We start from the raw sequence: 72,089 nt of genomic DNA on the forward strand, positions 1-72,089 counted from the left end.
AGGGATTGTCCGCTGGCAGCAACTAGAGTATGGAACCGAAGGGCATAGTCCTGTGTGGACATAGTTCCTTGTTTCAGATGGTATAGTTGTTCTCCAGCTGCTACTTCTCCATCAGCGCGACCAAAAACCTCTTTGAAATATTTGGTGAAGGCTTGAATGGAATTAGTTACCGGCCCAGCTTGTTGCCAGATGGTCTCAGCCCACCGGAGAGCAGATCCAGAGAGAAGTGAAATGATGAAAGCAATTTTAGATCGATCTGTGGGATATAACTCCAGTTTCATTGTGAATACAAGGGAACATTGTAATAGGAATCCGTTGCACTCCTCCTCCCCGCCAGAGTAGGGCGCTGGTCGAGCCATGGGACTGGATGTGTTAGGGGAAGCCGAAGAAGTGCGCGGTGCTCGTGGTGTGTCAGAAAGTGGTGCAGCTGGCAATAAAACTTTCTTTAACGCGTCTACCAGCTCTTAAATTGGATCGGGGTTGCTCATGCTGTTAACTTTAATGGTCCGGGCTTCTGTTAGGAAACGGACGGACAAACAAGGTGAGTGGAAAATATAAACGTTTATTTTCACAGCAGAACAACAGAAGGATATGCAGGGTTCCGTGAGTGGAGACTGAGGAGATATAACTGTCCTTACTCCTTTCAGTATGGATGATGATTAGAGATGCTGACCGAATGCACACACCAGATGAGTGAAGGAGGAGACAGAATGATGAAGCACACACCAGATGAGTTGAGGAGAAGACAACGATGAAGCACACACCAGATGAGTTGAGGAGAAGACAACGATGAAGCACACACCTCCGACTGGATACGGGGCTGACTGGACAAACTGGAGATAAAACAGAGAATAGGTAAGTTTCTGAATGGTCATTCGCTGATAATGAATACGTGGAGAGTATTCGTTATGAGTCCGCTTCGTATGAACGAGCCCGGACAAAGAGTGGTGTGAGGTGTGTGCTTATATTGTCTCACGGTGATAAAGTGCAGCTGTGCATGATTAAAACTCAGGTGATGATGGGCATTGTGTGAAATTGGTGGAAGAGCCTGACCAATCTGTGACAGTAATCAGTATGAAACCTACACTGTCTAGTTTCTCAGTCTGAGCTAATTAGAGTTATTGCTACCACATCCACGTGGCTTTTTTTTTTTTTACAATCGTCTGCAAGAGACACACGCAACATGTAGACTGGTCAGAAAAAAACGCGTCATTAAAATGAACGTAAACTCAGCAAACACTTAACCAATAAGCATGAGAGATATCTATTGAAAGCTTGATATGTCTACTTTTGCATTAACCAATTCAAGTAGAAAACAAATATACTTTTTTCACGTAATCCGTATAAAAGTAAGGACTCTCCTGTATCGCCTCATTAAAGCTCCCGCTTCTCAGGGAGCCAGGTAATGTACACATTCCCCAAGATATGGCATCAATTGACAAGCTTTATAATAGAGTTGCTTACATTTTCATGCTATGTGAGTGAAGAAACACTTCGAATGGTACTGAAAAGCGACAAAGAATTTACTTTCTCCTTAGAGGAAGAGCGAAATTCTTATGACGAATGCATACATTTTGATGAACGCCTAGACCCAGCGGAGGATAGTATTCCTGTCGACCAAGTCTTTTATTCTTACCTTAATTATTTAATGAAAAAAGTCCTTACAGGCCACTTGTAGTTTCATTGCTGTACAAAGTGTATCCTATAATGAATATAGCATATACTGATAAACATAGGCCTATATAATAAAATGTAGTGTTATATGAAATATGCTATGCTATAGTGAAAAATAAATACTGATGTTGTTTACAAAACATGGTTTGTTTAGTTTATAATTCCTATTTGGTGACTGAGTTCATTAGGTAAAATAGTACTAGTATCTGTGAACATCACAAAAAAAAGTTAATAGTGTAGATTATGTGATCAGCTTGTTTTTTTTTTTTTTACAGATGTGAAAACAACAGCGGTAAAAAGAGACTGATGTTGACATGACTCCACATGCTCTGAGATATGAGATTCCTTCATGTACTTGAAGACCATGTAATGCTTACACTTACACGGCACTCCCCCGGCACTCACCCGATTGGGTTTTTTTGTGGAGAAGAAGGATGGTTCCTTGCGTCCCTGCATAGATTATCGGGGGTTGAATGACATCACTGTAAAGAATCGTTATCCTTTGCCACTGATGTCATCGGCCTTCGAACTCCTGCAGGGAGCAACCATCTTCACAAAATTAGACCTCCGCAATGCCTACCACCTAGTTCGGATTAGGCAGGGGGACGAATGGAAGACCGCCTTTAACACCCCTACTGGTCAGTCTGTTCCTGTCACGGGTAGAAGAAGGAGTGAACTCAAGTGCAGAACACAAAGTGTTTATTAAGGAGAAAATCTTTGCAAAGGAACAAAAAAACCCAATCGGGTGAGTGCCGGGGAAGTGCCGTGGTAAAACAGTCCAGAAACAACAACGGGAGACTCGTTCACTGGCAGCCCTGGACACAAATATGGGGTGAGTAACAGACCGTTATACACACACACCAACGACAACAGACTGACAAACATGAAGGGAAATGACGTGCTATAAATAGGAACAAAGGGATGAGAAACAGGTGGAGCGAATTACTCCGATGACTTGTGAATACTAGAAAAGCAGGTGACTGAAGGTAATCTGTAACATTGAACTGGAGAGGGTGAGAACACAAGGTACGGTGACAGTCGCAGAACCACAAGAGGCCACCCCTTGCTCTTAAATGTGAATCTATTCGGTGCTTTCATTTTGTTTAGGCATGAAAACACTTTGAAATAAACATAAAAACAGCGCAATTCATATCCTCTTCATTATAGGTGCCATTGCCCCTATGCAAACCTCAAAACAGTCAGTTAATGTAACTATGCATGACCATCAGCTGATGCGCTCCATAGTGATAAATTAGACGCTGTTTCCCAAGCGGATTCTGTACGTACGCGATTTGATGCGGAGCTCAAGTGGACACTGGGTTTTGAGTGTGTGTTTGAACAGACTTACACATCATCATAATTATAATAATGGCGGTTAATTTGACTCCAGATTAATAAAGGGACTAAGCCGAAAAGAAACTGTATGAATGAGTAATAATAACAACAACAACATCTAAACATGTCGATCTTGTTGGGTTTTCTTTTAAATAAAGCAAATTTTGTCTTAAATGAGCATAAACAGTTAGGAAAGCAATCAAATTCTTTCATTAAAGATTTGTGCATTTTTAAAGTGACACCTGTTATTTAATGTAATCAAACAAACAAAAAAAATGTCAATGAGAGATTAATTTGCTGCTCCTTAATCAGAATGTCTAAAATATACAGTGAAGAAAAGATGAATGAGATTTGATAACTTGATTATATTCCTTTATAATAGCTAATAATTTTAATAGATTAAACTGTTTGCTAATTTATTGTGCCGCTTTTTCTAATGTATACTACTTATTATATCCTTTGTAAATAATAATAAAAACGTATTACTAACCATTTCAGCAGGTTATTTACAATGAAACAGCTTCATTATTTATTTATTTATTTTTATTTATTTTTTTTTTTTGGGGGGGTGGAGGGTTCGGGGAAAACACAGTTTTCTACTAAAGTTACATTTTAAACTTAAAAGAACAAATTGGCTTGCAAATCTTTCACTTCTAGTGTTTCCTTGGTCATCCCAGCTGGTTGAGGTGACAGGATATGTAAAAGAAACATGTCACTGTTGGAATCTCCAAAAACAATTGGGTTAACTACTACGACTAGAACAGAAAAAACAGGCAGCTGTCTGTCCAGAATCCTCAATTTAACACAGCACTTGGAGCAAAATTTAGAGGAGCTTAAAATCTGTTATATTATTTAGTGATGCTGACTTCCCCAACATTTTAGCCACAGTGTAAAAAGTATTCATAAGCTAACAGTTTCCTGTATTTTGTGATTTATGTTAAATTCCATAATGTGATCTTGATCTTTTCTCCAACAATTATTGACTTTAAAAAGTTACTCTTAAAGTCATTTTAATAGGCTGAAGTGAAACTGTAAATTGTCTGGGTTGGTGGTGTGCATAATGGTAAAACAACTTTGTAATAAACTGCAAGAACAGTTTCTGTCTGTTTCAGGACTTAATTCTCTCTGTATTACTTCTTACAAAATGTAATATTTAAAACTAAACAAACGTCAAAAAAGTAAAATAAAAGTTTCAACATCAATTATTGAGTAAGTGGAGATCAATGCTGCAATTTGTACACAATTAATAACAGTAAATAAACAAAAACAAAACAAATTATAAAATGCAGAAACAGTTAAATTACACACACACACACATATATATATATATATACAAACACACACACATATATATATATATATATATATATATATATATATATATATATATATATATATATATATATAAAATACTAGAAAAAGTTGTTTCCACTCAATTATGCTCTTTTCTGCAGACGAACAATATTTTTGAAGTGTTTCAGTCAGGTTTCAGGGCTCACCACAGTACAGAAACCGCCTTAGTGAAAATAACCAATGCCAATGATTTACTCTTAGCTGCTGACCGAGGGTGCGTCTCGCTATTAGTTTTACTTGATCTTAGTGCGGCATTTGATACCATTGACCACAATATCCTCATAAATTGCTTAAAGTCTACTGGTGTCCAGGGACAGGCTCTACAATGGTTTAAGTCATACTTAACTGACCGCTACCAGTTTGTGAATATTAATGGACAGCCTTCACAAGTCAGCCCAGTAAAGTATGGGGTGCCTCAAGGATCAGTTTTAGGCCCTCTACTGTTTACAATTTACATGCTACCTCTAGGAGACATTATTAGAAGACATGGGATCAGCTTTCATTGCTATGCAGATGATACTTAATTATATATTTCAACTAAACCTGACGAGACGTCTGAACTTTCTAAACTAACTGAGTGTATCAAAGACATCAAAGACTGGATGACCAACAATTTTCTTCTCTTAAACAACTCAATTTACAATTAGAGGGATACAAAGTTAGCTTTAGCTCTACTATAAAAGATCTGGGTGTCACATTAGACAGCAATCTAACTTTTGAAAATCATGTATCCCATGTCACAAAAACTGCCTTCTTTCATCTGAGCAATATCGCTAAATTACGAAATATGCTATCCATCTCAGATGCAGAAAAGCTAGTCCATGCTTTTATGACTTTGAGACTGGATTACTGTAATGCTCTATTTGCTGGCTGCCCAGCATCCTCTATTAACAAACTTCAATTAGTACAAAATGCAGCAGCCAGAGTTCTGACCAGGTCTAGAAAATATGATCATATAACCCCAATTTTATCCTCCTTACACTGGCTGCCTGTTAAGTTTCATATTGAATTTAAAATATTACTTCTCACCTATAAAGCTCTAAATAATCTAGCTCCTGTTTATCTAACCAACCTTCTGTCTCACTACAAACCAACTCGCTCTTTAAGATCTCAAAATTCAGGGCTTCTGGTAGTACCTAGAATAGCAAAATCAAGTAAAGGAGGTCGAGCCTTCTCTTTCATGGCTCCTACACTCTGGAATAGCCTTCCTGATAACGTCCGAGGCTCAGACACACTCTCCCAGTTCAAAACTAGATTGAAGACCTATCTGTTTAGTAAAGCATACATTCATTGCATCACCTAGCGGGTTCCACACTGGCTTCTGCATCTTGCTTATATACACTTTGAACAGCAGCTATGCTAATTATTTACTTTATTCTCTATTTTCACCTGGGGATACTCATCCCGAGGTCCTCAGATTATGCGGAGTCACTGATTGGATCCAAGACCAGCGACGTGATGATCCCAAGGATTCCATATCCGGGACCAGGCCATATCCTGAGCTGCTGCTGCGCTGATGGTCGTGGGGAGTGGAGATGAGTCTGATTCCAGCGACGCTCCAGGGACAGACGAGTCTTCGCTGAGGCCATCTTCCAGCCTAAACCATGGCGAATGAAGCTCTGCACAAGACTTTTGGCCAGCAGAGAAATTAAAATGGTCGTGCCCAACTGAGTCTGGTTCTCTCAAGGTTTTTTTTCTTCACTCCCTTCAGGTGAAGTTTTTTTTCCCTCTCCGCTGTCGCCACTGCCTCGCATGGTTCAGGATTGGTAGAGCTACGCATCGATGAATTGGCTCTTCAGAGTTTGAACTCTCAGTAATGATTAAATCACACTGAACTGAGCTAAACTGAACTGAACTTAAACACTAAAACCTGAACCACACTGTTCCAGTTACTATGACCATTTATGTGAAGCTGCTTTGACACAATCTACATTGTAAAAGCGCTATACAAATAAAGCTGAATTGAATATATATATATACATACACATACATACATACATATATACACACACACACATATATGTATATGTGTGTATGTGTGTGTATATATATATATATATATATATATATATATATATATATATATATATATAAATTTATGAAACAAATATGCATGAATATGTTGTTTCTAACTGTTTCTTATCTTATTGCCTTGACGTTGCGCCTTGACATTTTTGAGCACTGGATAAAATTGTTCTGCTTAACTGAGCTGAATATTTGCACGTATTCACAGCCCATGTAACCTTGATATTGATGTATAAAAGCTGGGAATACCCCAGTCTTTTTCAGAAGAGAGCAATAAACTGTTGGATTTACATCTCAGTTTTTTGTTGCCTTCCTGGAGCTCCTGCTTACTGAAGAAACACACAGACGATCTGCAATTTATCCCAACAACCTGGTGACCCTGACGTGATGAAGCTGATCAGGTAAGACATGAATTTGGTTTTGACTACCTGATTAGTTTCATTACTGAACTGAGTAATCCTTGGCTGGGATTTTCCCTTACAAGCCATGACGAGCACGCTATACAAAAGTAGAACAATCATTCTGTGTGTTTTCTAGTAAGTATTTACTAACATGGGTGGTTCATACCCCAAGCCTGAGATAGGGGAAAGCCCTAAAGATTGGATGTATCGATGTGGGTGGGGATATTACACTAATACCTGGTTAGATAATCTAGCAGGGTGGACTGAGGCACAAGCGATGCGTCCCTACTAGGGATGGGAAGATTAACCGATATGTATCGATACGCGGTCATGCGCGTGCACGATGCGAGTGCATCGGTAGAGCATCAGAGGATGAATGAAATTTTGGAAGCAAATCGAGATGCATCGGCTTTTGCGAGATGCATCGGTTTTTCCAAGATACAGCTTATATTTTTAATATAGAATGTATTTTTTATTTATTAACAAGTGTTGTCAACCTGTTTTTGGCGCATAATTTAATCAACCTACATAAAGTAAGCCTTAGCAACGGATTTGCGGATGTGTACACTTACACTACAACTCAGTGTATCAGGTGTGGGGATGAAGCTAGTGGCACGCCCTCAGAAAGCGCAAGAAGCAAAACAAACATTTTATTCCCCGCTGAGTTTTTAATCTAAAGTATGGCAACATGGATTTAAGGATGGACGGCATGACAGGACAGATGCAATTTGCAAAATGTGCCGCGCATCTGTAAAATACGCGGGCAGTACGACTAATCTGAAATCTCACTTGAAGCGGCGCCACGGTGTTGTTGTGAAAGCATCTTCCAGTGTTCCTGCATCCCCGGCTTTTGCACTGCTTCAACTGTAGCTAACAGCTCCAAAAGTGGTGAGAAAAGCATTGCAAGTTTTTTTTTTCCCATGCACAACAGTTTTGTGCGCTCTACGCCAATAACGGATGCTATTGCATTGTTCATCTGCAAAGATATTCAGCCTAGTGTCACGGAGAATGAAGGTTTTAAACACCTCCTCCTGTTAATTTTTATTTAATAATAATAATAATAATAATAATAATGATAAAAATAATGGGTGTCATGGTGGCACAGTGGGTAGTTTGACCACCTCACAGCAAGAAGATTGCTGGTTTGTTATATTTTTATTAGCCTGTTGTTTACAGTGACAGTGATGTTTCAAAGCAGCATAACACTGATAGTTCACCACCTTAAGTTTTGAATATTCAGTGGCAAAATATATCTTTGTAAAACTTGTTTTCATAGTTGAAAGGTTAAATAACAATTCTTGTTGTGCAATGCTAAACCTTTATGTTGAAAGAGTGCAAATATATATAATTGAATATATATTGTACTTATACATTCTGTTTATCTTGAAAATACTTAAATATTATGTGCTATATGTTCTAAAATGGCCCTCTACTGTAAACTGACACTCTGGCTCTGAGAGAAAAGCCAGTTTATAAAAAAAGTCTTGGTTTTGCTTGGTTAATAAATAATCAAACTCATTCAATGGCACAGCATCCTCTTTCACATAATCTCATAAACTTGATCTAATTAGTGCTGAATTATCGCATTGTATTGTGATATGGGTGTGAATCGTATCGTGTTGCATCGCAATATGTTACAAATGTATTGCTAATATATCGGATCGTATTCTTTGTATCGAGATGCGTATCGGATCGGCATTATAGCTTAGATGCCCAACCCTAGTCCCTACCCTAGAGATGGGTCATTCGACCCCCATGTGCTAAAACAGGCTCACAAATTAATTTAGGAAATTAAAGGAGATCCCAAATGTGACTATAATTATATGAGAAAGGGTTATGAAATCTGGATGAAGATGATGAGTGTGTGGAACGATAAACAAAATATTAACGTATAAAGGTAAAGAAATTAATTCCGAAGCCTCTTAAAGGCTCAGCATCAAAGATTGAGGTTAAAAGAAAGGAGACACCCAAAGTGGCTCCAGCCCCCGTTGTTACTGTTCCCTCAGTTACAGTTACTGTTTCTACTCCTACAACCCCCCCCCCCCCCCTTCTTATGAGGGGCAAGGAAAGGCACAGCAGAGGATGCCTCTATATCCTTTACAAGAATTAGAGGGGTTTCGCACATAGAAACCAAACCAAGGGGATAATCAGGCTTTCCTATGGGTCTCAAAGAAAGGGGGACATGCCGAAGTAACCCCTCCCTCCGCAACACTGCTCAAGGATGTCATTTCACTGCTTCCTGATATGAGCAGGCCAGTAGAATTTGCAAAAACTATGATACACTGCCTGATCAAGTTATAGAAGCCTGCCCTCTACCTTTTAAATCAGCACAAGCAGCTGAATTGTACTGTATGCCCTCACTCGAGCCTGCATATTATTTGCTGACAAACCAGTTACAATCTACACAGACTCTAGATATGCCCTTGGTGTTTCACATGATTTTGGTGCCATCTGGCACCAAAATCACTGGTGCTGACGGTAGACCAGTGTCCCATCATTCCCCTTATAACTGATTTAATAACGGCCTGCCATCTTCCCTCGCAACTGGCTATTGTTAAAACTCAAGGCCATTCGAAGGAATACACTGATAAAGCCAAAGGAAACGCTCTGGCTTACCGACATGCTAAATTAGCAGCACAACAGCCCTTGCCTGAGGATTCCATGCACGTTTCCTTGTTGTCTACAACCTGGGCATCGGGGATGCTCGATTTGGCGATGTTACAAGCATCAGCCACTGACGAGGATAAGTCCTTCTGGGACGCCTTTTCTTCCACGTTTGATGAAAAGACGGGTCTATGGCATGACAACACGGGTCGCCTATGTCTCCCACACGTGGCACTGTCATTCCTCATCCATGAATTTCATGGTGTCACTCATCGTGGACAAAGAGGGGTACATGAAACTATGCGAATGGAACTATGTTTTGTGTCCCAAAACTAGAAACCACCATTAATAACATACTTGAGAAATGTCTTATATGCGCTCAATATTATGTATCAAAGCCTGTGGCATAGCACCAACATTTAACAAAGACCAATCACACCTTTTTCTGAATGGCAAGTAGATTTCACACAAATGCCCAAGAGGGGACCGTTTAAGTATCTACTGGTTTGTGTGGATAAATTTTAAAAATGGGTAGAAGCTTTTCCCTGCTCAAGGGAAAATACACAAGTGGTAACACAGAAATTGATCTCTGAAATTATACCTAGATATGGGATCCCACATGGGATAGGCAGTATAGGCAAATGCTAAGAGCGCTGTACATCCAGGGGGCGCCAGAAATAAGCGCGGTTAAGTTGGTTTTGTTTTTGATATTCCTGACACACTCAGTGATAGATGGCAATAACTCAAAAACCTAAAAAGATCTAAAGTGTGTTTCCTACAAAAAAACAAAGCTGGTTATGTTTCACAGCTGTCTTTTTCTTTTTTTTTTTCGCTCGACATTACAACCACTGCTCCGTTTAGCCGGGGATATGCGTTCAGAGCTTGCGCAGAGTGGAGCTCTCAGTAGGGCACCGTCGGAAAAGTGCTTCTTTTTTTTCGTTTTTTTTTTTTTTTTTGCTCTTTCCTGTTTTATTTTAAAAACAACATTTTTTTTCTTTAATGAGCACAAACAGTTACTAAAGTAATCAAATGCTTCATTCATTCGTTCATATAGATCTGTGCATTCTTACATAACTCCTTTGTTATCAAACAAAACACAATGAGAGATTCATCTGCTGCTCTTCACTAAATAACTACAGGAACTTTAATCAATATGCAAATACAATTAAAAGTTAAATTTTATATTTAAATTTAGATTTTATAGCTTTATTTAATTTCTGTATGAGCCATTGTTTTAATAGGTTAAATCTTTTTTTTAATGTCAATATTTTCTATTGTTTGCTATGTATTCTATCATTTGAAGCTATTTGTTGTCCCATATTTTTTACATCCCAACGTTGACAGATATGGCATAACATTGCAAATCAATAAATATCTATAGTGCTATCTGGGTAACACTTTACAATAAGGGTGCATTAGTTAACGTTAGTTAATGCATTAGTTAACATGAACTAACCATGAATAACGCATGTATTAAGCATTACTTAACCTTTGTTAATGCTAACTAACCATTTATTTATGTCTTAGTTAATGCATTAGTCAACGTTAGTTAATGCATTAGTTAACATGAACTAACCATGAATAACGCATGTATTTAGCATTACTTAACCATTTATGTATGTCTTAGCTAATGCATTAGTTAACATTAGTTAATGCATTAGTCAACGTTAGTTAATGACCACTAAAAGTTAAAAAAATATTTTCAGAAAAGATGTTGCAAAACAATGGACAGAGAGCAAGCATGATAGCATGCCAAAAGCTGATAATCACTTTAAAGGTGATATTTTTTCTTAATGTCCTTGAACAGTCTTCCAAGTGGAACATTCCTGTGGCGGTTACCAAGCCAATAAGTCCACTCAATTACCTTCAGGTGCTGTTTTAGCAGGTCTTCTGTCCTGTTTCCTCTTAGACGCCATATTCTTCCTTTGTAAGTTACCCATGCCCTTTCCAGATTCTGTGTATGATTGCCTGTTCTCGGATCTACAAAACATTGACTGTGATTCACAGCAAAGTGGTTATAGCCAAGATTGGTAAGTGCACCACTGTAAGCACGCCATTCGTCACTAAGTATGGTACTTCCAGGATGCACATGTTGTTCAATAAGCAGGATAAGATGATTGCGGGACCTTCGATGAACAAGCTTTAGAATGGGTTTTCTAATTCTTTGTGCAACCCCCAGCATCTCAAAGACCCATTTTCTTCTGTGCCAAGTCTTTGCAAATCTTCCACGTCCATACTGCAAAATAATCATGCAATATAAAAACAAAAATAATTGTACAATATAAAACAACTTTACAAAGACAAATAAGATGTTTAACAAATCTGCACATATTCTATAACAAAATACACTAAATTAAACATATATTCATAATATGTCATATTGTGAAATAATATAACAATTTTAAATTACTACATTGATTAATGTATTTTAAATAGGGCTGTTAGCATTTTCTAGTGCTGATTTAACATGTTAATGGAATTAATTAGTTATTCATTAAAACATGTACTGCCACCTACTGGCCTTCTTACTTTAAAATTTAGGGTTCAAAAACATCTGCCATCACCTAATTACTTTTAACATGTATACTTTTCCTTCTCTTAAGAAACTTTCCTTAATGAAAAAAAAACACATGCATTTCTTTTAAATAATTTTACAAACTGTTTTAAAGCAATCAATAAATAGTTGTATAGGCGAGACAACAAAAAGCAACTTCTGGATAAAACCATGATCATTTGTAAAATTGAATAATAGATTCTATTTGTATTTTTCTAATTATTGCTTTGTAATGTCTATTTAATACTTTATGCACACAATTACATATTCTTATCTCTGCAATATGACTTGTATTTTAAGTTGTATTTTAATTACCTTTCGTTTGTGGCGGAAGTTGCTTTCATCAATCATAACAAACTCTCTGGGATGTCCAATCATTTGGCCCTTTTTTCTGGCATACAGCTTCATAGAATATCAGCATATTCCTCTGACTTTTTGGGCCATCCTGCTTAGTGTTCTTGAGCTTCCAGCAATGCCATCTTCAATCATGTCAATTTGTCTCAGTTGAAGGCCTTGAGCAAACCTGTTAATAAAAGTGAAACTACATGTTGTACTGATAGTCCTGGACAATTGTTTTCTGTATTGTACAAAATAATAGTAATAATAATAAATATTCTATTACATACCGATATATGAACTTCATCCAAGAAAATAAATTGCACTTTGACTTTGCAAACAGTGATCCAGATCTCACAGACATGATTTTTCTCATGTGTCCTTTTTTCATACAGGACCTTTAACAAAATATAATATAAGAAAAATATAACTATATAAGAAAGTGTATTCTTCATGCTCAAGATGAGGATTTAGTTGTGTGTGTGTCTGTCTGTCTGTGTGTGTGTGTGTGTGTGTGTGTACAGTATATGTATATGTATATTTAACACTTACCAAACATAATTGTCTCCTTTGTTTGAGTTATATGTCAGCTTCATTCTGTGCTGGCAGTGATTGCACTTCATTTTCGCTTTGAGCATTTTTTTTTTTCTGGAGCCATTTAATCAGTTTTAATTTCTTTTTTTTTGGTTTGATGTCCTTCAATAACTGACAACAATTTTTGCTTTAATGTCTGGCCCATCACACCTTTAAAATAAGTAAACAGTTAGGCATATTAGTATTTAAAATGTGTTGTTATTATTATTATTTTTTGTCAATTAATAACCTTTATTGTGCATACAACAAATGGTTAATTTATTCATGTTCAACATGCAGAATTAAAGTAACACAAATATTTATAACTGTATGCACTTGATTAATATTATTAGTTGTTTTAAAATATTAAATCCATTTCTTACCTGCTTTTACCTGTCACTGCCTGCCCCTTCTGAAATGGGGTGTCGCGATGACGAGCGCGGGATTTTCAAATGTGAAAGAGTTCCGGTCGGAAGTAAAATTCGCAATCATTAATGTAAAATTATACTGCTAATTATTCAATTCCAGAAGACGCGTTTGACGTTAACTGTTTAGTGATGTGGTTGCATACAAGTCCTTATTGTCGCGGCGAATGAATTTGCAATCCTCTGACTAACTTTTGTAGTCCATTACAAAAACTACACTACCCATAATTCGTCATCAACACTCTGGCGGGTAACGGAAGGTTGTGCAGGTGTGTGTGTGTGTGTGTGTGTGTGTGTGTGTGTGTGTGTGTGTGTGTGTGTGTGTGTGTGTGTGTGTGTGTGTGTGTGTGTGTGTGTGTGTGTGTGTGTGTGTGGAGTCGGGTCTTTGAGTTGGATCAAGCCAAGATGATGTCAAGCGAAAACCAAAGAAAAGAGGAAGACCAAAGAAAAAAACAAAACAAAGCCATAAAATCACAGAAAAGTCTGGTAAGTAAACAAACTTTCTTACCAAATGATAAAACATTACAATACGAGACATGTAATGGTTGACCTTAATATTAGGTCATAGTAATAGTTAATAGTTTACTAACATGAGCAGACAATGAAAAATTTATTAATTTTCATTAATTAATGTTTTAAAACAACTAATAATATTAATCAAGTGCATACAGTTATAAATATTTGTGTTACTTTAATTCTGCATGTTGAACATGAATAAATTAACCATTTGTTGTATGCACAATAAAAGTTATTAATTGACAAAAAATAATAATAATAACAACACATTTTAAATACTAATATGCCTAACTGTTTACTTATTTTAAAGGTGTGATGGGCCAGACATTAAATTGATTTATTAAAGTTTTTATTCTAATTAAAATTAATTAATGAAAATACAGTTAATTGTTAGTTAATGTTAACCAGCACAACTTTACATTTTTATAATACATTAGTAAATTTTGCACTAATTAATAAATGATGTTTAATGTTTGTAAATGCATTACCTTACATGAACCATGGTTCCCGTAACATTACTGTATAGTTAATGGGTCTATTTTGCTGTTAGTTAAAGAGTTAAGTAACAAGTTAGAACGTTATTTTTAGTATTTCTAAGTATTTGTTAACATTTATTATTAAACAAAGCTGTCCACTGTTTTTATTAGCTCAATTCCATTAAGTAATATTTTAAAAACAATATATTATTTATGAAATTACTGTTTGTTATAGTTTAACCATTTAAATTAACATTAACTATTAATACTGTATATGCTGTAGAAATATGTTTCATGTAATCATAGTTACTTAATGTCAACAAATACATCACTATTAAGCATTAAAATTTGACCTGCATTTTAAATGTCATTTTCTAGATAAACCTACTGCAGAAGCCCCTACTTTGTCTATAGCTTTGGCTAAAGCTAAGGCAGAAATTGAAACCTGGAGGGTGAAATGTCAGCACCTGGAAGACAAAATAAATGACTTGACAAAAGAGAGAGACTACCTGAGAGAACAGCTGTCAGATGGTAAAGTTGTTGTGAATGTTTAATGTTGTTTTAATGTTAAAGTGCCACATTAAACATATTGTGAGGTCAGGAAAAAGCTTACTTTTAAGCTTACTTGAGATGTAACAAGAATTGATTATTTAGCCTTGCAGTGAAGTTAACATGTGACAAATCAGTCATGCTGTATATGAGTATTAACATATTTCCTTTTTTAATGTAAGCCATCAAGATGGAAAACATACATGTCAAAAATAAAGAGAAGCCTGCAGACATGCCCAAAAGAACAAAACATTCTTTGGAAGATTCAGAAAGTGCATCCGCTGACTCCTCTGAGTCTTCTGACTCAGAGTCATCAAGCTCGGATTCATCAAGAGAGAGGAAGAAGAAGAAGGTGAAGAAAGGGAAGAAAAGAGTTAAAAAAATGAAAAAATCCAAGCATGAAAGCAAATTCTTTCCAAGAGGTAGGTCATGCAAATTTAAATTAGCTAAGATTTTTTTTTTCCTAATGTAAATGTAACATTTGACGTTTGTTAAATAGTTTAGCATTAAGTACATGGGTGTATATTACAGTACACATTTGTGATACAATAGTGGCTACATTAAATGTCCCCACTAAGCTAACAAGTGTCCTTTTGTATCGTAATCTACTGTTTATTTTAGTTACTGAACCATGGCAGGTGGTGAAGCGCTACAAAGCAGTGCTGGAGATTTTCGACAGAGGAAGCAACATGACATATGCATTCAGAAAATATGGTGTGGACCGAAACACAATCGTGCAGACTGCAGTTATTGCTGAACTGGCCATTGCAGCTCCAGAAAAATATTCCGAAATTCAAAACAATCGAGGAGAGAAATTATCAACCATTACCCAAAAATGTCAAGATGCTATTATGGCAGATAAAAGCATTGCACATAAAATACAAGCCATGAAAAAAGAGGGCAAATTGCATCCAATAAGAAAATAGTTGTTGTTAAGAAAAAAAATGTGGTTCCAGATTTAATCGCAAAATTTTAGTTGCACAAGTGGTGTTGCACAAGTTTGTTTTTGCACATTTATTTATTTATTTATTTATTTATTTATTTATTTATTTATTTATTTATTTATTTATTTATTTATTAAGCTGCAAAGAGTGTCAATGTCCTCATACAATACATGTCTTGCAATGTAATAAAGGTTCTGAAAGTCTAAGTGATACATGGCTTTGAGTGATTTTGGGTCCTGAAAAATCAATGATTATTGTTTTATTAAACTCACAGATGTTAGTTACATTAGTTATTGTTGGGTTAGAGGTAAGTCATGTTAGTAAAGAGTTAATGAATGTTAGTAAAGCATTAGGTAATGTTGAAATATTCTACACTTTACAATGTGTCTTAATTCCATTAACAAACACATTTTAATGATATTTCATGTTAGTTAACAGTTAACGAATGTTAGTAAAGCATTAGATAATGTTGGAATAGTTTACACTTTACAATGTGTCTTAATTCCATTAACAAACACTTTGTTAATGATATTTCATGTTAGTTAACAGTTAACAAATGTTAGTAAAGCATTAGATAATGTTAGAATAGATTACACTTTACAATAAGTACCTTCATTCCATTAATAAACACTTTGTTAATGATATTTCATGTTAGTAAAGATTTAACGAATGTTAGCAAAGCATTAGGTAATGTTGAACTATTATACACTACACTGTTAACCCTTACTGTAGATTATGCAGTAAATAACTGTAAAATAGCCAGTATTTTGCTGTAATAAAAAGAAACAGTATTTTACTGTAAAAGGAGCAGGATTTGTATGAAATTTTGTAGTGCAAAGAATAAATTACAGTAATTTACTTTATGTACCCATTACAGATAGTTACTGTGATAATAAATGGTAAATTACTGCTCAACCATTATTACCCATGTACTCTGATGCTTTATGTTGCTATATATATATATATATATATATATATATATATATATATATATATATATATATATATATATATATATACTGTTCAGTTTTGGTATGTGAATGGTCAGTATTGAGGAGAAAGTGAGACAATGCATTGATGATAAGCTAAATTTCTCTGCAGCCATCTCTATGTTTTCTTTGGTTCCTTTTATGTTTTTAACATTGAGTATCAGGAGTCAACCAATGTCAAAGTCACAGAGCTAATTAAAAGGTAAAGATATCGACGAGATGCATTTAAAGGCAAAAATATTCACACAGAGCAACCAAATTATCACAATCATTTTTATAACTTTGTTTACTTTTCTATAATTAATATAATTAGCCTAGTTTAGCATATATTTAAGCTTTTAAATTGCACTTTAAGCTGAATATTAGTATTTTGCTAAATAAAAATGTTTTATTTAAAAAATATCTTAAACAGCATGTACATACATTTTTGCAGAGACTCAATTAATTTGTTTGGAAAACTTCAAATGAAGAAGGTAAAAATGGCATTAACAGTATAGTATAAAGACTTTCCTAAATAAATGTATTAATCAGGTTATTTGTTTTTTTTATTATTATTACTACAGGTTTGGAACAACATGAGGATCAGATTATTTATTTATCTATTTGCTTTGGATGAAGTTTTTATAGTTTTATTGTTTTTATTCAATGATATGTGCATGATTGTGATAAATGTAGGCAATTCCTTTGAAAATATGCTATGTACCAGAGATGTCAAACTCCTGGAGGGCCGCAGCCCAGCAGAATTTAGTTCCAGCCCTGCTTCAACACACTACCTTTAGATTTAGTTTGATCAGGTGTGTTTAATTAGTATAACTGCACTCTTACTCTGTAGATTGTGCAGTAAAGAACTGTAAAATAGCCCGTGTTTTGCTGTAGTAAAAGGAAATATTTATTATTTATTAACACATATTATTTTACTGTAAAAGGAGTAGACTTTGTATGAAATTGTGTAGTGCAAAGAATAAATTCCAGTAATTTTCTTTATGTACTCATTACAGAAAGTAACTGACAATAAATAGCAAATTACTGTTTAATCATTACTGTCCCATCTTCTCTGACGGTTTATGCTGCTATTTATAGAGACGTGCATTTTAAAGGCAGAAAATAATGATTTAGGCATCACCACACACTCCCACAGGCTGTCTGTCTTGTTCTAAACACAAAGATGTTAGAAAGAGTTTTCAGAAAATGCTGGCCCTTTAAGGGAGCCAGGTGTTTGATTTGTTTACTGCTGAGTGTGCTCTATTCTCTGTCCATCAATTCAGATGTAGAGTCTGATATGTTCTAGGCTTTAAATAAGAATCTACAATGAGTAAGTAAAATGTGTTCAAATGTTTTTGAGGGTTTCTATAATAAGGCTGTGTTTTAAGTTATATTGTTGTTATCTTGAACTGTGTACTTGAAAGCTACATTGTTAGCTAGTTAGCCTCTCCTCATATAACTTCTTACATTACTTTTGTTTAAGAATATGTATTTATTTTATATTGCACACTGCCATAATGTACAGATGCTAACAGTTGTATGTATCTTTCTGGCAACTAAGCCAAATTTAAATTCCATCATCTCAGTAAGGGAACATGAGCACATCATCACAGGGAATCACAAAAACATGATACAGACAGCCATCCACACACAAAAGCTCCACTGTCCGGTCCTAGGTTGTGAGTTTGTTGCTAAGTATTTTTCAGAGCTGTTTCCACCTATGAATTTATATTAGAAACAATAAAAAAGTTTGTTGTCATGAGATAATTATAACAATAAAAGATTGGATCCTTTGGTTTTTCGGTGTTGCCAACTTTATTTTTATTTTTTATAATTATTTTAAACTTTTTATTGAGATTTGACACAGTTTTTATTTATTTAAAACTTTAAAATTTAAAATAATTATGTTGTGTTTTTTGCTGTTTATTTGCTGATCTACCTTCCTGAAGATTTTAGTTGCTATCCATATCAAACACACCTAAACCAATTAATTAGGACCTGAACACCACTTGATAATTACAGGCAGGTGTGTTTGATATGGGTAGCAACTGAAATCTGCAGGAAGGTAGATATCCAGGAACAGGATTGAGCACCCCTGCTATATACCATGGGGGTCAAACTCCAAGTTCCTGGAGAACTGCAGCGCAGCAGAGTTTAGTACCCACCCTGCTTCAACATTACCTGTTGATTTCTAACAAGCCTTAATTTGTTTGATCAGGTGTGTTTAATTAGAGTTACAGCTTAAAGTCCCGGTCACACTGCACTTTTCTCCCTATAGACTTCCATTCATACGCATGTGAGTACTGCAGACCTGGACTGATAGCTCATGCAACAAATTTCATAATTCGCAGAGTTGGAAAGATCAAGCTTGGAGAACGCTGACATGCGAAATCACATCATGTGATTGCTTGAGACCAATCAAAGATCAAAACATGACCTCTCTGGCTTGCTTTTTCAATCTCTAATTATTTTACATGTTTAAATTCACTACTCGCTTTGTTTAATTCCACTTCACAGTGCAGCATGACAGAATTTTGCATGCTCAAACGTTAATGTGACCGCAGCCTTACTGTGCAGACGTGTAATATGCAAGACAATATTTATATCTGCTGATTTCTTAATTTTGTTATACTTTTTCTGTTATTTATTTGTTTGGTGCCAAAACAATAAAATAAATTTGTCTAAAAAATAATATGCCTTCTATTTTTTAATAACAGCTAAGAATACTGATTAATTTTAGTAACACTACAATAACTATATATGACATACTATTAATTTGTATGCAGTATAATGCTGTGATTTGTAACACTACAATACAGTAATTAACACTACAGTTTCCAGTTAGTTACCACTGCTGCTCTATTACAGTAATTAACTGGCAACACTGTTGCCAGCCACTCACTGTAATGGTTCAGTTACAGTAAATAACTGGCAACACTGTTGCCAGCCACTCACTGTAATGGTTCAGTTGCAGTAATTAACTGGCAACACCGTTGCCAGTTACTTACTGTAACCGAACTTTTACAGTGAGTGGCTGGCAACAGTGTTGCCAGTGTTCTACTGTAAAAAAACCCGGTAAGGTCTAACAGTGTACAATAAGTGTCTTAATTCTATTAACAAACAATTTGTAAATGATATACCATGCTAGTTAACAGTTAACAAACACGAATAACAGTTGAAGTCGAGATGCACTCCAATAGAGGGTCCATTTAGAACTCCTTTGTCCCTGACATTGATCAAGAACTGAACTTATCATAAGCTCTTCCAATTTGTATGCATTGGTATATGAGTAGTTAACATGAACGTATATTTTTGTTTTGTTCATGTTGACCAACACATTAGTTAACATTGTAAGTTTTCATGAACAAGGATTCAGTATTGCTTTATAAATGTGTTGTTCATTATTAGGTCAAGTTATCTAATCCATTAACAGATACATTAATGCATGAGTAAGTAAACATTAACTAAGCTGTTCATGTGAAGATGCATTAGAATATGTGTAAACTAGCATTAACAAAGATAAAGTAATGCTGAGCAAAGTCCTTGTTTACTGTTAGATTATGTTTACTAATGCATTAACTAAGACATAAATAAATGGTTAGTTAGCATTAACAAAGGTTAAGTAATGCTAAATACATGCGTTATTCATGGTTAGTTCATGTTAACTAATGCATTAACTAACGTTGACTAATGCATTAACTAATGTTAACTAATGCATTAACTAACGTTAACTAATGCATTAACTAAGACATAAATAAATGGTTAAGTAATGCTAAATACATGCGTTATTCATGGTTAGTTCATGTTAAATAATGCATTAACTAACGTTGACTAATGCATTAACTAATTTTAACTAATGCATTAACTAACGTTATCTAATGCATTAACTAAGACACAAATAAATGGTTAGTTAGCATTAACAAAGGTTAAGTAATGCTTAATACATGAGTTATTCATGGTTAGTTCATGTTAACTAATGCATTAACTAACGTTAACTAATGCACCCTTATTGTAAAGTGTTACCGCTATCGGTTAGTTTTAACGTCAGCTAATGTTATGGAAGGGCATAGATGTTATGGAAAATAGTAATAGTAATGTAACTAACTCAATCATTCCTTCAAGCAAATGTGTAAATATTAGATCTATTCAGCAATAATGTTAATTGCATTGGCATATTTATCTGATGTTTTCCCAGCTTGTAGTAACTTATCAAAAAGCTATTTAGTTTCTTATGACTATACACTAGCAGTGGAATTTACTGCAATGTGACGGGGCGCCACCTGAAATCTTGCCTAGGGCGCAAATTGGTTAGGGCTGGGCCTGAGATAAAGGAACACCTTTTACATCAAAGGTAAAGCAACAATTAGCAACTAAATTAAATATAAATTGGCGTTTCCACATACCCTATCATCCACAATCATCTGGATTTGTGGAGCGAACTAACAGAAACTTAAAAAGAAAGATAAAGAAGTCCTTAAGACAACACAGTCATAAAGATTGGGTAAAAATTTTACCAATAGTACTAGCAGATTTGAGAATGACACCACAAGCAAATGTGGATTCTTTATCACCATATGAGGTGGTCATGGGAAGACCTTTCCCTATCCCATGGCAAGAGTAATCATGGGAGTGGGTATTGAGCTTTTTAACCACATGTCAGAATTCTCAGCGGCCCTAATTCAGAAACTCAATCAGTATTGGGAAAGGGTTACAAAGAAACACCCTGAAATTCCACATGAGGCAGCACACCCTTTCCAGATAGGGGAAAAGGTGCTAATAAAAGATATAAAACCCCAGAAAGATTTAACTGACTGGGCCAGCTGAGGTTCTGGTTGTTACACGCACTGCTGTATTAACTGATCTTTTTCCACAGTGGATCCATGGCACCAGAGTGAAACCATTGAAGTAAATGTCTATGATATTAATAGTTTTTGTTTTGCAGACTACTTCTACTGATAACCCTACTGGGACTGACACAGGCCCACGCTGAAGTACACAACTTATTCTGGCAGTATGCCAACTGGACTGCACGACAGACAACCAATAAGTCATGTGTTGTCTGCCAAGAAGTGTTCTCCTCCGCTGTGACTATATCCTTGAAACCTTTGCCTTTTACATGTACTAAACTTGCTTTTTTCACAAATGTTTTGGGAAATACTTGTGAGTGGCGCCCCAAATGTGTTTCCAACAAGAAAACATGGGAGCCCTTTTGCAGATCAACTAAAAGAAAGAATCATACTGTTGTAATACCTACACCTAGAACTATGGGTTTAAATATTTTGTGAACGAAACCTCAGGGGTTCACTTTTTCTTTTTGCTTTAATGGGACAAATGGAGGTAATGTATCCACCTTAAGAGCTAAAGATTGTAATATAGTAATTGGCGAAAGGGATCGATTTTCGGTGGTATACTTACCGTGGCGAAAGAATAAAAAATATAGTTCTCTGCTAAGTGTTTATTCCCGTTGCATCCCAGGCACCTGTGAACTGAACAAACTTAAATGTGCTAATGTCACAACTGATACAGCTGTCACGGCATGTTACAGCCTGAACAACACATACTGTCAAAGCAGCAATGTAACTTGTGTCCCCACTTGGCCGAGACAGGATGCAGTCCTGGCCGATGACTGGTACTGGTATTGTGGGGGAGAAACCATCTTCAACATTTACCCCGCCAATTGGACTGGTCTTTGTACTGTGATCCAACTACAACACATGGTCACTGTCATGCATCTTGCCAGACAATCCGGAAGGGAACGGAGGTCAGTTTCCCACGAAGACGTACCCGAAGAACACCGTATGAGATCACACTGGGCTAGATTCTGGGAGGCTATGATTCCCAGTTTTGGCGTGGCAGATGCCTTAAAACAGTAAGAGAACATACATTGTAGACTGGCCTGTTTTATTAACAGTACCACAAATGCCATTACTGGACAAGCTGTAAAGGAGATGAAAAGGATATCATCACAGGTGTATGAGGATGAGATGAAGGAATGAAATTATAATTGGTGATGGGGATTTTTAGAAAGCCTGTTTGGATCATTGGCTCCATATGTCTCAATGGTAGTACCGGTACTTATTATTTTCTTATGTGTATGTATTTTTGGTCCATGTCTTCTGAGATGTTTTGAGAATATGGTATGATCCAGACTCTTGTAAAAACAGGGCATGGAAAAGGGGACTCAAAGAAATATGCATGTACTCACTCTTCAAATATTCTGTTGTTTCTAACTGTTTCTTATCTTATTATAAGTTGTCCCTGTACTAGGCGCCTTGCCGTTACGCCTTGACATTTTTGAGCACTGGATAAAATTGTTCTGCTTACCTGAGCTGAATATTTGCACGTATTCACAGCCCATGTAACCCTGAGTATGATGTATAAAAGCTGGGAATAACCCAGTCTTCTTCAGAAGAGAGCAATAAACTGTTAGATTCACATCTCAGTTTTTTGTTGCCAAGTTGAATCTGGTAAAGAAACACACAACACAATATGTATATATATATATATATATATATATATATATATATATATATATATATATATATATATATATATATATATATATTCACATACATATACATATTGTGTTGTGTGTGTTTTTTAACCAGATTCAACTTGTTAGGTCATTCCAGGTGCAGTATTGATGCCACCTTTCCTGGAGTCAAGCAGATGTTTCAGGTCCAAATGGAATCTAAAATATTAGGATACTGTTAGTACTGCATTGTTTTTTTTGTGTTTGATTTTAATTTCTAGATTGGGGGCGTGCCTTCAGCGCACCTGATGCTTGTCAGCGCCCTTATTTAAACCCCGGCAGAGAGTTTGTCGGGGCCGCTGTCCATTCACTTGGCAGTTGGCCAGAGCTGCGCTCCTATTTGGGCATTATGCATTCTTTCGCATCCATACACTCTCACTGACAACATTTACCGCATCCATTCATTTGCATTTCACACTGATTGAACATACTGATATTGAGTATATAATTTAAATTGAGTTAAATAAATATTCTTTTTGATTATACTTCTCCTTGTCGTCTCCCTCATTATGTTACATCCTTGAGCCAGGTGTAACAATACGCAAAAGGGGAAAAGTGCAAAGCAAAGAGCAGAACATTATTTAAGGAGCAGTTCACCCACAATACAAAACATATCACCTTCATGTCATTTGGTATTCTCTAATGCTCCAATACCGTCTCAGATTACTATGAAACAAATATAGAACTTTATCAAACATACCTTCATTATTATCACCACAAATGACCAAGAGGGTGTGCTTGGTCATTCCACCAACTATGGGAATACACCATCTCAATCAGTCTCTACTCAGCCACAGTCACAATCAGGGTCCTGTATTATTGTATGGAGAACTAGTGCCTGGTGACAGGACCCGGTCTCTGTTGTCAAGGACTCAACAGCGCCCTCTTCTGGGAGTTTTTCATGCAGTTTTTTTTTTGTATTGTTTTCCTCTTATTTTTCTCTGCAAGCGCCCAGTTGGATTTAGATTTTCACCCAATAAGGGTAATTTTTAATCAAGAATAAACTTTTTCCTAACCTGCACTTGTTTTATTCACCAATATGATTTATTCACCAGATATGTTTCAGAAACTTTTCAAAGCTCAGGGAAGCTGTCCTGTGTTGCTGTTAGTCAGTTTTGCGCCCCCCCTCCCCCTATTTTTTTATCATCAACATGTCAAAGTTCTAAACGCAACTGAAATTGTATGAAATAGTAAAAGTATAATTACATTAATGTTAAGTCACAAAGAATTACATCTTATCCCAATCCAAATTTCTTCTTAATTCCATTTTCCTCACCAAATGATTATAGCACCTTGACATGTCTTGTTTTTGTACTTTTTGTACATTTGTCAAAACAAAATGATAGATATGGGAGGCAAAAGAACTTAAAATGCAATCACTTCTCACATGCATATGTGAGAGGTGAAAGGTCTGTCTTCGCATGAACAATTGACTGAAACCGCTATCACACCTGTCACAAAGTGAAATAAAAAAAGACTGTACAATGTTTAGTGTAAAAAATAGAGACAAACTGCCTGAAATGTTTTATTTTATCAAAATGTTATGGCCAAACTTTTTTGGAACTAAATTGAACTAGTTTTGAGCACAAAACCAAAAGGTTACCAAAATGCCTGATGTATCAATATGATACTTAATAAATTTATAAAAACATGTATATGGTATAAAAATGGATCTTTATAGGATTAATAAACATTTCAGTTCCAAAAAATTTGAATATTCTGAATATTTGTTCATGTGTCAGTTTTACCAGGGTTAAGAATCATTATAATCAAATATATAAAATTTAGATAGGGTGTAAGAATCCAAAATATCAGACCCTGAGAACTCTTATGGAACTTTATGAGAAAAGACCATAAGAATTGCTATGCAATGCTACAATGGACTTTCTGATCTGAGAAGTGATGAAAAAACCAACTGTTCCACTGTTCTCTTCAAATCACTGTTGACAATGCAAACACAGGCTGGAGAAACAGAGCTACACTACAGCAGGGAAGAATGCAGGAATGCATCCTTTACTTTCACCCCAAGCCCCCCTTCCTGACCTTTAAGCGACTTGCTGAGCAGAAGACATTTCACATCAAATGTTTAAGGTTTTAACATGGTGTATCTTGCAGCACTATATTCATGTTTGGTATCATTTTAAATGTCACTGTGTGATTGGAAAAATGGTCTTAATTTTACAGTAATATTTCACTGGTATATGTTGATTTGATTTTTGACTTCTATAAGATCTTGATAAGATGCTCTCCCTCCTCAGAGATGGTTAAGTCCTCAAATTCACCAGGCAAGTGTTTCTGTGACACTTCTATTGTCTTGAATTTATGGCTGTTTGTTTTGACTTGAGTATATAAGGTAAGATGTGCTTTAGGACGGGGGGAGATCTTGTAAAAGACACCCTATTGCAGCATCTCTGAGACTTATGCTGCAATGTATTTCTCTGGTCAGGTATGCATCTCTTAACTCTTTGATTTATCTTTGATTAATGGATGTTGTATTGTTACAGTCTCATCTCTGAATTGGCTTCCTGATGATTTATTATGTAATTGGCAGAATACAATTTTACCTGACATATAAAATGTTAAGTTTTAATTAATTCTGGAGTTTTGCAATTCATTGTATCCAGTAGATTATGCGGAGTCTCGTTACCTTTATAGTATGGCATAATTTAATTGATTATTAGGCGCATGTGATTATTGTTAGCCATAGCGTGCTTATAACATGTAGACCTTTTAGTCATTTAACCACTGGAAATAGCAAGTTGTATCGCTTGGCTAAGGATCTATTTTTTTAATGACTAGGTAAGCGTTAATTTAATCCTGCATCCTCTGACTATTTTCAGAGTGCCGACATATTGTCCGTGAGAAGAAGCGCAAACCCGGCACGTGGAACTCTGAGGGACGTAGGTCCCTAATAAACGTACAATTTAAAATATAGGACCTCAGAAAATATCAAAACTCTAAATTTAATCATAAATGATGAATGTGATCCATTCTTACAATTAGAAATATAATCTAAATTTTAGGATCATTTAAATTGGAGTCAGATTGAATTCGGAGCTAAAAAACTAATATAAATATATTCTAATAAATAATAAAATTCTTTTCAGAAGCACTAGAAAAGGATTACATGCATTAAACCTTCGACCATGCTGTTAGTTTCGTCATTGGGCTAATAGATGGACTCCTACAAGGGGAATTTTTTAATCCAAATATTATTTTCTATTTTGTCTGAAATATATTCAGTAGGCCCACACGGAATCTGCGTGCGCAGAAATCTGCAGTTTTCTACAGATTTTTAGCCCAACATTGAGTCTATGTATTTACTTATGTAAATGTATGTACATTTATATTTATTCAGTTTTTAAATTAATTTGACTAAAATTATTGTAATATATTAATAGTAATATTAAAAAGTTCACATGATTTATTTACAGTTGGTAAAGTAGTATTTTCTGCCTTTTAGTAGAAACATTAGTAGATATATTATATGAGAGACTTGCTGTCACATCCGTCAGTGACCACCTGAGGGCGCTGTAGTGCACCAGGACTCAGTAGGCACTCCAGCGTCCCAGGAAAGACAACATTTCCATACATTCTTTCGCGCACACACCCGGTCTGTCATCTACACTGATTTACAACCACAGCTGTCTCTATTCTCCGTGATTACCAGGACTATATATTCAGTCATTCAACCACTTTTTTCATCGCGTCGTTTGTCTTTCTTGTACCCAGTAAGTCTGTTTTTCCTAGTTGTTGTTCCTGATCTTGCCTCGTATCCTGCTATAGTCTAGTTCATGTTTATTTGTCTTAGTTTCTTGTTTTGTTGTTTATTTGTTACTTTGCACTTTGATATTTTTGGATTTTTGTTTACTGTTTTTGCACTTTAATATATTAAAATCTGCACTGGAATCCGCTATCTTTTGTTCCCGTTTTTGTTATTGTTTTGATCACGCCTAACGTGACACTTGCTTTGTTGACCAAATAAATGGATCTAATTTGATTTGCATTGTAAACATTAAATAAAATTGAAGATATATATTTCTTTTATTCCATATATATATATATATATATATATATATATATATATATATATATATATATATATATATATATATATATATATTGTTACGAACCCCAGTTTTTTAAGGCTCGTCTAGGGAAGGGGTTAGCAACATAAAAGGACACAGAAACCAGAATTACAATTCTCTATTTATTTAGAGACCAGAAAATACGTATCCTATTTAATTAAGGTGGCAACAGAAATATAAATCATTAATCAAACAATAACCAAGTCAAAGCAATTGCTTTGACTAGCAAACAAAACATATATTATAAAGAAAATATTGATAAAAAACAAGAAAATCATAGATCAAAGAAACGGCACAACACCAGCATGGCTCCTCAGCAGCGGCTGCACAAGACGCGCACAGAAGTTCGGATCTTCTTCATCAGGGCAAGATACGGAGAGATTCTCAGCAAGTACGGGTCATACCCTCCAAAGAGAGACAAGATCGCGAGGATCGGTCAGACGCGCTGGAAATCAAGAGCCACCCCGACACACACTCAGCTTCCGCTTATAAAGGCGACAAGTTGAATTAGCGGCAGGTGCAAGGCGGAGCCAGCCTCAAAGAAAAGAAATTGCAATTAATAAAACAATCTTTACCACAACACAATCACGAAGAGAATAATAATAATAATAATAGTGAAGAAAGGCTAAATAAAGAATAAACCGTGACACCTTCCCCCCTGAAGCAAGAAACAGTTTTTACTTCTCCCATCCTTGTTTTCCCATTGGAAAAACAAGGAAAAATAAACTGTTTCAACAAGGTGATTAAGGATACAATCGGGACAGTGCATCCGCCACCACATTTTCAGTTCCTCTTTTATGACGAATTTCAAGATTGTATGGCTGTACCATTAATGCCCAACGCATCAAGCGCTGATTATGGTTGTACATTCTGCTCAGAAAAACAAGAGGATTATGGTCAGTATGGACAATAACTGGATATGAACTACCTAAAACATAGACATCAAAATGTCTCAACGCTAAGAGTAATGCCAGGGTTTCTTTTTCTATGGTGGAATAGTTTAACTGATGTCGATTAAACTTAGCAGAAAAATAGGATACAGGATGCACCACTCCGTCAGCACCCTCCTGGAGAAGAACAGCTCCCGCTCCCACGGCACTAGCATCCACCTCCAGCTGGAACGCACGAGACACGTCAGGAGCGGAGAGAACAGGAGCACTGCAAAGAAGGGATTTTGCAGACAAAAATGCCTGTTGGCAATCATCAGTCCAACAAAACTCAACCTTTGGACTTCACAATCGCGTTAACGGAGCTACCACGCTTGAAAAGTTTTTACAAAAACAGCGGTAAAATCCCACCATACCCAGAAATCGACGCAACTCTCGTCTCGTAGCAGGTACAGGATACTCTAAGACCGCAAAGATTTTTACATCTACAGGCTTCACAAACCCATTTCCCACTTGCTTACCTAGATAGGTAACAGAAGCTTTAGCAAACTCACACTTTTTGAGATTCAAGGTGAGGGAAGCAGCAGATAAACGGTGAAAAACGTCAGAGAGAGATGAAAGATGTTCAGACCAAGTCAGAGAGTGAATTACTACATCGTCCAAGTAGATGTTACAGTTTGGAACATCACCCAACACGATAGACATTAAACGCTGAAAAGTTGCCGGTGCGTTTCGCAAACCGAATGCCATCCGCGTATACTGTAGAAATGCGTCCGGAGTCACAAACGCAGAGATATTAGATGCACGCTCCGATAGTGATATCTGCCAATAACCTTTTAAGAGATCTAATTTCGTGATGTATTTCGCAGCACCAAGGTTATCGATGCAGTCATCAATACGGGGAAGTGGGAACGCATCAGGCACAGTAACAGCATTAATTTTTCGAAAATCCGTACAAAAACGGAAAGATCCATCAGCTTTCGGCACTAATACGCATGGAGAGCTCCACGAACTACTACTTGGCACAGCAAAACCATTTCGCAAAAGATAATCAACTTCGGCTTTCATTACCTCTCTCTTATTTATTGGACAGCGATAAGCATGTTGCTTAATCGGTAATCCATCTCCGACATCGATGTCATGCGTCAGGACAGCGGTACCACGGGGCACATCACTGAACAAATCTGGAAAACTCTCCAAAAGCTTTTGTATATCCTGCACCTGATCAGGGGACAGATAAGTAAGCTGAGAAGGCAAAGTTAGTAACAATTCTGAGTTTTTCATTAATCCACCGTTTAACACTTCAATCGGCATACTAAAGCCATCATCCACATCCTCGGGTAACGTGCAAGTCAGCAAAGACACACCCTCCTTTATGTCAGTCGCTGGTTTCCACTCACCTGCAGAAACACTAACGGTCTCAGTATTAGCACGGTCGACATAGGACTTAATCATATTGACATGGCAAAAACGAGTCTTTCTCCTCCGATCAGGAGTATGGATTATATAGCCCGTTTCGCCAACCTTACTTTTCACAAGGTAAGGACCAGAAAACCGCGCAGTCAGAGCAGACCCAGGGGTAGGAATTAAAATCAACACTTTCTCACCTGGCGAAAAATTACGCACCACTGTTTTTTGGTCATAGAAATGCTTCATTTTCTGTTGAGAGAGTGAAAGAGCTTCCCTAGCAAGATCACAAGCTTTTCATAAGCGCTCCCGCGTACGAGAAACAAAGTTGATCACGTTAGTCTTACGAGAACTGATACCAAGGAATTCCTCCTTTAGCATCTTCATTGGCCCTCGAATTTCAAAACCGAACACCAACTCAGATGGGCTAAATCCTAGGGAATCTTGTCGCGCTTCACGCATTGCGAATAAAACAAAAGGAACAGCTTCGTCCCATTCGTTTCCAGTTTCAACGCAGAATTTACGGAGAGCAGATTTTAACGTTTGATGCCAACGCTCTAAAGCTCCTTGCGACTCTGGGTGATACGCACTGGACACAACATGAGAAACTCCTAATGCTTTTAGTGAGTTTTTAAACACGTGAGAAAGAAAGTTTGAACCCTGGTCTGTTTGAACAATTTTTGGCAATCCAAAAGTTGTGAAGAATTTTGTTAACGCTTTAGTGACAGATTTAGCAGTTATATTCCTTAAAGGAATCGCTTCTGGGAATCGAGTAGCGGCGCACATAACAGTTACTAGATATTGGCAACCAGATTTTGCACGAGGAAGAGGACCGACACAGTCCACCAAAACTCGTTCAAATGGCTCACCTACAGCAGGTATAGGACAGAGAGGAGCAAGTGGCACAGACTGATTCGGCTTTCCACTCACTTGACAGACGTGACAGGACTTACAGTAGTTGGCAACGTCCGATTTTAATCCCGGCCAAAAGAAATGCCTAAGCACTCGATGGTAGGTCTTATTAATTCCGAGATGACCGGACCAAAGATGGTCATGAGCCAAACTCAACACAGACTGTCTAAATTTAGATGGAACCACAATTTGATATACCCAATCGTCCTCATTCTCTGGCTCACTCAAAGTACTAACCCACTTTCGCATCAGCACGGAGTCTTTCCAAACATAATGACAGTTTCGCCGGTACGGCGAACTAACCTCAGCATTTGTGCGACATTTTTGTAATGTTGGATCACCCTTCTGCGCATCAATCAAAGCTTCTCGAGAAACAGGCAAATCCATACCAAGATCAAAATGAACAGACGACGTCGCCGTTTGATCTTTAACCACAGATTCTGGAAGCACATCATCTCCCAGAATCTAGGAAAAAATAGAGTCGTTAAGGCACTTATTTTCTGAACGATCACATTTTAATTGTGCTCGAGTAGTAACGACACTAGGAAAAACTTCGGGAAAAGTTTCAGCGCATAAATCAAGTTGCTTTTCATAAGAAGGAAGATTAGTCACCTGCACAACCGGCATAACTTTACCACCAGCAATATCATTGCCCATAATAAAGTCAATTCCCTTTACTGGTAACGATGCACGCACTGCCACTTCAAAACATCCAGATGCCAACTCCGATGTTACCCACACACGATGCAATGGTACGGTTACATACCCCATTTCAATGCCTTGAATAATTGTGCTGGTCTCACACGCAGTGGAGTCGCAAAAATCTAAAGCGTCTGCTAAAATGAAAGATTGAGATCCTCCAGTATCACGAAGAATTCGTACGGATTTCCTACCACCGTCCCCCTCATTCAGTGATAACAAAACCGTCGAAGACAAAAGGTTTGAAACATGGATCTGGTTCGGGAATGGAAGAAAAAGGCAGAGTTTTGACTAAAACCGAACCTCGGGGCTGCATTGATTCCTGTCGCTCCTGTTTTCGTTGTAAAGTACGGCATTCAGACATTATGTGTCCCAAATTATGGCAATACCTGCATTCTTTTCGAGATTTTAAGCTAAAAGAAGCCCACACTTTATTTTCAGGAATTTTCTCATTCTCGTGTCCGGACAACACATTCTCACCTGTACGCTTAAACACAGTTTTGTGCATTAACGCATATTCATCCGCTAATACAGCTGCTTGTTGTACAGTGCTGACCTTCTGTTCGTTTAAGTATAAAGCAGTACGTTCAGGAACGCAATTTTTAAACTCCTCTATTAACATAAGCTCTCGCAAAGAATTTAAGTCTGTAACTTTACATGCTTTTACCCAGCGATCAAACAGTATTCCTTTCTCACACGAAAACTCAACATAAGTTTGAGATGCAGATTTTTTCGTAGTACGGAAACGCTGTCTATAATGCTCAGGAACTAACTCATATGCCCACAAAATCGCAGCTTTCATAGCCTCATACTGAATGCTATCCTCCACAGAAAGTGATGCACAGACCTCCTGCGCCTTACCTGTTAATTTGCATTGAAGCATCAAAGCCCATACCTCGTTTGGCCACTTCAAAGCAGTCGCAATTCGTTCAAAAGCTTGAAAATACGCTTCAACTTCTTTTTCACGGAAACATGGAACTAGTGCAATATTCTTTGCTACATCGAAATACCTTGACGGAATTAACGCCTCAGGTTTCTCATCAGATGGAACAGAATTCACAACGATACTGGCATCAGCTGGGGCAGTAGCCACGTCTACGCCACCATTTACGTTAATAGATCTCACAGGTGTTTTAGATAAAGTCTGAGCAGCCTGTAATTCTAACTCTCGCATACGCACTTTCATATCTGCATCAATTCGATACATTTCAATCTGATGTTTTAAATCATCTTGTCTCGCTTGAGCTCGATCTTGTGTTTCAAGTTGTAATCGCGCTAAACGAAGTTTTAAACGCCAATCTGAACGAAATTCAGGTGATGCCTCAGAAAGAGAAGCTGGTTCAAACTTAGGCAGGGAAAAAGGTGGACATACCTCCCCATTAACCACATCCCCTGGTGTAGTCAAATCACCAACCCGCACTTGTGAAGAACCTTCTGCATCCACTAATGATTCAGCAGCTTGGGTAACCACTGTCTCTGTTACAGGAAAGATACATTTGTCAATCAGAAAATCACTTATACACGCCTTTATCTCTGCTTTACGCTGAGTTTTAACAACAGGAATTTCAAAATGTTGAGCGATCTAAAATAAATCGTTTTTACAGCACACTTCCAATTCCTCAACACTAGGTTGATCTATGAAATTATTTAAATCAAAAGTTGCCATCCTTCAAAACATATGTTGTGAGCAAAAAAAAATAAAACATACCAAACACACAGTCCAGTCCTACACCTACCTAACCAGAAAACTAACTAAACTCAGCTAGTCTTCAGAGGGTACCGATTAAGAGTTTTTTCTCTCCCCCGGAATACCTCCAAAAATAATAAACTAAAATAATAAAGCAAAACAATAAACAGTCAGCCGTAGCCAGACTGGCGCAAAGCACAGCCTGTTGGCTTACTCTAACTCACCCAGGCAGGAGTCGGTAAATGATTTACTCACCACATAAGCTAGTCACTGAAAAACACAAATTTTAAGAATTTTACTTAATCCCGGACGAGCCCCCATTTATGTTACGAACCCCAGTTTTTTAAGGCTTGTCTAGGGAAGGGGTTAGCAACATAAAAGGACACAGAAACCAGATTTACAATTCTCTATTTATTTAGAGACCAGAAAATACGTATCCTATTTAATTAAGGTGGCAACAGAAATATAAATCATTAATCAAACAATAACCAAGTCAAAGCAATTGCTTTGACTAGCAAACAAAACATATATTATAAAGAAAATATTGATAAAAAACAAGAAAATCATAGATCAAAGAAACGGCACAATACCAGCATGGCTCCTCAGCAGCGGCTGCACAAGACGCGCACAGAAGTTCGGACCTTCTTCATCAGGGCAAGATACGGAGAGATTCTCAGCAAGTACGGGTCATACCCTCCAAAGAGAGACAAGATCGCGAGGATCGGTCAGACGCGCTGGAAATCAAGAGCCACCCCGACACACACTCAGATTCCGCTTATAAAGGCAACAAGTTGAATTAGCGGCAGGTGCAAGGCGGAGCCAGCCTCAAAGAAAAGAAATTGCAATTAATAAAACAATCTTCACCACAACACAATCACGAAGAGAATAATAATAATAATAATAATAATAATGAAGAAAGGCTAAATAAAGAATAAACCGTGACAATATATATATATATATATATATATATATATATATATATATATATATATATATATATATATATATATATATATATATTAGTTTTAAGTATTTAGTTATGATAATCTTAATCATTCCACAGATCTTTTTTTACAAAAGTCCCAGCAGAAATAGCAACATTTTTAGCAGATTCTGTCTGGCCATAATATTTTGGTATGTACTTTTTGTTATTACTCTTGTAATTATATTACTCTAAGTTATTACTCTTATAACTTTTGACCTCAACTGTAAGTATGATTTGACAATTTATTTTGATAAAACTTTTACATGAACTTTACAATTGGATGTGTGACTGCATGTTATTGTTTTAAATGATTTTGAATTAAAACGTGTGTGCCAACGAATGCAATTCATACCTATAAACCCTCTCGTTTTTGCCAAATTAATTCTACCAAATTTTACCATTCTTGCTGCTCTTCCGTGTGTGTATTCATTTTTTTTTTCCGTTATTTGTTCATTGTATACAATTGTATATTCATGTAAAATGCAGAATAAAGATTTAACCAAAAATATTCTATTTATACTAATTATAATAATTTATTTTGTTTAATATATATATAATAATATGCATCATTTCAAAAATAGTTTTGGCACAATGGAGCCCCCCCCATGTGTGGCGACCCTATGCGCCGCATACACTGCATACCCCCTTTTTGCGCCACTGCTGTTAGTCCCGGGCAGAGGAGGTGACTCCAGGGATTCCCTCGCTAGTTAAGAAAGCATCGAATTAAAGGAAAAGAGTCGATTTATTTTACCGATGGGTAACAACACACAAAATGGCATTTACCATGACAGAAATGTGTTGTACATATACATTTTATGTTTTCATGCACTATGTATGTGTGAGCATATAGAAAAACATTCTTGAAAATGTAATGGAAATTCATTTTAGATAAACATGTGTAGTGGAAACTTACAGCAGAAACAGCGGAGCACCTGATGCACGTACAGAATGGGCCTTATTAGGATTTGACCTTGCAACCAGTACAAACTAGATAGAACAGTGAACACACTTTGCTTCAGTGTCTCATTCTGTAGAAACTGTCGTCAGAATGGGCAGTATTAGGGTTTGACCTTGTAAGCAGTAAAAACCAGATAAAAGGGTGAACACACTTGACTTCAGTGTCTCACTCTGCAGAAACTGTTGTTGCTGTATGACTGTGACCTTCTTTGCAAAGAATAAAACTTTAAAAAGACATTCCGAGTAAGACTTTGTTTCTTGACCACAGAGAGCGCCTCTTTAAAGAAAATTGCCACTACAATTTGGTGTCAGAAGTGGGATGTCTTGGAGGAACTTTTCCGGACCCTGCGGACGGTGACTGATCATCCTGGGATTTCGTGTCACAGCCCTGCCCCGCTCGATTGAGGGTTGAGGGGCCGACCGCAGGGCTCGGAGGGGAACCCCACTGACATCTGGGAAAAAGAACTCAAGTGGCATCTGAACTCTCTGGTAAGAGACAAATTCTTTGTTTGTTACTAAAAGAAAATTGAACAGTTTTGGGCATTTGATTAGGCAATTAAAAGGGTTTTTCACTGTAATTTGGGCCATCACCATGCTGGTAGATCTGTCTCTGTGGGATAGCAGCGTGATTAATGCAAGTGAGATCTGACATCAGGTGGGGATCGAGACCTTTTTACAAGTGAGATCTGGCGTTTAGCTGAGATCAAGACCTTACACAAGTGAGATCTGGCGCCTGACTAAGATCAAGACCTTTTTAACACGTTTGGCTAGCTAACTGCGATTTACTCCCGGGAGGGGGTTGAAATCAGGGGGCTGTGCGATTTACTTCCAAAAAGAGGTTGAAATCTAGGGCTGTGCGATTTACTTCCGGAAGGAGGTTGAAATCAGGGGCCAAGCGATTTACTTCTAAAAGGGGGTTGAAATTGGGGGCCACAAAATTAGAGCTGGAAAGCTTAACTTTTCGATTTTAGGTGAAAAATCGAAATCTGTTGGAGACGTCCGACAGATTAATAGGTACCGAAAAAGTCCAGGGGAAAGATTGTTGCCAGCATGGGGAAGTCTCAAAGCAAAATAAAAAGATATGATACACCGGTGTTTTGGAATATGGGAAATTTATACGGCAAAAGAAAAAAAAAAAGAAAAAGGCATGCAAGAGATAGGAAAACAATAAAGTATCACAAGTTTCTAAGAGAAAAGGAATGTTGAGTGTTACTAGGTTAAACATATTGAAAAAGCAGATGAGAAGGCAGAAGGAAAAGCAGGTTGTTGTTGTTGTGAAAGACATGTGTGTGTGTCGTATGGAGACACTGTTGATTGTTGGCTCAGGGAGGCAGATAAGAGGCAAAGAGGAAAATGCTGCAGAGGCAGCTGGCATGAAAAATGTGAAAGGGTGAATGAAAGAGTAATTAGCACTACTAATCCTTTCTATACATCTGTTTCCATACATGTACCGCCGTACCATCACTATCCCATGGCTGAGCTGCGAGCCCTGAGAACTGACCCAAACCTCAACTGCTACTGTCCCAGAAGACCTCCGACCGCACCAACGAAATTCCCACCTCAAGCGAGTGGAGGACATCTGTTTGAACTGGAGAAATGGACATTTAACGAACATTCTGCTGTGTGCTCAACATGCTGAAGACAAGCTGACAGTGAAGCAAGAGCAAGACAAGAAGAAAGCAGAAAGGGAGCTGTGCATGGCTCTGGTACAAGTGGCCAACCAAAGATCCAACCAACACCTGACAACCAAGTTCAAAGGTGACAAAGGTGTCAAGGGGGAGAAAGATACTAGATGGAGAAACTGGTATGTGACGTATGGCGATGAAACCTGCAGAGCCTGTCGTGCACGTGATGTGAACCGGTACCAAATGTCTGCGCTTGCAACCGAGATGGACTTTTGGTTAAGGATTGACCCGAAAGGCGCTAACCAACAACGAGGAGCTGATGTGCGGAGAGGGAAGAGCAGAATGGAGAGGGTCTGGGCAAACAGCCAACAGCTACAGTAAAGGGAAGTGAACATTTTTTTACTAACATGTTTAAATGCAGACACATTTTTATACACACATATTCACATACACTGACAAACTGGCTCTCTGCAATGAAGGAAAAGCTTGCATTTCCCACTGTAAATTTGGCATTGTTTTTAATAGTGAAGCATTTTTTTTTTAAATATGCAAAATATTCTATGTTGATTGAGAATACATTGGTTGAGTTTCTAGCTGATAGTGGAGCTAGCATATCTTGCATACGACCATGTGACCTGCAGTGTGAAATACCTTTAACAAACAAATTTCACAAGTCTCTGTCTGGATCTGGTCATACAGTGGTTGAGCGATTTACAGCTCCACTGACCTATGAGACAGAGGGGGGTAAAATTTTCAGACATGCATTTGTTTGTTCATTAAAATGCCCTGTTCCTATCCTCGGAAGGGACATTTTGTGTAAACTAAACTTGATTTTAACAGCAGATACCACTGGTGTGAGAGTGATTGAAGGAGAGGAATTTTGTTGTTTACAAATTGAATCACAAGCACCGAAGTGGGCTTATGAATGGCTGGTTGAAAACAATGAGTGGGCTAATTCAATTTGCAAATTGGCTGAAGAACGTGTAAAACCTTTTGACAGGGATATAATGTCTCCTGGTGAACTGCATTGTACGTCACATGTCGTAACTGATAGGGATGCAGAGTTTGAAAAGGCTTGGTTTGAGGCAAATGTGAATGAAACTTTGATTTTAGAGAAAATGTACTGGAAGGATAGTCTGTGTGCAGTTTCAGTGTCTCTGTCAGAAAAGCAGCGTTCATTCTATCTCATGTCAGCACAGGCTGTGCCTCACATATCAGTTTGCAAGGGTAAACATCAGTCTTGGGCTGATTTAGGCCCGTTTGAGAAGCAGTGTCTTGAAGTCAAAGATTGTATCAGCAGAGAGGGAGGGGTAGAATGGAGCGCGCTCTCGCAGGCCTTTAGGGTGGACAGTGAAACTGAAACAGCTGTTTCAAGAACTGTGACTGCGATTGACAAACATTGCGTAAAGAATTCTTGCATGGTTGACTTTAACGCTGCAGACATACACCCAGCTTTAGCAGAAATACTAAGTGAATTGTGGGCTAAAAGCAAATATGATGTTGGTTTCATCAAAGGTTGTGATCCAGTGACAATCATTGCAAAATCTGATTACAGACCATGCCAACAACAATATCCTTTGAAAAGGGAAGCCATTGAGGGCATTACCCCAGTATTTGAGGCTTTACTGGAACAGGGCGTTATTGTACCATACAACAATTCTAAGGTTCGCACCCCTATTTTTCCTGTTAAAAAGATAAGGGATAATGGGATGCCTACTGAATGGCGTTTCGTACAGGATTTACAAGCAGTAAATGCAGCTGTCAAACAAAGGGCTCCATTAGTTCCAAATCCGTACACGATTTTGTCACAAATTCCTGAAAAATCACAATTCTATTCAGTTGTTGATCTGGCAAATGCATTTTTCAGTGTGCCAGTGGACAAAGACAGCCAGTTTTGGTTTGCATTTAATTTTAATGGCAAAGGCTACACCTTTACACGTTTGTGTCAGGGTTTTACAGCATCTCCAACTTTGTACAATGAAGCGTTGTTAAGAAGTTTGGAACCTTTGACCCTGACAGCTGGAACTGCTTTGTTACAGTATGTTGATGACCTGTTGATATGTGCTGAGAATGAAGAGACGTGTGTGAAAGACACTGTGACTGTCCTTAGGCATTTGGCTAAGGAGGGCCACAAGGTCAGTTTGACAAAATTGCAGTTTGTTAAACAAAAGGTAACATTTTTGGGGCACGTCATTACACCACACAGCAAATCTCTGTCTGAAAAACGGGTGAGTGGTATAAAAAATGTACCAAAACCACTAACGAAAAAAAAACAAATGTTGTCTTTTTTAGGTATGTGCTCATATTGTCGCACATTTATTCCAAATTATGCAATTTTGGAACAACCCCTGAGAGCCCTAACATTAGGGAAGGGGATGAAATCCACTGATAAACTAGAGGGGTCGATAGAGGCAGAGCAGGCATTTGTAAACATGAAATTACAAATGGCTGAAGCCCCTGCATTAGGTTTACCTTACCAACAAAACCATTTGTTCAGAGGGTAGATGAGAGAAATGGGTTTATGACGTCATTGCTCCTACAGGACCATGGAGGTAGACTGTTAAACAATGTACTGGTTTGAATGCAGCTACTATTCTTCCCACTAAGGAAGATGGGGAAGAGCATTGTTGTTTAACAGCACTTGAACAGGTGTGTACACCACCACCTGACCTTTCTGACGGACCACTTGAAAATTGTGACAATGTCCTCTTTGTGGATGGGTCAGCATTTTAAGATCCACAAACAGGCCAGAATAAAGTTGGTTACGCTGTAACAACTGAATTTGATGTGGTGACCTCTGGGAAATTGCCAGGGCACTATTCTGCACAGGCCGCAGAGCTTGTGGCGTTGAAAGAGGCATGTAAATTGATGGCAGAAAAAGAGGCTACCATTTACACTGACTCAAGATATGCATTCGGGGTAGCTCATGATTTTGGGGCTCTGTAGAAACACAGAAAATTACTAAAATCTGATGGTCGACCAATAATCAATGCTCCTTCAGTGGCAGCGCTGCTGGATGCAATTTTACTACCTGACAAACTGGTCATTTGTAAATGCGCAGCGCACTCTAATAATAAAGATTCTGTTTCTGTAGGTAACTCCAGGGCAGATGGAGCAGCAAAAGTCGCGGCGTCCCAAGACAAGGACAACTCTGAATGTTCTTTGCTATCTGTTGGTGATAACAATGACGTGTGTTCTTCTTTGCAGGACATGCAGACCTTTGCGACGGGGCTGGAGAAGAACAAGTGGAGACAGTCTGGCTGTGTGATGAAAGATAATGTGTGGAAGAGTGCTGAGGGCAGGGCGTGTTTACCAAAACATTTTTTCCAACATTATGCAAAATTACTTCACGGTAAAGATCATGTGTCAAAAACAGCAATGGTTGCGCAAATGAACGAACTGTGGTTCACAAAGGGGTTCACTGCATTTGCGGACAATTTCTGTAGACGATGTGTAATTTGCAACACACATAATGTGGCCAGAGCGATAAAAGTTCCACTATCATCTCATCCACCTCCAACAGGGCCTTTTTGAATATTTGATGATGGATTTCATTGAATTGTCCCCATGCAATGGGAAAAGGTACTGTTCGGTGATGGTTGACGTGTTTAAAATGGGTTGAAGTTTTTCCAACCTCAAAACAAGATTCGGCTGCGGTAGCAAAAGCGTTACTGACTGAAATTGTGCCGAGATGGGGAATACCACGAAAAATAAGTTCAGATAATGGTACTTATTTTGTTAATGAAGCAATCAAACAAGTGGGCCAATATTTGGAAATTGATTTGAGAACATATTGCAGTTACCATCCGGCTTCAGGTGGAGCTGTTGAAAGAGAAAATGGCATCCTGAAAAACAAATTGGCAAAATGTTGTGAAGACACAGGGCTTACATGGGTTCAAGCTTTACCCATTGTCCTGATGTACATGAGAATGAGAAAAAGATCAAAAATGAATTTGAGCCCGTTTGAAATTCTCTTTGGTAAACCACCGCGTGTAGGTGTGAATGGGGGAAAACAGCAGCTGCCCTCAACAGATGTGTGTGAGAATGACATGTTGAATTATTGTAAAGAATTGTCTCATGTGTTGTCCGATGTTTGTGTGCAGGTAAAGGCCGCACAGGGGAAGGCTGCTGAGAGACCACTGCACAGTCTGAGGCCTGGCGATTTCGTGGTGATCAGGGACCTAAGGAGAAAGAGCTGGAGAGCGAAACTCTGGTTGGGTCCATTTCAAGTGCTACTGACCACTGAGACAGCGGTGAAGGTCGCAGAGCGGGCGACGTGGGTGCATGCTGGGCACTGCTGGAAAGTTCCATCTCCTGAGAAGGATTCCACGAGGGAGTAGGAGAGAAAGAGGGGCTCTGAAGCTGTCTGAAGAAAACAGCAGGCTGCTATCTGAGTGAAGCAAGGTCACAGCTGGGGAGAAACAACAAGGTCAAGAGGTGTGTGTGGGACAGTAACTTCTGAATACAACACCAAGCAGCAGACGGAGGAGAAAGCGACCAAAAGAGAGGTGAATAAGCTGTGATTGACCATCGCATTAAAGATCTGAAGATGAACGAAAAGATTCGCTGGCATCCATTCCGAGTGCCAGGTATGTGTGGGCTGAAAAAAAAAAAAAACACGTTGTGGCTGACGTTACTATCATTGACATTATGTTACGTCATCTTCCTTGCTCTGGAACTGGCAATGGAGTGTGTGGATTGAGACAAATCACACTGATGTTGCTATTATTATCACTGAGTGTTCTGTTGTTTTCATTAACCTGATTCCAGCAAACCATTTCTGACATTGTAGCCCACATGAGAATGGCCGTAAAAGAGCCTAAGAATTTAAACAACTGATGGCTAGATTGGCTGTTGTTTAAGAGGGGAAACTGGATCTACTGGGCCTTACTGTGGTGTTACCTGTATTGGGGGTGGGTCTAGTGATATTATGTTGTCTGCCATGTATATTCAGATTTGTATCATGGTCAGTGGGCAGACAGATTACATCTACAACATCCCATCTGATGGTAAAGATGGCGGTTAAAAAAGAGGGTATGAATGTTGACATGGGTCATGATTTTGATTATGACTTTGACGATAACAGTAGCTACATGGATATGGATAAAGAAAAACCGTAAACAAATTGAGAACAAAATTTTAGGTAACAGCTGTTACTTAATTGGGAAAATATTAACGGACCTGACTTTTTGAAATTTGAGATAACTATCTGCTTGCTTATATGTATTTTGGGTCTATCCAAACAAAAACAGCAAACTGCATGAGTTGGTATGTTCTGTAACAAGTCTTAAAAGAGTGATCATTTGCATGAAAATCGAGAGAAGAGTGTAAATGTGATGTATGTTTAAGAGTACAGAAACAACAATGTGTTCCTATGTTTGTGAGTGTTATTGATGAATTGATAATGTAGAGTGTTAGTAATTTTTTAACTGATTGAAGAAATGCTTTCAGAATTTTGTTGTGTGAACAAATCAATAATGTGAAAATAACAGGCAATTTCTGTGATTTGAACCTCTGAGGGGTGACTGAGGGTCTGATTTCGGTCAGGAGCGCAATAACAGTGATTATTCGTTTAGCCCGGCTCCCAGGGAAGAGGGATGTTTTGAAAGGTAACTCTTAATGGGGAAACTATATTAAGAAGAGTGTTTAAACATCTCTAGTGTATTTGATGTGAGCAGAAACCTGTTAAATGATTAACCAGTGTGATTTTAGAAATCAATTGAAAAATGAATTTAATAATGAGTTATCAATGAATGATAAAAAGAGAGGAATTGTAATGGAAATTCATTTTAGATAAACATGTGTAGTGGAAACTTACAGCAGAAACAGCGGAGCACCTGATGCACGTACAGAATGGGCCTTATTAGGATTTGACCTTGCAACCAGTACAAACTAGATAGAACAGTGAACACACTTTGCTTCAGTGTCTCATTCTGTAGAAACTGTCGTCAGAATGGGCAGTATTAGGGTTTGACCTTGTAAGCAGTAAAAACCAGATAAAAGGGTGAACACACTTGACTTCAGTGTCTCACTCTGCAGAAACTGTTGTTGCTGTATGACTGTGACCTTCTTTGCAAAGAATAAAACTTTAAAAAGACATTCCGAGTAAGACTTTGTTTCTTGACCACAGAGAGCGCCTCTTTAAAGAAAATTGCCACTACAAAAAGAAGTCAATAGCAATGCAGTTATGCTAGATACACAAACGACGATGAATAAATCACAGAAGTTTTAAATTGTCACTCCATTCTAAAGTAATTAACTTAACAATATATTTACACATGTATTTCTTTAGAGAAAAAGTATAATGCCAACATTGAGGTAATTTGACTCACCTGTTGCTGTTCTAAAACTCTGATGAAAAATGGCGTCTGGAAAGTTCTTCAGTGACTGGGGCTGCAAGAATTCCTGGATGTTAGAAATAACACCACCAAGTGTTGGATAGATAACTCGCACCGAATCAAATCAATTCTAACTCAACATCAAAATCTAACTATAATGTCAACACTTTACTCTAAAAGGCTTCAACACCGAGAATTTATCTTTGATGAATTTGCTGTGCAGTGTTTATGGGTTAAAAGATGAACTCTAATCTGTGAGCTACACCAAAAAACAACAACTGCTAAGCAGACAACAGCAAAGGGTAAAAAGTTTTCTACCAACTGTTACTGATTGCAAACACACACAGCTGAAGCTCAAGAACTGATTACAAGGACTTTAAAAGCAGCACAGACACACACACCCCAGTTGCTGACTCTTGTTATAAAGTTTGTGAACGTTAAAATGCGCTTTCTATTGCCTTGTTTTGCCATGTTTTGACCCTCGCTTTGTTTATGTTGTCTGCTGCCTGCCTGTACTGACCATTCGCTTGTGTATTGACCACTCTGGATTGCCCGTCTACATCTGTTTGTTCCTGTATTGACCGTTGCTTGTCTGATCATTCTTTATAAACGTGAGTTTGGATCCGCACTCCTTTGTCAGTGTCCACTTTACATTACAGAAGACTCAGCCAAAACATGGATCCAGCGAGAATACAGATAATGGGTCTCTCTCAGGAAGCCGATCAACCGAGGAGTTTGTGGGAGGATTCATCGATCTGGCACATCAAACATCTAAGAGTGAGTTATGCCTGATGGTATTTTTCTGGGGATACCTTTCTGAGCCCCTGTACTACTATATGACACTACATAACCCAACTGGACATTAGAGCACTATATAGACTTGGCTTTAAGATAGCCAATTCTATATAGTGTCACAAGATGGCCGCTTCCAGTCTTCCAGCTCACAAGATTGCAGCCTCCAGTCTTCTAGCTCACAAGATGGCTGCCTTTAGTCCTCCAGCTCACAAGATGGCCGCCTACGGTCCTCGAGCTCACAAAGTGGCCACAACCAGCCCTTCAGCTCATAAGTTGGTAAGCGCCAATCTGCCACCAGCTCAGAAGATAATTTCCTGTAACAAGTGTAGTCCTGCCATAGTTCCTGTCATTGGTTCACTTCTTGATATAACATCATCTGAGTCACAAGAATGGCCACCACCACCTGAATTGCTAAAGCTGCTGCCACCACCAGAGCTGTTGCTGCCAGAGCTGCCACTACCACCTCCAGAGCAGCCAGATACTTTGTAGCTGCCAGACCCTCCTCCACCTCCAGAGCTGCCAGATCCCCCATCACTGCCAGATCCTCTGTCACTTTCCAAGCTGCCAGATCCTCTAGAGCAGGGATGTCAAACTCAATTCCTGGAGGGCCGCAGTCCTGCACAGTTTAGTTCCAACCCTGCTCCAACACAGTTGCCTGTAGGTTTCAAACAAGCCTGAAGGACTCAATTAGTTGAATCAGGTGTGTTTAATTAGGGTTGGAACTAAACTGTGCAAGGATGTGGCCCTCCAGGAATTGAGTTTGACATCCCTGCTCTAGAGGCACCAAATACTCCAGAGACCCACGAAAGGCCAGTGCCGCCCCCTGAGTCCTACGAATGGCCAAAGCCGCGCCGAGTTCCAAAAATCTACTAATCTTCTACTAATCTACTAATTATTGTACATTGCTGGTAAACACACAATTTGCTAAAGAACTACAAATCCACCAGTACATGGACTACAAGATCTAGTCATGCACCACACACTCACTAAAACTATTGTGGATCTGTCTGCTCTTTTATGATGTGTCTGCGTTTGTGTGATTGCTTATGTGTGTGTGTGGTGCGTGTTTATGTGAATGTGTGTGTGTATAACTACTCGCCGGTTATTTAAACAGTCCACGCTTCCAAATACAGATATCCATATGCATTTCCTTTATTGAATACTGTGTAAACTAAAAGATAAAAGAATAGCAAACCAAATGTTTCACACAATCAAAAGGACATCAAAATAAACAAATAGTATATAAAACAATTTTAGTTTACCGTGTTGGCCTGATAACCAGCTGTATAATAAGCAGAAGCATTTAACAGGTGCTAGCATTGAGATCTCACTATCCAGAGTGACCATACAAACTCTCGCAGGTTAAATCAATCAATGAGAATCATGTGACTTCCCACTCAAGCCAACCGGAAACAAAGAAATTAGTAACATAAACATACCTGTAGCGTACAGTTCAAAGATAAAATTACTTATTGATTTTAGTATTTGATATTTACTATTTGATTTGAGTATTTCGCATGGGTTTTACGACTCCTGGCTCCAAGAAGTCTGCATTTTCGTGACAGCTTAAGTGGTCCAGGGGGACTGGAGAGATAAGCAGGGAACTTCAAAGACATTCCTGCCCAAATACACACACACACACAGCCACGAGGCTGTTCCGACAGAAAGAAATTAACTCATCAAATCCTGAACCAGCACAAAACTAAGGTGTTATGTTTTGTAAACTTTGTATCTCATTTCTGACTTTTCTTACCTGTGTAACCTTTCTTATAACCTGTATGCCTGTTTCTTTTAGGCCTGTTTAAAGCATAAATAATAGGAGGTTGTTAAAAATCATGTCGATGTACTTTTAAACCCCCCATGTTTGGTACCGATGGGTTTCTGCTGACATTTTACAACACATGATGCATAGAGCAAGACCATAACTCGCATTGCTTTATTCTTTAATCCCCTGTATTAAATGCCTGTCCCCATGCTTTGGGCGGACACTCAAATTTGCATACGAGCAGCATCGAGACAAAGGAAGGATTCGCGCTAAGTTTCCCCTGAAATCATTGGTTAGAATGCTGAACGGGTTGTCACGTGACCCGCAGTTATAACCAGACTTCTCCCCAAACATCCCGCAGAGAACGTCCTAACAAAGAACCCTTCAAAACGTGGCCCTCGGCTTTTCTACGCCGCATGGACTTTTTCCCACCACGCTTTCTTTATTTTCCGGCAAAGTAAACTCAGTTTAAAGTTTGCGATCGCGTTCCTCAGAACTTTATTACAAACTCAACGCATCAAGAAGGACATCAAAGGAGCTACATCAGGACGGAAGCATAAAAAGAGAGACCCCAGACATTAAAGTCCAGGTATTTTTTTTAGTTATGCGATTAAGCTGTGCCCCTTTAATCAAAAAATGTGTTTTTTATAATCTTGGTGATCCTTAATGGTGCATGTGGAACTGAAAGTTTTGTCACTCTTTTATCTGAAACCCCTATTTCCTAGCTTTACTATTTCTCTTTGTTGTTACACGTTCTATAGACCCGATATCTCCACGTGGTTTGTCTTTGTTTTGTGTTTAATGTATGTTTGTGCGTTTGTTCGTTATCCATCTGACTAGTCAATAAATCCTATTATAATCAAATGAATTGTATTGTTTGCCTCACGAGAAAATGTCACTGAAATACAGATTCCCCTGCCTAGCTATTATAAGTTGTTTAAAACTTTTGAATGATTAATCTACCTCGCAAGAAGTAGCAATTAAATTCCCTTTTTTCTAAATGAATAGATCATTACCGTGTCCGCTCGGAAGAGTGGCGGCTCTGCTTGCGTTTGTTTGGTCAAACTGACAATAAATTCATCCAGAATATTAATGATTAATAATAATTCGTTATTGTTGATAATTAATATTCATAATCTGAGAGTCTGCTCGGTCGAGCGGGCAAGATTATATACAATCATGTGTTTGTTTGATCAAGTTGACTGAAGCTTAAGCCGGAATATTAATAATTAAGAATAAACCGTTATTGTAGATTATTAATATTCATAAAATGAGCTAATTTTTGTTACATATTGGTGGAGAATGCGGGCAGTTGTCCAAACATTTTCTGTGAAACAAACTTTCCAATTCATATAGAATAGCGCTATAGAAGAAAAAAAGGACCGCAAGAAGAAATCCTTTTCTTCAAAGCTGGAAGGACGAAAGCCTCCCCAGCCATTCGGTTCACCTACACAGCAGAGAGCAGCCCCAAGTTGAGTGTAACAAGTTAAACTGCAGTTCATAATATTTTAAATCAATTTTGCAGAGACGCACGTTCCGCAAATCATTTAAATATATGAGTGTGCCTGTCCGAGGAAAAGACGCCTCTCTCAGCGCTTGTAGGACAGTTTGGAAACCCCAAACCTGTCCATTTAAAAGGCCTTCTTATAGCTAGAAAACCTCTAGTCTATTTTTCCCGTGGTTTCAAACTGTTAGATTAGCTGCCTAACGTTTAACCTTTTTGCTTCGCCGCCGTGCGAAATTAATTTCAGAACTGCAGGTCGGTTCTAAATTAATGTATTTGGGAGCTGCAAGCTCGCCTATTAACCTCTTTCTGACGAAAGGAATTCTCAGAATCATAAGCGTGTTTTTAAATGGTACCAAAATCTGATATGGATGTGAATTCCCATATTTCAGTTATGTTCGTCCGGACCAAATCTGTGTACAAACGTGCACGGCCTCGAGAGACGTCTCGCATTTTATGTTTGTTTGTCTAATTGTAATGGTCGAATATTATTATCAGTGTTACGGCAACATGATATAATGACCGTTTATGCGAATCTTAGTGGTTCGCGCTTTGCCTTTGTGAAGTCAGCCGCATACCAAGTTATGAATGAAATCTTCTTTCATTCATAGAAACGGCTCTTCGAGCGCTCATTGACTCCTCGTCCACATAACTCGTGCGCGCGCACGCATGCGTGAATGACGTAGCCACCAACCTAAAGCATAAAATCCGCCTTCAGGAGGCAGAGTGTGTAACGCGGCTTACATCACAGGGCAAAACAACTCGCTAGCTTCTAACGACTAGCCTTAAGTAAACTAACCCTTCGCGTCTTAATATTACCAAACTGTTAGCACAAGGCTAATCAGATGTGAAGCGTAACTCGTAACATCTTGCTAGCGGCTAACGCCAGCTAAAGCTTAAGCAAACTAACCCTTCACATTTCGTAACATTAACAAACTTTAGCACAAGGCTAACCGAATGTGAAGTGCAACTCGGAAACATCTCCCCCTGTCTCCTTCTGCTCTTCTCACATCAGTTCCGCCCACCATTTTGCCTAAAGTGGTCTGAAATGGTCAAACAGTTTGGAGTTAATTTGTTTTAATTTCGATTAAGCATTTTATTTTCCCTTTTATCATTTTATTCAAACAATAGTTTAGTTACCTAAGTATAGATTATTGGTCTGTTCTATTATTATTATTCTATTATTATTATTGTATTATGAATTATTTTGTTACTTTCAATTTTTTTTATTACTTTTTCTGCCTTCTGTCTCTTTCATTTTAATACGTTGTCCAATTTATATTGTTATTATTTTATTTGAACTCAAGTTCCCAATAATCTCTCCTAAACTTAGGTCATATTTAATTTTAATTTTGTTGGTTTTGCTATTTGGGGAATAGCCTTGAATCTCTCTATTATCATTACTAAGCATAATTTTTCTTCCCTTTTTATTATTTTTTTTACTCCATCTTTTCCTCATGCCTTATTTATTCCCTCACCGGTTAGGTTATAGGGAAAATATTACTTTACATAAGGGCTCAAGTATTTGTCTGAAGCTAAATTCAGAGATATCAATCTATAGATCCCACATCTGATCAAAACATTTTGGGCTAACCCATTAATGCTTGTAGATGCCCCTGAATACTAAGGCACTCTTTCTACTTTTTCTAAGCCATCCTGTACTGCTTTTACCTATAGGGGATTATTATGATTATTCTTTTAAATTCTTTTATGCCGATTTAATTTTCCTTTAGCCTCCCTCCATCACAGGGTGATAACCTTCTCTATCCATCAGATACTACAGCTTACTAAGATTCCTACTCCAACTGGCTTGCCCAGAATAGTAGATCCATAGTACTGCCCGTATCCGGACCCGAGTCCTCTGTGCTTGTGTGGTTAAGCGCACAGATCATTCAGGTTGCAGATCAAAAGATTGGGTTCATCTGTCTGACGTAACTGACCCCTGCTGAAGGAAGCGTTAGGTACCTTAGCGTTTTGTGACTCCGGCTTGTGTGGATCACAGTGGCATCAGCAATCGTACTCCAAGAAGCACCGTCCGTGTCAACTGGCATACGGTCAATCTTGGTTAATTACCCTGTCATGATTCCACATACGTGCCCGCCTGAGTGACATTGGCCACCTCATTCAACAGGCCTAGAGCGGCACCGGAATCATTAGGCAAAACCCAATTTTGAATCTTGCCAGGCGGTCAGAGACTTCCTTGAGTGCTACGTTTTGTGCTAAAAGCCTACTGTCACCGACTCGGTCCCAGTCACTCCCCTCGCTGGCCAGCAGAGACCACCATCTCCGGACTTCTAAGCATTACATCATCCACTTACACTGATCTAGCACACCTGAACTGAATCCAGTTAATGACCCATGTACCCTTTATAAGCCGCACTCAAACACTCAGTCTTTGCGAAGTCTTGTTCAGCCCCGGCCAGCATTACTGAGCGTTATATCCTGCCTGATCTCCTGTGTATTACTCCAGCCCGTTTCTGACTCTGCTTTGCCTTCTGCCTGCCCACGACCCAAGCCTGTTACACGGACTCTGATACTCGCTGCCTGCCCTTGACCCAAGTCTGATACACGGACTCTGAATCACGCCGCCTGCCTCTGACCCATGCCTGGTAAATCACTCTGTGTCTGTCAGCCGCCAGCCTTACGACCTTTATTACTATTGTTGTTGTGTGTTCGCTATGGAACAAAATCAATGCCTAAAGTCTTGAATTAAAAAGCTTGTTGAATATCACAAACTGAAAAAAATAATACACAGTATTAACAAGTTCTTGCATTTTAATGACTTGAATTCCAGGGTTTGTATTTTTAGGTCCTGAAATTTAACATATCTGTCTATTTAAGCTTTGAATATTTCAACGAAAAATATTTCAAACACGTTTTCATACTTAAAAATTCAATAATTCATATTCAATTTTCAGATTTCACTTACAAAATATTCAATACCCTTTAAAATACGATGTATAATATTCAAAAGGTAATTTTCAGTTCATTTTATTTCAGTTCAAATATTCGCTTCCATAAATTCAGTGGATCAAATTCGACTGTCAAAATTCAACATTACATCCGGGAACTGCAGGAAAAGCAATAGATTGCAGATTGAAGATCGCCAGCTGCTCTAGCTTTCACCAGCAGGTGGAGATGGAATGTAAGATTTTTAACCCAGTAAACAGGCGAGAAAAAGGCTATTAAAGGCACAAAAGTAGCATTTAATATTAATATCAATGCCTTGGACATTATAAATGATAAAAAGTATGAGTAAAATGAGTAAATGAGGTTTTAGTCATCTATATTTGCCCTTATGTAAGGGAAGCCAGCTGGTGATCGCGTAAAGCAGGTGGCACACCAGAAGCGCCGCTCAGCGCCGCGACACGGCGCGTACATGACAGATTAAAGTATCGCACACCAGACGCGCACATTCGAATGATATTTAACATGAAACTAATCAGATGGCGCTCTGTGGCGCGGCTGAAAAATAAACTGCGTCGTGAGCCATCGCCGGGCGCCGCCGACAGCCGCCGACTTGCGGCGCCGGTGTGTGTATCCTGATAGAAACCTATGTTTAGAATTCTAAAATACATGGCGCTGCGTGGCGCGCCACCAAGCGGCGCTTCGGGTGTGCGACCTGCTTAAATCTCAGTTCTCGGATCCAGTGACAGAGGTTGTTCTGCAATCTTATCGGAGCTTATGCCGGCTCGCTCCCTGCTCGGACCGGTGCAGTTACTTGCACATAAACCGCCTTTTGATGAATATGATGTTACACATTGTCTATCTTTATTGACTTTTTCTTCCATAGACGCAAAGTATTATATTGACAGCTAAAGAATATAAACGTAAGAGAAACAGGAAAGGAAATATTATAATAATACAAAATAGATAAACATTGACAGGGCTAAGAACAATTACGAACAAAGATATTCAAAAGCAGAGAGATTTTATGAGAATGTCACACAAAACAGTTTACTTGGAACTGTTAAACAGTGTTCAGGTATGATTTAAGGTTGGTTATGGATGAGGCGTCTAATTTAAAATAATTTAACATAACGTGCGAATGCATTAAAGGAGCGTCTTCAGTTATTATTTAAACGCAGCTATGTCAGGATTGGGATAGGTTATATAATTTCATTATTTAAATTATGATTGTTGATATTAATATTTTATGACATGTATTTGGGCTATTGCGCTTAAATAAGTCATCCGTGATTCTAAATTAATATTTCTATTTATCCTTTTTATCACTCTGCCTGTCTTTCTCTTCTTTTTTTTCTAATTATTGGGGTTCTGCCACGGTTAAACGTTTGCAAAATGTCTTAGTTTGTCCAGAATATTGTTTTATTGTTATGTAGCCTATAGGCGAGAAAAATGTATTAACGCAAATGTGGCAATGTCGCAGCCAATTATAAGGAATAAAATGAGTCGCCTGTGGTTTGATAATAGGCAGTTATAACTGACTTTAATTTGTTTTTAGTATTAAATGAGAAAACCATAATTTATAACTTTTCAGCAACCGTTTGTATTTTATGATTAGCAATGTTGATCTTTTTTGCAGTTATTAAACATATAAACTTATTTAAACTGGTTTAAATTTAATATAGTTGTCACTTCAGCTAGTTTCATAAGATTAATGTTTAGAATGCGTGGTTTGACATGCGTGGTTGAGTGGTTTCTGCAAATCATGGGATTATTACTGAGCTTTAATCGCCATCTACTGGAGAGAATGTATTTGCTCATTTATTCTATTAACTCTTTTCTGCAAGTGTGTTTTATGATTTCACAAAGTCAAACCATTATTTTTTTATTTTATATTTTGAGATGATCATATTTAAATAAACAATTGCTAGGGTAGCTAATAGTTTCTTTTTTCTTGTTTAAAAAAAAAAAATCATTAGCCTATAAAATCATAATTTTGGCTTGACAAAGTTATTGGTTTAGGATTCTGGATGCATTTTTGCTAAATGAGTGTTGGATACTCTCATACTAGTTAAATCAATTATATTATCAGAAATGACAGATATAAGAAATCCATTAATATTCATCACTCTTTTTACAATTATACAAGCAATTCCGTGCCGACGTCAGCTCCACTTTCGGAAATGGTAAACTGCGAGGTGTTATTCCCAAGCATGACATGTCATGATAATAATTGAAACACTCTTGTAGGCTATTCTTATGCTTGGTCAAATGTCATGACTTTCACTTTTATTTTACATTATTATGCACAAGCCCAGATATCATCTGAAACTTCGGAAGAATTCCTATCATATTGCCAGCCATCCAGCATCTCTTAACCAGTTTGATATGCGGCGCTGGCTCTGACCGCCCACCGGAGCTCGCGGCCACTCGTTCGTCTTTGTCGTGAGCAAGCCGCACCGCACATGCATAAAAACGTCAATCATTTAATTCATTCATCAATTCATTCATTTTCCTTCTGCTTCGTCTCTATTTTAGTGGAAAAGCAATATTCTGGACAAACTAAAGACATTTTGAAAAAATAGGAAAAAAGAAGAGAAAGACGATATCAAAGTGATAGCTACAAAGGATAAATAGAAATATTAATTTAGAATCACGGATGACTTATTTAAGCGCAATAGCCCAAATACATGTCATAAAATATTAATATCAACAATCATAATTTAAATAATGAAATTATATAGCCTATCCCAATCCTGACATAGCTGCGTTTAAATAATAAATGAAGACGCTCCTTTAATGCATTCGCACGTTATGTTAAATTAAATTAGACGCCTCATCCATAACCAACCTTAAATCATACCTGAACACTGTTTAACAGTTCCAAGTAAACTGTTTTGTGTGACATTCTCATAAAATCTCTCTGCTTTTGAATATCTTTGTTCGTAATTGTTCTTTGCCCTGTCAATGTTTATCTATTTTGTATTATTATAATATTTCCTTTCCTGTTTCTCTTACGTTTATATTCTTTAGCTGTCAATATAATACTTTGCGTCTATGGAAGAAAGAGTCAATAAAGATAGACAATGTGTAACATCATATTCATCAAAAGGCGGTTTATGTCCAAGTAACTGCACCGGTCCGAGCAGGGAGCGAGCCGGCATAAGCTCCGATAAGATTGCAGAACAACTTCTGTCACTGGATCCGAGAACTGAGATTTACGCGATCACCAGCTGGCTTCCGTTACATAAGGGCAAATATAGATGACTAAAACCTCATTTACTCATTTTACTCAAACTTTTTATCATTTATAATGTCCAAGGCATTGATATTAATATTAAATGCTACTTTTGTGCCTTTAATAGCCTTTTTCTCGCCTGTTTACTGGGTTAAAAATCTTACATTTCATCTCCACCTGCTGGTGAAAGCTAGAGCAGCTGGCGATCTTCAATCTGCAATCTATTGCTTTTCCTGCAGTTCCCGGATGTAATGTTGAATTTTAACAGTCGAATTTGATCCACTGAATTTATGGAAGCGAATATTTGAACTGAAATAAAATGAACTGAAAATTACCTTTTGAATATTATACATTGTATTTTTAAAGGGTATTGAATATTTTGTAAGTGAAATCTGAAAATTGAATATGAATTATTGAATTTTTAAGTATGAAAACGTGTTTGAAATATTTTTCGTTGAAATATTCAAAGCTTAAATATACAGATATGTTAAATTTCAGGACCTAAAAATACAAACCCTGGAATTCAAGTCATTAAAATGCAAGAACTTGTTAATACGGTGTATTATTTTTTTCAGTTTGTGATATTCAACAAGCTTTTTAATTCAAGACTTTAGGCATTGATTTTGTTCCATAGTTCGCACCTTTGTGCGTGTTGATTGTTTGAGTGAAAGTGTGACTAATAAATACTGCATAATGGATCCCTCCGTGTCAGTCTCCCCGTTACACCTACGATGTGTGAGTTCACAACCGAATTACATTATGGGCAAGTGATCTGATAGCGACTGCAGTAGGATTTAGGAAAATCTAGCCAGATAGCACGCTCTTGTGATCTTTATCTGAATGCCTTTCACTCACCACCAAGTGTAAATAGCATGTAAAACCTAGTCTAAACTTAGCCAACTACAGGACTGTAAAAGAAAGTTTTAGACATGCCTATAGGTTTTACTCTCTCTCTCTCTCCCTCGTTTCTCATCCTTGTCTTTCTTTCAGTTTTAGTTTTATTCATATTTACTGATATCCATATTAGTATTTTCTTTCATTTTTCTTTCCCTGTACACTCGTTCATCCAAACGAGGTGCCTTTTTGTCTAACTTATCATTAATATTATTTATTTATTTTTGTTTTTGGGTTACTGTTATTACATGACTAAAAGCCTTGAGGCCAGTACGTAGATATCAACTGTTATCTAGCCACCCAAATTCGACATCCGAATTGTCCGGCCCCCAGTGGATCCTTAGAAGGACCAACGTCTAGCCGGCACATACCCCCTAGCTTACAACCCTGTCAGACTAATAATATAGCACAATGCTAACATCCACTCTGTGGTGGGGAAGGCGTGATCGAACACCCAGAAAGGGGGGAGAGCAGGCGGAGACACCGGCGGCTGGTCAGTGGTCTAATCATAAATAATTATTAACACCTGTGTTTTCTAGTGATTGGGCCGGAGAGACACCTTCATAAGGGGAGGAGAAGGAGAAGCAGAGAGAGAGGAGAGCCTGTCGACTTGCAGACTCGACACGCACATACACACACACAGAATTATAAATAAAAATTGTGCTTACCTGATATCGCCGACCCTGCCTTCTTCTTCCCACGAAACGAACATTATTACAGTGATGCCGAAACCCGGGAAGAAGAGGAGACTTCGCTGCCAAGATGACCACTCTGTCACCTACTCCATTCGCGGAAGTGATCCAGGCGCTCGCGGTCCTCCATTGCGAACAACATGAGGCGCTGGTGGAGATCCGGGCGGACCAGGACCAGCGGTTCCGTGCTTTGGTAGAGTCCCAGCGCGAGGACCGCGAGCTTGTCCGGAGACTGCTGGACCAGGGGATCCGGCCCGCGTCGACATCTGCCCCCCACCCTCCCATCTCCCTTCAGAAAATGGGGCCTCAGGACGACCCGGAGGTATTTCTGGACCTTTTTGAGAAAATGGCGGAGGCGTGTGGCTGGCCGCAGGCCGAGTGGCTGGTGAGAGTCATCCCGCTGCTGTCAGGCGAAGCCCAGATCGCGGCGCAGCAGCTACCGGCCCAGAATCTCCTGGACTATGCTCACCTGAAGCGAGCCATTCTCCAACGGCCCTTCGTGTTCGCCCAGCAGGGGTACTTGAATGCCAGGTCGGTAGAGGTGGCTGGGGTTTATCCACTACGGCATCGCAGATGGTCTGTCAGTTGTACAGTCTAGGTATTTGCCCTCTGGCGCAAGGAGTGTTTTACTTGCATATGCCCAGACGTTGTCTCACTTCAGTCGTGGCCAGCTGTTGACCTTCCGTCAAACAGAAGGACAGCCCTTTTTGACAGGGTGGTCACGGGTCGAGAAGTCTTTGAACAGTTCTTAATGACGTGTCTGGAGTAGTTGCACCCACTTAGGGAGCCGCTCAGTTCGGAGACCTTGCTAGGCGGTAGTCTTTGGGCAAGCCACAGTCAACTGTTGTAGGACATGGTCTATCTCCTTTGAGTGGCCAGACATGGTGGAACTTTCATTAAGGATATCATCAACGTAAATAATATGAGGATGTGAAAAATCATGTTGATGTACTTTTAATCCCCCCATGTTTGGTACCGATGGGTTTCTGCTGACATTTTACAACACATGATGCATAGAGCAAGACCATAACTCGCATTGCTTTATTCTTTAATCCCCTGTATTAAATGCCTGTCCGCATGCTTTGGGCAGACACTCAAATTTGCATACGAGCAGGCTCGAGACAAAGGAAGGATTTGCGCTCAATTTCCCCTGAAATCATTGGTTAGAATGCTGAACGGGTTGTCATGTGTCCCACTGTTATAACCAGACTTCTCCCAAACATCCCGCAGAGAACGTCCTAACAAAGAACCCATACGCCGCATGGACTTTTTCATACCACGCTTTCTTTATTTTCCGGCAAAGTAAACTCAGTTTTAAGTTTGCGATCACGTTCCTCAGAACTTTATTACAAACTCAACGCATCAAGAAGGACATATTGTTGATAATTAATATTCATAATCTGAGAGTCTGCTCGGTCGAGCGGGCAAGATTATATACAATCATGTGTTTGTTTGATCAAGTTGACTGAAGCTTAAGCCGGAATATTAATAATTAAGAATAAACCGTTATTGTAGATTATTAATATTCATAAAATGAGCTAATTTTTGTTACATATTGGTGGAGAATGCGGGCAGTTGTCCAAACATTTTCTGTGAAACAAACTTTCCAATTCATATAGAATAGCGCTATAGAAGAAAAAAAGGACCGCAAGAAGAAATCCTTTTCTTCAAAGCTGGAAGGACGAAAGCCTCCCCAGCCATTCGGTTCACCTACACAGCAGAGAGCAGCCCCAAGTTGAGTGTAACAAGTTAAACTGCAGTTCATAATATTTTAAATCAATTTTGCAGAGACGCACGTTCCGCAAATCATTTAAATATATGAGTGTGCCTGTCCGAGGAAAAGACGCCTCTCTCAGCGCTTGTAGGACAGTTTGGAAACCCCAAACCTGTCCATTTAAAAGGCCTTCTTATAGCTAGAAAACCTCTAGTCTATTTTTCCCGTGGTTTCAAACTGTTAGATTAGCTGCCTAACGTTTAACCTTTTTGCTTCGCCGCCGTGCGAAATTAATTTCAGAACTGCAGGTCGGTTCTAAATTAATGTATTTGGGAGCTGCAAGCTCGCCTATTAACCTCTTTCTGACGAAAGGAATTCTCAGAATCATAAGCGTGTTTTTAAATGGTACCAAAATCTGATATGGATGTGAATTCCCATATTTCAGTTATGTTCGTCCGGACCAAATCTGTGTACAAACGTGCACGGCCTCGAGAGACGTCTCGCATTTTATGTTTGTTTGTCTAATTGTAATGGTCGAATATTATTATCAGTGTTACGGCAACATGATATAATGACCGTTTATGCGAATCTTAGTGGTTCGCGCTTTGCCTTTGTGAAGTCAGCCGCATACCAAGTTATGAATGAAATCTTCTTTCATTCATAGAAACGGCTCTTCGAGCGCTCATTGACTCCTCGTCCACATAACTCGTGCGCGCGCACGCATGCGTGAATGACGTAGCCACCAACCTAAAGCATAAAATCCGCCTTCAGGAGGCAGAGTGTGTAACGCGGCTTACATCACAGGGCAAAACAACTCGCTAGCTTCTAACGACTAGCCTTAAGTAAACTAACCCTTCGCGTCTTAATATTACCAAACTGTTAGCACAAGGCTAATCAGATGTGAAGCGTAACTCGTAACATCTTGCTAGCGGCTAACGCCAGCTAAAGCTTAAGCAAACTAACCCTTCACATTTCGTAACATTAACAAACTTTAGCACAAGGCTAACCGAATGTGAAGTGCAACTCGGAAACATCTCCCCCTGTCTCCTTCTGCTCTTCTCACATCAGTTCCGCCCACCATTTTGCCTAAAGTGGTCTGAAATGGTCAAACAGTTTGGAGTTAATTTGTTTTAATTTCGATTAAGCATTTTATTTTCCCTTTTATCATTTTATTCAAACAATAGTTTAGTTACCTAAGTATAGATTATTGGTCTGTTCTATTATTATTATTCTATTATTATTATTGTATTATGAATTATTTTGTTACTTTCAATTTTTTTTATTACTTTTTCTGCCTTCTGTCTCTTTCATTTTAATACGTTGTCCAATTTATATTGTTATTATTTTATTTGAACTCAAGTTCCCAATAATCTCTCCTAAACTTAGGTCATATTTAATTTTAATTTTGTTGGTTTTGCTATTTGGGGAATAGCCTTGAATCTCTCTATTATCATTACTAAGCATAATTTTTCTTCCCTTTTTATTATTTTTTTTACTCCATCTTTTCCTCATGCCTTATTTATTCCCTCACCGGTTAGGTTATAGGGAAAATATTACTTTACATAAGGGCTCAAGTATTTGTCTGAAGCTAAATTCAGAGATATCAATCTATAGATCCCACATCTGATCAAAACATTTTGGGCTAACCCATTAATGCTTGTAGATGCCCCTGAATACTAAGGCACTCTTTCTACTTTTTCTAAGCCATCCTGTACTGCTTTTACCTATAGGGGATTATTATGATTATTCTTTTAAATTCTTTTATGCCGATTTAATTTTCCTTTAGCCTCCCTCCATCACAGGGTGATAACCTTCTCTATCCATCAGATACTACAGCTTACTAAGATTCCTACTCCAACTGGCTTGCCCAGAATAGTAGATCCATAGTACTGCCCGTATCCGGACCCGAGTCCTCTGTGCTTGTGTGGTTAAGCGCACAGGTCATTCAGGTTGCAGATCAAAAGATTGGGTTCATCTGTCTGACGTAACTGACCCCTGCTGAAGGAAGCGTTAGGTACCTTAGCGTTTTGTGACTCCGGCTTGTGTGGATCACAGTGGCATCAGCAATCGTACTCCAAGAAGCACCGTCCGTGTCAACTGGCATACGGTCAATCTTGGTTAATTACCCTGTCATGATTCCACATACGTGCCCGCCTGAGTGACATTGGCCACCTCATTCAACAGGCCTAGAGCGGCACCGGAATCATTAGGCAAAACCCAATTTTGAATCTTGCCAGGCGGTCAGAGACTTCCTTGAGTGCTACGTTTTGTGCTAAAAGCCTACTGTCACCGACTCGGTCCCAGTCACTCCCCTCGCTGGCCAGCAGAGACCACCATCTCCGGACTTCTAAGCATTACATCATCCACTTACACTGATCTAGCACACCTGAACTGAATCCAGTTAATGACCCATGTACCCTTTATAAGCCGCACTCAAACACTCAGTCTTTGCGAAGTCTTGTTCAGCCCCGGCCAGCATTACTGAGCGTTATATCCTGCCTGATCTCCTGTGTATTACTCCAGCCCGTTTCTGACTCTGCTTTGCCTTCTGCCTGCCCACGACCCAAGCCTGTTACACGGACTCTGATACTCGCTGCCTGCCCTTGACCCAAGTCTGATACACGGACTCTGAATCACGCCGCCTGCCTCTGACCCATGCCTGGTAAATCACTCTGTGTCTGTCAGCCGCCAGCCTTACGACCTTTATTACTATTGTTGATGTGTGTTCGCTATGGAACAAAATCAATGCCTAAAGTCTTGAATTAAAAAGCTTGTTGAATATCACAAACTGAAAAAAATAATACACAGTATTAACAAGTTCTTGCATTTTAATGACTTGAATTCCAGGGTTTGTATTTTTAGGTCCTGAAATTTAACATATCTGTCTATTTAAGCTTTGAATATTTCAACGAAAAATATTTCAAACACGTTTTCATACTTAAAAATTCAATAATTCATATTCAATTTTCAGATTTCACTTACAAAATATTCAATACCCTTTAAAATACGATGTATAATATTCAAAAGGTAATTTTCAGTTCATTTTATTTCAGTTCAAATATTCGCTTCCATAAATTCAGTGGATCAAATTCGACTGTCAAAATTCAACATTACATCCGGGAACTGCAGGAAAAGCAATAGATTGCAGATTGAAGATCGCCAGCTGCTCTAGCTTTCACCAGCAGGTGGAGATGGAATGTAAGATTTTTAACCCAGTAAACAGGCGAGAAAAAGGCTATTAAAGGCACAAAAGTAGCATTTAATATTAATATCAATGCCTTGGACATTATAAATGATAAAAAGTATGAGTAAAATGAGTAAATGAGGTTTTAGTCATCTATATTTGCCCTTATGTAAGGGAAGCCAGCTGGTGATCGCGTAAAGCAGGTGGCACACCAGAAGCGCCGCTCAGCGCCGCGACACGGCGCGTACATGACAGATTAAAGTATCGCACACCAGACGCGCACATTCGAATGATATTTAACATGAAACTAATCAGATGGCGCTCTGTGGCGCGGCTGAAAAATAAACTGCGTCGTGAGCCATCGCCGGGCGCCGCCGACAGCCGCCGACTTGCGGCGCCGGTGTGTGTATCCTGATAGAAACCTATGTTTAGAATTCTAAAATACATGGCGCTGCGTGGCGCGCCACCAAGCGGCGCTTCGGGTGTGCGACCTGCTTAAATCTCAGTTCTCGGATCCAGTGACAGAGGTTGTTCTGCAATCTTATCGGAGCTTATGCCGGCTCGCTCCCTGCTCGGACCGGTGCAGTTACTTGCACATAAACCGCCTTTTGATGAATATGATGTTACACATTGTCTATCTTTATTGACTTTTTCTTCCATAGACGCAAAGTATTATATTGACAGCTAAAGAATATAAACGTAAGAGAAACAGGAAAGGAAATATTATAATAATACAAAATAGATAAACATTGACAGGGCTAAGAACAATTACGAACAAAGATATTCAAAAGCAGAGAGATTTTATGAGAATGTCACACAAAACAGTTTACTTGGAACTGTTAAACAGTGTTCAGGTATGATTTAAGGTTGGTTATGGATGAGGCGTCTAATTTAAAATAATTTAACATAACGTGCGAATGCATTAAAGGAGCGTCTTCAGTTATTATTTAAACGCAGCTATGTCAGGATTGGGATAGGTTATATAATTTCATTATTTAAATTATGATTGTTGATATTAATATTTTATGACATGTATTTGGGCTATTGCGCTTAAATAAGTCATCCGTGATTCTAAATTAATATTTCTATTTATCCTTTTTATCACTCTGCCTGTCTTTCTCTTCTTTTTTTTCTAATTATTGGGGTTCTGCCACGGTTAAACGTTTGCAAAATGTCTTAGTTTGTCCAGAATATTGTTTTATTGTTATGTAGCCTATAGGCGAGAAAAATGTATTAACGCAAATGTGGCAATGTCGCAGCCAATTATAAGGAATAAAATGAGTCGCCTGTGGTTTGATAATAGGCAGTTATAACTGACTTTAATTTGTTTTTAGTATTAAATGAGAAAACCATAATTTATAACTTTTCAGCAACCGTTTGTATTTTATGATTAGCAATGTTGATCTTTTTTGCAGTTATTAAACATATAAACTTATTTAAACTGGTTTAAATTTAATATAGTTGTCACTTCAGCTAGTTTCATAAGATTAATGTTTAGAATGCGTGGTTTGACATGCGTGGTTGAGTGGTTTCTGCAAATCATGGGATTATTACTGAGCTTTAATCGCCATCTACTGGAGAGAATGTATTTGCTCATTTATTCTATTAACTCTTTTCTGCAAGTGTGTTTTATGATTTCACAAAGTCAAACCATTATTTTTTTATTTTATATTTTGAGATGATCATATTTAAATAAACAATTGCTAGGGTAGCTAATAGTTTCTTTTTTCTTGTTTAAAAAAAAAAAATCATTAGCCTATAAAATCATAATTTTGGCTTGACAAAGTTATTGGTTTAGGATTCTGGATGCATTTTTGCTAAATGAGTGTTGGATACTCTCATACTAGTTAAATCAATTATATTATCAGAAATGACAGATATAAGAAATCCATTAATATTCATCACTCTTTTTACAATTATACAAGCAATTCCGTGCCGACGTCAGCTCCACTTTCGGAAATGGTAAACTGCGAGGTGTTATTCCCAAGCATGACATGTCATGATAATAATTGAAACACTCTTGTAGGCTATTCTTATGCTTGGTCAAATGTCATGACTTTCACTTTTATTTTACATTATTATGCACAAGCCCAGATATCATCTGAAACTTCGGAAGAATTCCTATCATATTGCCAGCCATCCAGCATCTCTTAACCAGTTTGATATGCGGCGCTGGCTCTGACCGCCCACCGGAGCTCGCGGCCACTCGTTCGTCTTTGTCGTGAGCAAGCCGCACCGCACATGCATAAAAACGTCAATCATTTAATTCATTCATCAATTCATTCATTTTCCTTCTGCTTCGTCTCTATTTTAGTGGAAAAGCAATATTCTGGACAAACTAAAGACATTTTGAAAAAATAGGAAAAAAGAAGAGAAAGACGATATCAAAGTGATAGCTACAAAGGATAAATAGAAATATTAATTTAGAATCACGGATGACTTATTTAAGCGCAATAGCCCAAATACATGTCATAAAATATTAATATCAACAATCATAATTTAAATAATGAAATTATATAGCCTATCCCAATCCTGACATAGCTGCGTTTAAATAATAAATGAAGACGCTCCTTTAATGCATTCGCACGTTATGTTAAATTAAATTAGACGCCTCATCCATAACCAACCTTAAATCATACCTGAACACTGTTTAACAGTTCCAAGTAAACTGTTTTGTGTGACATTCTCATAAAATCTCTCTGCTTTTGAATATCTTTGTTCGTAATTGTTCTTTGCCCTGTCAATGTTTATCTATTTTGTATTATTATAATATTTCCTTTCCTGTTTCTCTTACGTTTATATTCTTTAGCTGTCAATATAATACTTTGCGTCTATGGAAGAAAGAGTCAATAAAGATAGACAATGTGTAACATCATATTCATCAAAAGGCGGTTTATGTCCAAGTAACTGCACCGGTCCGAGCAGGGAGCGAGCCGGCATAAGCTCCGATAAGATTGCAGAACAACTTCTGTCACTGGATCCGAGAACTGAGATTTACGCGATCACCAGCTGGCTTCCGTTACATAAGGGCAAATATAGATGACTAAAACCTCATTTACTCATTTTACTCAAACTTTTTATCATTTATAATGTCCAAGGCATTGATATTAATATTAAATGCTACTTTTGTGCCTTTAATAGCCTTTTTCTCGCCTGTTTACTGGGTTAAAAATCTTACATTTCATCTCCACCTGCTGGTGAAAGCTAGAGCAGCTGGCGATCTTCAATCTGCAATCTATTGCTTTTCCTGCAGTTCCCGGATGTAATGTTGAATTTTAACAGTCGAATTTGATCCACTGAATTTATGGAAGCGAATATTTGAACTGAAATAAAATGAACTGAAAATTACCTTTTGAATATTATACATCGTATTTTTAAAGGGTATTGAATATTTTGTAAGTGAAATCTGAAAATTGAATATGAATTATTGAATTTTTAAGTATGAAAACGTGTTTGAAATATTTTTCGTTGAAATATTCAAAGCTTAAATATACAGATATGTTAAATTTCAGGACCTAAAAATACAAACCCTGGAATTCAAGTCATTAAAATGCAAGAACTTGTTAATACGGTGTATTATTTTTTTCAGTTTGTGATATTCAACAAGCTTTTTAATTCAAGACTTTAGGCATTGATTTTGTTCCATAGTTCGCACCTTTGTGCGTGTTGATTGTTTGAGTGAAAGTGTGACTAATAAATACTGCATAATGGATCCCTCCGTGTCAGTCTCCCCGTTACACCTACGATGTGTGAGTTCACAACCGAATTACATTATGGGCAAGTGATCTGATAGCGACTGCAGTAGGATTTAGGAAAATCTAGCCAGATAGCACGCTCTTGTGATCTTTATCTGAATGCCTTTCACTCACCACCAAGTGTAAATAGCATGTAAAACCTAGTCTAAACTTAGCCAACTACAGGACTGTAAAAGAAAGTTTTAGACATGCCTATAGGTTTTACTCTCTCTCTCTCTCCCTCGTTTCTCATCCTTGTCTTTCTTTCAGTTTTAGTTTTATTCATATTTACTGATATCCATATTAGTATTTTCTTTCATTTTTCTTTCCCTGTACACTCGTTCATCCAAACGAGGTGCCTTTTTGTCTAACTTATCATTAATATTATTTATTTATTTTTGTTTTTGGGTTACTGTTATTACATGACTAAAAGCCTTGAGGCCAGTACGTAGATATCAACTGTTATCTAGCCACCCAAATTCGACATCCGAATTGTCCGGCCCCCAGTGGATCCTTAGAAGGACCAACGTCTAGCCGGCACATACCCCCTAGCTTACAACCCTGTCAGACTAATAATATAGCACAATGCTAACATCCACTCTGTGGTGGGGAAGGCGTGATCGAACACCCAGAAAGGGGGGAGAGCAGGCGGAGACACCGGCGGCTGGTCAGTGGTCTAATCATAAATAATTATTAACACCTGTGTTTTCTAGTGATTGGGCCGGAGAGACACCTTCATAAGGGGAGGAGAAGGAGAAGCAGAGAGAGAGGAGAGCCTGTCGACTTGCAGACTCGACACGCACATACACACACACAGAATTATAAATAAAAATTGTGCTTACCTGATATCGCCGACCCTGCCTTCTTCTTCCCACGAAACGAACATTATTACAGTGATGCCGAAACCCGGGAAGAAGAGGAGACTTCGCTGCCAAGATGACCACTCTGTCACCTACTCCATTCGCGGAAGTGATCCAGGCGCTCGCGGTCCTCCATTGCGAACAACATGAGGCGCTGGTGGAGATCCGGGCGGACCAGGACCAGCGGTTCCGTGCTTTGGTAGAGTCCCAGCGCGAGGACCGCGAGCTCGTCCGGAGACTGCTGGACCAGGGGATCCGGCCCGCGTCGACATCTGCCCCCCACCCTCCCATCTCCCTTCAGAAAATGGGGCCTCAGGACGACCCGGAGGTATTTCTGGACCTTTTTGAGAAAATGGCGGAGGCGTGTGGCTGGCCGCAGGCCGAGTGGCTGGTGAGAGTCATCCCGCTGCTGTCAGGCGAAGCCCAGATCGCGGCGCAGCAGCTACCGGCCCAGAATCTCCTGGACTATGCTCACCTGAAGCGAGCCATTCTCCAACGGCCCTTCGTGTTCGCCCAGCAGGGGTACTTGAATGCCAGGTCGGTAGAGGTGGCTGGGGTTTATCCACTACGGCATCGCAGATGGTCTGTCAGTTGTACAGTCTAGGTATTTGCCCTCTGGCGCAAGGAGTGTTTTACTTGCATATGCCCAGACGTTGTCTCACTTCAGTCGTGGCCAGCTGTTGACCTTCCGTCAAACAGAAGGACAGCCCTTTTTGACAGGGTGGTCACGGGTCGAGAAGTCTTTGAACAGTTCTTAATGACGTGTCTGGAGTAGTTGCACCCACTTAGGGAGCCGCTCAGTTCGGAGACCTTGCTAGGCGGTAGTCTTTGGGCAAGCCACAGTCAACTGTTGTAGGACATGGTCTATCTCCTTTGAGTGGCCAGACATGGTGGAACTTTCATTAAGGATATCATCAACGTAAATAATATGAGGATGTGAAAAATCATGTTGATGTACTTTTAATCCCCCCATGTTTGGTACCGATGGGTTTCTGCTGACATTTTACAACACATGATGCATAGAGCAAGACCATAACTCGCATTGCTTTATTCTTTAATCCCCTGTATTAAATGCCTGTCCGCATGCTTTGGGCAGACACTCAAATTTGCATACGAGCAGGCTCGAGACAAAGGAAGGATTTGCGCTCAATTTCCCCTGAAATCATTGGTTAGAATGCTGAACGGGTTGTCATGTGTCCCACTGTTATAACCAGACTTCTCCCAAACATCCCGCAGAGAACGTCCTAACAAAGAACCCATACGCCGCATGGACTTTTTCATACCACGCTTTCTTTATTTTCCGGCAAAGTAAACTCAGTTTTAAGTTTGCGATCACGTTCCTCAGAACTTTATTACAAACTCAACGCATCAAGAAGGACATCAAAGGAGTTTCATCAGGACGGAAGCATAAAAAGAGAGACCCCAGACATTAAAGTCCAGGTATTTTTTTTAGTTATGCGATTAAGCTGTGCCCCTTTTATCAAAAAATGTGTTTTTTATAATCTTGGTGATTCTTAATGGTGCGTGTGGAACTGAAAGTTTTTTCACTCTTTTATCTGAAATCTCTATTTCCTAGCTTTACTATTTCTCTTTGTTGTTACACGTTCTATAGACCCGATATCTCCACGTTGTTTATCTTTGTTTTGTGTTTAATGTATGTTTAATGTTTGTGCGTTTGTTCGTTATCCGTCTGACTAGTCAATAAATCCTATTATAATCAAATGAATTGTATTGTTTGCCTCACGAGAAAATGTCACTGAAATACAGATTCCCCTGCCTAGCTATTATAAGTTGTTTAAAACTTTTGAATGATTAATCTACTTCGCAAGAAGTAGCAATTAAATTCCCTTTTTTCTAAATGAATAGATCATTACCGTGTCCACTCGGAAGAGCGGCGGCTCTGCTTGCATTTGTTTGGTCAAACTGACAATAAATTGATCCAGAATTTTAATGATTAATAATAATTCGTTATTGTTGATAATTAATATTCATAATCTGAGAGTACGCTCGGTCGAGCGGGCAAGATTATATACAATCATGTGTTTGTTTGATCAAGTTGACAGAAGCTTAAGCTGGAATATTAATAATTAAGAATAAACCGTTATTGTTGATTATTAATATTCATAAAATGAGCTAATTTCTGTTACATACCGATACACATTCAAATAATGAAATACAAAACAATAAACAAAATTACAAGCTGACCAATCAGCGTCAGCTAAAGTGTGTGCTTGTCTCTGTGTTTGTGTGGGAGTGCCATGTCATGTCATCAGCTGGGCGGTCACATGATCGCTGTCACAGGCTCATGCCATTGCTTACCACCTTTTGGCTGATAACCAGCGCACCACAGGAGCAGCGCATTTACTGCGCCTATATATGTTCAGCATTCCTGTCTCACTTTGTCAATTTGTTGTCCTCATGGTTGTCTGTGTCCTGTCAGGCTCTCATCCTTGATCTTCTCTGTTGACGGCTGCCCGTATTCAGAGACCATCTCATGTACTTATTGTGATCCACTGACTCCTTGCCACTCACCTGTCATCCACCTTTCAGATACCAGCTTTTGTGTTCATTAATAAAACTGTTACTTGCAATGGGTCTCCTCGTTTCTATTATGACACTCACACCTGTTCTAGTTTTCCACTGATTGCTAACACACACAGCTGAAGCTGTTCAGAAGTGATTACATGGACTTTAAAAGCAGCACAGACACACACACCAGTTGCTAAGTCTTGTTAGACTGTTTATGAACATTACGATGCAGTTTTTTCTTGCCTTGCTTTTCTGTGACCCACTTGACCCTTGCCTTGTTTGTTTGTTTACATTGCCTGCTACCTGCCCATGATACTGACTATTCGCCTGTGTACTGACCATGACTCTGGATTGCCTGTATACATCTGTTTGTTCTTGTAATCACAGTTGCTTGCCTGACCATTCTTAATAAGCCTGCATTTGGTTCCGCACTCTTTTTTCAGTGTCTACTTCACATTACACAGGTTTATGCTCAGGACACAGTGCACCGTGTAAACTAGAGCTGCACGATACATCGTTTCAGCATCGAAATCGCGATGTGCGCATCCACGATAGTGTAACATATTGTAACCTGCATTCTGGAGATAAACATTCCATTTAACATTCCAGAAAACAATCTGGGTGAATCGCCAGGACAATAAAATCACTTGGCGACGAAAAGTCTGGCTTAGTAATCCGTGTTGACATGTTAACAAGTCTGGGAGACTTCACAGAACCACTCTCTGCCTACTTCAAAAGAACATGACAGATAAGATAAGAAAGAAAAAAAAAAACCTCTTTAGCCAACGTTCTGCTCACAGACAAGACATTCCTCAAAATTAAAGAGACATTTAGAACCCAAATCTCTTGTTAAATTTCATTTAACTTTTGTAATGTGTACAATCCCTGATATAGACTATACACATTCGTACTTTTATGCCTGTTTGAAGCATAAATATTATGAGGATGTGAAAAAGTATGTCGAGGTATTTTTACACCTCCCCATGTTTGGTACCGATGGGTTTCTGCTGACATTTTACAGCACATGATGCATAGAGCAAGAGCATAACTAGCTTTGCTTTATTCTTTAATCCCCTGTATTAAATGCCTGTCCGCATGCTTTGGGCGGACACTCAAATTTGCATACGAGGAGCCTTGAGACAAAGAGGGTTCGCGCCAAGTGTGCCGCAAGCCTACGTTTGAGTGAAGGTTTCGGCCATTAGATTGCCCCCTGGGGGCTGGCTGCAGTACAAGTCATAAAGCCCGCCTCCTCCGTGTTAATGAAGGAGACTTGAGCCCAAATAAAAAAAAATATTACACTTGCAATAAAATGTCCCGAAAGATAGTTCTGGTCAATTAAGGCACTGGTTATTGTGCTGAAATAGGTGCAGATCTTCATTTTTGTAAACAGTTTGTTTTTAGCAGTAATTTAATGCTGGGCGTGTCATCGTGATTGACAGCTGTGATTGACAGTTTCTCAAAGCGCGGCGTCTGAGCTTCGGCAGGAGACTGAAGTAGACTGAAATGTTATTATTCGATTTCTGTGTTATTTTACCATGACAAAATGAGTTCAGCAGTAAACTATAGTTTCTGACATACATGATCCTGGTGGAACACTGTTTATTCGCTAAGTTCAGGGCTTTTTTCGGGCTTTATTAGTTTGCTGATACACGCCTAGCCACCCAGATAGCAAAACACAGTTCCGGCTAGATTCTCGCCTGCCGGAGACTTATCTCTTAGAGCTCAGACTGACTAATGTTACCTCTGCTGGACCTACTCCGGATGACTGGACTCACTGCCCGATTCCAGTCCGAGTCAATCGAGCCAGATGCGGCAGCCGAGCGAGCAGGCGCTACCGCATGCGAGCCGGAATCAGCCCGCGACGCCGCGAGTAAGTTATGCGCTGCGGCCTGGAGCTGGCGCGATTGAATATATAAAACCCTCATATTTGTTAACGTTATTACATCCATTTGTGTTGATATGACAGCAAACGCATGCTGAGAAGTTCGGGGGGCGTAGTTGATTTTACATAAAGCGTTTGATTGGAAGCTCGACTCTGCTCATTTTCGCGGCTCCTCCTCTGGCTCCATCAGACAATCCTTCTGCGCATGTCTGGCTCCAATTTCAGCAGTCTTTTGCGACAGTTTGTGCCCGTCAAGCAGGCGTTTTGCCCTCAAGGCGTTCAATGGGAAAAAGGGCTGTCGCGTCGTCCATATTTTTTACAGTCATTGGTTCGCGCGCAAACTTTCCCCTGAAATCATTGGTCAGAATGCTGTACGGGTTGTCACGTGACCCGCAGGTATAAGCACACTTCCCCCCAAACATCTGGCCAGAAAGAGAACGTCCCAAAAAGGAACATCATTGACGGTGGTCCCTTTAAGGGCCACACGGCTCTTCATAGCCGCATGGACTTTTTCCCGCCACGCTTTCTTTATTTTCCGGCAAAGTAAATTCAGTTTAAAGTTTGCGATCGTGTTCGTCCGAACTGCATTACAAACTCCACGCATCAAAGGACATCAAGAGTAGTTTTCATCACGACGGAAGAGAGACGCATAAAAGAGACCTCCAGACATGAAAAACCAGGTGATTTTAGTTATGCGATTAAGCTGTGCCCCTTTTATCAAAAAGGTGTTTTTTTTTAACCTTGGTGGTCCTTAATGGTGCGTGTGGAACTGAAAGTTTTGTCACTTTTTTTACCTGAAATCTATAAGTCCTAGCTTTACTATGTCTCTTTGCTGTTACACGTTCTATAGACCCGATATCTCCACGTGGTTTACCTTTGTTTTGTGTTTAATGTATGTTTGTGCGTTTGTTTGTTCGTTACGTCTGACTAGTCAATAAATCCTATTATAATCAAATGAATTGTATTGTTTGCCTCACGAGAAAATGTCACTGAAATACAGATTCCCCTGCCTTGCTATTATAAGTTGTTTAAAACTTTTGAATGATTAATCTACTTCACAAGAAGTAGCAATTAAATTCCCTTGTTCTAAATGAATAGATTACCGTGTCCGCTCGGAAGAGCAGCGGCTCTGCTTGTGTTTGTTTGGTCAAATTAACAATAAATTGATCCGGAATATTAATGATTAACAATAATTCGTTATTGTTGATAATTAATATTCATAATCTGGGAATCCGCTCGGTCGCGCGAGCATGATCATTTACAATCATATGTTGGTTTGACCAAGCTGACTGAAGCTTAAGCCGGAATATTAATAATTAAGAATAAACCGTTATTGTTGATTATTAATATTCATAAAATGAGCTAATTTCATGTTACAATAGTCACATCGCAGGAGGGTGCGATGCAAAAAAAAAAAATTATATACATAGGCTATATGTATTATGGGTGGAGCAGAACCCGAATACGGTATTCGGATAAGCACGAATAGCGTGTTTTTACCAATACTTATTTCGAACAAATACTTGAAAAATGATTTGTATTCGGGGAACAAGAAAAACATTATGTCAAAAAGCTGCCTTTCCTCATGAGACCGCAGTGCATGTCCACATAAGTGAGTGAGTGAGTGAGACATTCAGGAGTCGGAGGCGGAGTGGGGCCGGGGAAAAAAGGTGACTGAAGCGTGCTGCTGTTCCACAACAGCAACAGAGAAGGCTTGGCAGAGCGAAAAATACTGCATTAATATTTTTGTTAAATTTTTTTTTTTCATTATACTAAAATAACACATGACAGAAGTTCACTCAAAAGTGAAAGTTCTTTCTGTCATTAATTACTAACACTCCCGTCATTACTACTTTCAGAACATAAATTTTGATATTTTACCATATGAAAATGCAATGCAGTTATGAAAATTGTGAAATTAAAGCAATAGTGCAGAGATCTGGTCCCCGCGTCAGGTCAGGGTGCACCTGTAAACTTAAAAACGCAGACGCGGAGGCGCACTAAATTCACACGGGAAAGAACTGGGCATTCAATTCATGTTTTAGTTTAATAATACTTTAAATACAGCTCTCTTGATCCTCTAAAGGGGAAAAAATGCAAAAGAAATTTGTCGTTAAATTAATTTTAGCAGAGACGCAACTGCCTGTCATTTTCACATTCGTTTTTTAGTTAGGAATTAGGTCTATTAACCTAATAACAATGTTTTGTTGGACACTGTAGTCTACACAATAATCAATATTATAATTTATTATATACATTATTATTAAAACTAAACTATACAATTGATAAAACAAAACCCTTTTTATTGTTTAATTGCTTTTATTTTGACACCACTAACAGTTGTAATAAGAAACATCACAATATGCAGAAGTTAAAAACACCTTTTGAGTTTAAAGATGATCAGCCTGCCAAGTCAAGTTTACAGTGTCATAAATGAAATTGGTAGCATGATTAAAGGGGATTTGCCCAGCACACAACTTCTCGCTGCAGGTAAGCTGAATGATAATCTTAAAAAATATATATGCAATACAAAACTTTAAACATTTATGTTTTTTTTTTAATAAAAAGAAATCAGGAGAGTAAAATGTAATTTAAACCACTGGTTTGGTGCTGATACTTTATTGTTTGTAGCGAGAAGAAAAAAAAAAAAAAGCAGATGAAAACCTGGCTGGGGAGACGGTGACAACATGGATTATCTGTTCTTCAGAAAAGATCACGACATTGTGAGGCGTTTATCATACAACGCAGTTCGTGTTTATAATCATTAATATTAACTAATATTAATTCTCTCTCTAGACTTTGTTTTAGGGCTTGTTTCTCTTCGGCGCAATATAGCCTAGGCTTACTGCACGTACGAATCCGATTGTGAAGAATGATTAAGCGCTTGCATTTTTTATTGCATCCTTTTCGCAAGTAATTTATCTATTTATTTCTTTAAAGTGGTGAGAGCATTATTTACTGGCAAACATGTTCCTCGATCTCGTACATCAACAAATAAAGTAGCCTACCTAAATTAATTGACCTTTTATGTAAAAATTAAGGATAACTTAACTTAATTAAATATTATTAAATAAAGCATCCGTATAAACGTAGTCCTACGTGTTTATTTTTGAACTTTCGTTAATAAAACAAAACTGTTTATAAATATTGTAGTTAAATATTAAATAACTTTAACTGCTTGAAACTGTATAATAATAATTAAACGTGACATTTTTTAAAGAACTTAACGAATAGCTTAAATGGCACTTTACTAATCAGTGTAATAATAATATAAATATTAATAATTATAAGTAAAAAGTAAATATTAACCTAGTAACAATAATATAAGTCAGATGTTTAAAAAAACAATGTAGGTTCTCTCCACCTTTTGTATTCATATTTAAAATTATTTGCCAGAAAAACTAACATGTTGACTTTGTCCGGTTTAAGTGAAGAATGGGGTTATAATGTTTCCAGCAATACACTGTCAGATGTTGTGCTTGTAGCGAAAATGCACAGACAGGCTACTTTTTCACAACCATGCGAGAGAGGGCTTCTT

General features: G+C 38.4%; 4 long non-coding RNA genes across 4 annotated transcripts in view; 3 read left to right on the forward strand and 1 right to left on the reverse strand.

Moving 5' to 3' along the window:
- Positions 1–10,222: 10,222 nt before the first annotated feature.
- LOC141380793 (uncharacterized) lies at positions 10,223–12,673 on the reverse strand. Its single transcript, XR_012399622.1, has 3 exons — positions 12,573–12,673; positions 12,262–12,469; positions 10,223–11,628 (listed from the first exon to the last, which is right to left on the reverse strand). It is a non-coding gene; the product is annotated as an uncharacterized lncRNA (long non-coding RNA).
- A 1,994-nt stretch (positions 12,674–14,667) lies between these two features.
- Positions 14,668–15,824, forward strand: LOC101886528 (uncharacterized). Its single transcript, XR_011010471.2, has 3 exons — positions 14,668–14,803; positions 15,004–15,243; positions 15,443–15,824. It is a non-coding gene; the product is annotated as an uncharacterized lncRNA (long non-coding RNA).
- Positions 15,825–35,216: 19,392 nt separating this feature from the next.
- LOC108190663 (uncharacterized) lies at positions 35,217–42,614 on the forward strand. Its single transcript, XR_011016283.2, has 2 exons — positions 35,217–39,867; positions 40,619–42,614. It is a non-coding gene; the product is annotated as an uncharacterized lncRNA (long non-coding RNA).
- Positions 42,615–65,509: 22,895 nt separating this feature from the next.
- The window catches only part of LOC110438350 (uncharacterized), a 9,908-nt gene continuing 3,328 nt past the window's right edge, over positions 65,510–72,089 (forward strand). The window contains exon 1 of the long non-coding RNA XR_012399734.1: positions 65,510–65,580. This is a non-coding gene — a long non-coding RNA (uncharacterized lncRNA). The remainder of the gene's footprint in view (positions 65,581–72,089) is intronic.

The sequence above is a fragment of the Danio rerio genome, chromosome 24 (genome assembly GCF_049306965.1).
Source record: "Danio rerio strain Tuebingen ecotype United States chromosome 24, GRCz12tu, whole genome shotgun sequence".
Lineage (NCBI taxonomy): Eukaryota > Metazoa > Chordata > Actinopteri > Cypriniformes > Danionidae > Danio > Danio rerio.